Here is a 71478-nt window from a genome sequence, read left to right on the forward strand (position 1 = left end):
AAGGTTAATTCCCTTGTGATTAAAATATTCCAGGCATGTATCAGTTTCCTGATCTCAAAGGAAGGCGTGAAGTTATAATGGGTTAGTAGACTCTTTTCAAGTGATTGAATTAGGGAATTAACAATTTCCGTTCATCAAATCATTTATCTCCACAGAAATCCATGAGATGGATATTTTTATTATCTCCACTTACAGATAAAGAAACTACAGCACAGGGACATTAAATAAGTTGTCCAAGGTCACACAAGAATTCATGGTAGAGCTGAGATTTGACCTGAGCAGTGTGGTCCTACAGCCTGGGAACACAACCACTGCCCTCTGTGGCACGGCTATCAGCATGCTATGCAAGCGTGGGAAGTCACCTTATTGCTCTCTACTTAATCAAATGCATAATGAAATGGGGAGAATATTCTGCTAACTCCCTCCCTGAGTTATCATGAGGTATCAGAATGAAAAAAAAACCTGTGAAAGTATGATAAAAATTCAGTACGGTTATTCAAACATTCAAGTGGAGAAATACACTAGATGCCCTTTTTTTAATTATAAAAAGTTTAAAGCCATAATTATCTGATCTTTTTCACCTGTGCTTCATCATTAATATCCTGTTACTCTTTTTCTAAGATACATACATATTTTTTCTTTTTAATTTTTATGGACACATACTAATTGTACAGACTTACAGGAAATTATGGTATTTTGATATAAGCACACAATGTATAATGCTCAAGTCTAGGTAACTGGAGTATCTATCACCTCAAATATTTATTTATTTTTTACGGTAGGAACATTCCAAATATGTTCTTCTAGTTATTTTGAAGTATACAATAAATTATCGTTAACTGCAGTTGCCCTAATGTGGTATCAAACACTAGGTCTTATTCCTTTCATCAAACTGTATTTTCACTACCATTAACAACCCCTGCTTAGGATCCCATCCTCGTTCTACTCTCAGCCTCCAGTAAGTACCATTCTATTCATTATCTCCATAAAATCAATTTTATTTTTTAGCTCCCACATATGAGTGAGAATATTTCACAATTGTCTTTCTGTGCCTGTCTCTATTCACTTAACATAACGTCCTTCAGTTCCATTCATGTTGTAGCAGATTTTCTTTTTATGGTGGAGTAATAATATTCCATTGTGTATATGTACCACATTTTATTTATCCTTTCATTTGGTGATATGCACTTATTCACATCTTTGCTATTGTGAATAGTACTGCCATTAACATGGGGGTGCAAATATCTCTTTGGATGGAAGGCAAGGTGATTTAGTATCCCATGTCATCCCTTTTCATAATGTATTAACCTCAAACGTGACATCCCATCTTTTGTGCTGTATTCTCTTCATCAGAAGCAAGTCAATAGGTTCAGTCCACATTCCAGGTAAGGTGAAAGGGAGTGAAAGCCAGGAGCCATCTCAGTGCCACTGAGGTTGATTTCCTTTCTTGTGGATCATACAGCAGTGGGATTGCTGGTTCATATAGCAGTTCTATTTTCAGTTTTTTGAGGAACCTCCCTACTGCTTTCTATAGTGGGTATACTAATTTACATTCCCGCCATTCTCTCCTTTCTTCCCAGTCTCACCAACATTTGTTATTTTCTCTTTTTGATAAGGCATTTTAACTGGAGTGAGATGATATCTTGTAGTTTTAAACTTCTGTTTAATTTTTTGCCCATCTTTCCAGATTATTTTTTTCTTATTTCTAATTTTTTTTTGCTATTGAATTGAGTTCCTTACACAGTCTGGTTGTTAATCCCTTGTCAGTTAAATAGTTTCGTATCCTGTTACTCTTGATGTGTGTTCAAAGGTGCTGTCAGAAACAATCCCGTGTTTTGCACTTCAAAAGTAACAGTGGGCTTCTTTGTTGTAGTTTTCCCCACTGAGTCTTCTCATGTCCTTTACCAGGCTTTAGTAGCATTTTATGCTTTATGGATCCAGGGATTGAGCAATTTGTATAAAAATATAAAATAAATTGTGATACCAATAATTGACCTTGTTAAATTGTAGACACAGATTTATGGAGATTAATGTGATGAAAGCATCAGAACAAACTGATATAAAATATTCTTATCAATAAGCCCATTATTTTAAGTATTTGATTCAGTGACAAAATTTATAATGAAAGAGGAAGGAGCCAGGAAGATCTTTCCTCCTTAGGGAGAGCAGAGAAGATTCCCTTGGGTACATGGGCACATGCATTTGTACACATGCACACGTGTGTTAGTAGGCAATGATTCTTCTATGCTCCAAATATTTGCTGCACACCTACCTCATAGTAATCATGGAAGGTGAATAACATCGCAATGTTACTCTCAAGTAGTTTATGGTCTATCCAGGAACACTGTTGTGTAAGCAGCTGTATGTAAGACATCATAAGGTGTGCTGGAGAAAGACATCTGAACAAGTCCTGATGGGAAGGTACAAGAGACCCACCTGGAGACCACCTGGACAAAGTGGAGAAGGCTTCAGATTTGAAGAAGGAGCAGGATTTGCCAGACATGACGTGGAAGAAGGACATATCAGGTGGAGGGAAGTGGGGGATCATGAAGAGATGAATTAGGTTCAGAGAAGACTCGGTTGTTTGGTGAGGCTGATGGTGTCAGGGAGTATTAGTATGTAAGGCTTGGGTGAAGTCTTAAATTCCATTCTGAGAAGAGTCTAGACTCTTTAATATTTTTAATGAGAAACCACTGAGGAGTTTTAATCAGAAGAAAGACATAACAAAGCTGTATTAGAATATTTATTTAATAAATTTTATTAATATTTACCAAGTGTCTAGTTATGTTTTGGCCCTATTCTGGGAACTGGGTTCACATTGGTGACAAGGTAGATATGGCTGCTGCCCTCATAGAACTTACAGAAGGTGTGGGATGCAGACAAGTGGATATGTAAACATGTAGTGCAGCAGGAGCTTAATGGAGAAGTCTAGAGTGTCACAGAGGTGCATTTGAGAAATGCATGTCAGTCCTGGAGCATGAGGTGCTTTCCAAAGGAAGCATCTTCTTTGAGACTTGGAGAATGGATGGGAGTTGTCTAGGATGGATGGAGGGGGAGCAGAGAGCTACAAGATGGCATGCCTCAGGCATTAATTTGGGATTTGAACTATGTTCCAGGTGACACTGAGATGAGTCCTGGTTTTCACTCCCTTTCACCTCACCTGGAATGTGGACTGAACCTATTGACTTGCTTCTAATGAAGAGAATATAGCACAAGAGATGGGATGTCACATTTGAGGCTAATACAAGATGAAGTGGGATGACATGGGATACCAAATCAGTTTGGTCTCCATCCATCTTTCTTTTTTCCTTTCACCTCTTGCTCTGATGGAAGCAGCTTCCATGTGGTGAGCTACCCTATGGAGAGACCAACATGGCAAGGAACTGAGAGCAACCAAAAGTTGCTGAGGAACTGGGGCTCTTAGTCCCACAGACTTGAGGAACTGAATTCTGCTAACAACATTTACCACATGAGTGACCTTGGATGCAGGTCACTTTCCGGGGAGTCTTGAGATGAGACTGGAGCCCCCCTGACATCTTAATTACAGTCTTGGGAGAGACCTTGTGTGCTTAGACCATTTTGTGCTGCCATAACAGAGTACCCAAGACTGGGTAATTTATAAAGAACAGAAATTTATTCTGTCACAGTTGTGGAGGTTGGGAAGTCCAAGATCAAGGTGCTGGCATCTGCTGTCTGATGAGGGCTTTCTTACTGCATCCCCACATGGCAAATGGCAGAAGGGCAAGCTCACCAAATCCCTCCCTCTTAATAAAGGTACCTAATCCCATTCATGAGGGAAGACCTCTCCTGTACTAAACACATTTTAAATGTCCAGCTCTTACTACCATCACATTGGCAACACCCAAATCTTAAAGGGGACACATTCAAACCACAGCACCTTGAGACAGAAGCATCCAGAAAAACTAAACCTGGATTCCTGAACCTCAGAAGCTGTGAGGTAATGAACATTTATTGTTTTAAGTTGCTAGGTTTCAGGCCATAGTATTATGCTGCAATAGATAGCTACAAGCTAGTAAGTTTATTCTCTGTTACAATTATTGTCCTCCTCCCTGAAGCAGGCAAGGGTGGAAGTGAGGCAATAGTCTTCCACTTCAGTTCTTTAGATCCCTTTATCTCTTGCTACATTGTTTGAACATTAAACCACTGGCTCAAGATACACCATCCAGAAAGTGGTCTCACCTTTCCCACAGCAGGTCTTGAAAGTAAAGACAGGGTAAGGTTTAGTCTATTACTCCAGTTGGAAAGAAATAGGCTCAGAGGGAGGAAAAAGAGAGAAGTTGAATTGTCCAATCTCAGGATTCTCCCTTCGGTTTGTTTATAGAGGTGAAATTAAGTGTTGGCCGATTTATTAATAACCAAAATGCAAACACATGAATTAATCCTGAATATATATATATGTATATGGGTTGTGTATATATTATACAGGATTATGTATACATATACACATAATATATTATGCAGGATTATGTATATATACATATATATATCTTTTTTTTCTTTTTGAGACAAAGTCTCACTTTATCACAGCAACCTCAAACTCCTAGGCTCAACTGATCCTCTTGTCTCAGCCTCCCAAGTATCTGGGACTACAGGCACCTGCCGTAATGCCTGGCTATTTTTAAAGATGGGGTCTCTCTCTTGCTCAGGCTGGTCTTGAATTTGTGAGCTCAAGTAATTCATCTGCCTTGACCTCCCAGAGTGCTAGGATTACAGGTGTGAGCCACAGAGCGTGACTTCTGACTATATTTGTTTAATGGGGAAATAGCTGCACTAGACCTCATGGGCAGGAAACCAAGTACCACCATGGAACAGAAAAAAGAAATCTATATATCAGGAAGGAGTTATAACTGATATAACTCCTACTGAGTTGGGAATCTTAAGTCATTGTCTGCCTGCTTGGAGACCCTATAGTTTACTTGGTTTAACATTGGTGTCTTTCTCATCAGCCCATGGACTCCCCTCTTCCAGGTCCCTTGTCCTGTAGTAACTTGACTTTCTTCAGTTTCTTGTATGCAACTGGCAGACGGAATCCAGACTTCTGTCAGGGTAGAGCAAATATTAATACAAAATTAACAATTTAGGCTCATAGCTAATAGGAGTTTTAAAGAAGAACTTAAGTCTATAACATCTACCTTTAAATAAAATGCCATATTGCAGCAACACCAAAAGTAAATAAATGGGACGTGATCAAAATTAAAAAAAAAAAAAAACCAACTTCTGCACAGCTAAGGACACAATAATTAAAGCAAATAGACAACTTTCAGAATGGGAGAAGATATTTGCATGTTACAAATCTGACAAAGGACCAATAAAAAGAATCTATACAGAACTCAATCTATTCAACAAGAAAAGAGCAAACAACCCCATATATCACCATACAAGTGACATGAACAGAACCTTCTCTCAAAAAGACAGATAAATGGCCAGCAAACACATGAAAAAATACTCATTGTTCCTAATCATCAGAGAAATGCAAATCAAAAACACCTTGAGATATCACCTAACCCCAGTTGAGAAAAAACCACATCACAAAAATTCCTGGCAGGAAGGAATTCCTGGTGGTGGAGGAGGCAAGATGGCTGACTGAAGCCAGCTTTCCACAGAGGCTCCTGTGTGGAAGGAGAGTTAAAGGACAGAAGTTTAGCAAGTAAGCTGATGGTTTGGAGCTGAGCAAAGAGAGAAGGTTGAAGAACGCACATCAACCCTGCTGAGGCAAGCTGTGACCCCAAGGATACAAACAATAGGTACAAAATCCATTGCTAAGTGGATGGGAGTCTGCTCCCCCATGAGAACGACTCACAGTATACTTTCTACAAACAAATGAACAAGGTTTAAACATCCTCCCATTTTATCCCACGGGAGACACCTAAAAACTGGACCTCCTTCCTCTATTAGGGTGCCATGGCACTCTCCTGCCAGGCATAAAACTGTATATATTCTCTACCTGCAATTCTGAACTCCCAGCACTCCCCTCAACCCTCACCCCCAGGTCTGGAAGCTTGTCCCCCATGGAGTTCAGATTCTTGGGCATTTTCTTGAGAGGTGTGGACAGGGCATGGGCTGTTGCAGGTCTGTGCTGATTCTGCAGCACAGGGGTAAAGAGAAGACAGTGGTCTGAAGGAACCATATAGGAAAGGGATAGGTGGTGCCCCATGGCACAGAGCAGCAGTGGCAGCAGTGGGAACAATAGGGCTCACACCTCTGGGGATATTTTGGAGAGACACTGTCTCTCTGGGCAACAAGAGAAAGCCAAGCATCTTCCCCGGTGGCAGACACTGGCAGAACAGATCTGGGATGGTAATGCAGGCCCCATGAGCAAAAGGTATGCCTGAGGCAGTATCTGCCTGGGTGGGGTGCAGCAGGGATGGAAAATAGCAGATGTCCGTGCAGAGAAAGCATACTCCCAGGGAGTGGCTGAGCTAGAAGGACTACTTTAGTGAGCCTAAGAAGCACCTGGCCCTCAGGGGATCATAGTTGAGACACAGGCAGGTGGGCAGAGGCAGGAACTCAGAGCCAAGTGTGAGCTCTAACTGCACCTGCCCCAACACAGACTGCAGCGGAGACAGACACACCAGCTCTGGGCAGCGGCACAGACTGGGGTTGAGTCACAGTTTCTGTGAACTCAAACAGCACCTGATCTTCAGGGGAATATAGCCAGGACAGAATCATGAATTTTGTGCAAATATAAGTGTCAGCAACATCAATCAGGGGCAGGGCTGCAACTGAGTGAACTGCCCCAGATTTCATTAACCGCCCAAGGTTGTCAGGCCTCAGCTTCCCCTGCTGGATGGTGGCAGAGTGCAGAGGCCTGGCCAAGGAGACATAAGATCTCTCTGTGACTCAGGCAGGCTGTGACTCAGGCACAAACCCTTGGAGCATCTGCTCATTGGAGGGAACTGGGTCATAGGCATGTGGGGTTACCAGTGACTGGGTGTGACAAAGGTGCAAGGTGGGGAAGGAGGCATCAACCTTCCCAGACTAATTGATTTGCTTGAGGGAGAGGGGTCCTTCTGACTCCATGGAGCATCAGAATGAGTCATACTTGAGCTGCCAGCAGACCCCTGCTATCTAGTGGCCAGAGACCTTCTGAAGTCCCTCACTTGAGACTGGGTGCTGACTGGGATGAGTGATTTGGGTCTCTCAGACTGGACCAATCACCCAAGGACTATCCCAAGTGGTACCTGGGTGTATGGTTGTGGGAAAGTTTGATTTTACTTTTCTAGTTGTTGCCCATGGAGGGGGTGGGGTGACTTAATTGCTGGTATTTCTCCACAACTGAGACTTCAACCCAGAGTAATTAATTGACTAGGGTAGGACAGAGACCAGCTAAAAACAAGACAGGCCACTTAGCCCCAATGTCTCAGGCTATACCACTGTACAGGTCCTTTGCAAAGCTCTAGGGGAAAAGGTACAGACACCAATCCCAGCTCTTGGGCAAAGGGCTGGTTAATCACTTCTCCAGGAGCCCGCCAACCCAACTTCACTTTATTTGCTCATCTAGCCAAATGGTGTAAAATAATCATGGGGTGGAATCAGCAGGAAAACTCTGGTAACATGAATAACCAGAGTAGACCAACTCCCCCAAGGAATGATATGGCCAGACACAACTGAAGATCTCATTCATAAAAAATGGCCAAGATGTCAGAAATCAAATTCAGCATTTGGATTGCAAATAAGATTAGTAGAATGGAGGTAAAGTTGTAATTAGAAATTCGAGGAACATTTCAAAAGTTGTCTCAAGAATTCAATAAATTCAAGACAAAATCACCAAAGATTTTGACACATTGAGACAAGAATTTGCAGCCCTCAAAGATCTGTGTCTGAGAAATACAGTAGAATCCCTCAGTAACAGAATGGAGCAAGCAGAAGAAAGGATTTCTGACATTGAAAACAAAGCTTTTGAATGCTCCCAAACACTCAAAGTGGAAGAGAAACAGAGAGCAAAAACAGATCATTCTCTCAGAGAGCTCTGGGATAATTAGAAGAAAACTAATATTCACCTTATAGGAATTCCTGAAGGCAACAAGGTGGCTTTGCAAGGCACAGAGGGTCTTCTTCATGAGATTATGAAGGAGAAATTTCTAGACATGACAAGAGATGCTGAAATTCAGATAGCAGACAGTTTCAGAACCCCAGTATGACTCAACCCGAATAAGACATCTCCTAGGCACATCATAATTAACTTCACTGAAGTTAATATGAAGGAGAAAATTCTGAAAGCAGCCAGACATAAGGAAACCATAAACTACAAGGGGAAGAATATTAGAATAACTGCAGATCTCTATGCTGAACTCTTTCAAGCTAGAAGAGGGTGGTCCTTGACTTTTAATCTTCTAAAACAAAATAACTTTCAACCCAGGATCCTGTATCCAGCTAAATTGAGTTTCATTTATGATGGAGAAATTAAATACCTTAATGATATTCACATGTTGAAGAAATTTGCCATAACTAAACCAGCTCTCCACTCAGACCTATCCTCCATAATGACTAGCACAATTCTCCACCACAAAAGTAAACTCACTCAGAAACTTTTGATCAAATTCCAACTTCTACAGTGGCAAAAGGATTAAAAATGTCCACTGGACTTTCGAAAAACTCAATACCCAAAATACTACCAGGCTTATCAATATTCTCAATTAATGTTAATGGCTTAAATTGCTCTCTAAAGAGACACAGGTTGGCAGACTGGATACAAAAACTCTGGCCATATATCTGCTGCATACAAGAATCTCATCTTACCTTAAAAGATAAATATAGACTCAGGGTGAAGGGATGGTCATCTATATTTTAGGCAAATAGAAATCAGAAAAAAGCAGGTGTTGCAATTTTATTTGCAGATACAATAGGCTTTAAACCAACAAAAGTAAGGAAAAATAAGGATTGTCACTTCATATTTGTTAAGGGTAACACTCAATACGATGAGATTTCAATTATTAACATTTATGCACCCAACCAGAATGTACCTGAATTTATAAGAGAGACACTAACAGACATGAGCAACTTTATTTCCTCCAGCTCCATAATAGTTGGAGATTTTAACACTCCTTTCACAGTGTTGGATAGATCCTACAATAAGAAGTTAAGCAAAGAAATTTTAGACTTAAACTTACCATTCAACATTGGATTTAACGGACATCTACAGAACATTTCATCCTAACAAGACTGAATACACATTCTTCTCATCAGCCCATGGAACATACTCCAAAATTGATCACATCTTAGGTCACAAGGCTAACCTCAGAAAATTTAAAAGTTAAGTTAAAAGAATAGAAATTATTCCTTGCATGTTCTCGGATCATCATGGAATAAAAGTCAAACTCAGTAAAAAACAGGAATCTGCATACTCATACAAAAACATGGAAACTAAATGACCTTAAGCTGAATGATAGCTAGGTGATAGATGAGATTAAGAAGGAAATTATCAAACTTTGGGAACAAAACAATAATGAAGACACAAATTATTAGAACCGCTGGGATACCACAAAGGCAATCCTAAGAGGGAAATTTATAGCACTGCAAGCCTTCCTCAAGAGAACAGAAAAAGAGGAAATTAACAACTTATTGGGACATCTCAAGCAACTGGAAAAGGAAGAATATTCCAGTCCCAAACCCAGCAGAAGAAAAGAAATAACCAATCTCAGAACAGAATTACATGAAATTGAAAATAAAAGGATTATACAACAGATCAATAAATCAAAAGTTGAAAAGGTTAATAAAATAGATAAACCTTTGGCCAACCTAACCACAAACAAAAGAGTAAAATCTCTAATATCATCAATCAGAAATGGTAAAGATGAAATAACAATAGACTCCTCAGAGATTCAATAAATCCTTAATGAATATTACAAGAAACTTTATTTTCAGAAATATGAAAATCTGGAGGAAATTGACCAATACATAGAAGCATACCACCTTCCAAGACTTAGCCAGAATGAAGTGAACAGGCCTATATCAAGTTCTGAAAGGGCATCAACTATACAAAATCTCCCTAAAAAGAAAAGCCTGGGACCAGATGGCTTCACATCAGAATTCTACCAAACCTTTAAAGAGGAACTAGTACCTATATTACTCAACTTTTTTCAAAATATAGAAAAAGGAGAAATACTACAAAACACATTCTGTGAAGCAAAAATCACCTTGATCCCCAAACCAGGGAAAAGACCCAACAAGAAAAGAAAATTATAGACCAATATCACTAATGAATATTGATGCAAAAATATTCAACAAGATCCTAACAAACAGAATCCAGCAACACATCAAACAAATTATACACCATGAGCAAATGGGTTTTATCCCAGGGTCTCAAGGCTGGTTCAATGTATGTAAATCTATGAATATAATTCATCACGTAAACAAAATAAAAAACAAAGACCATATGATTCTCTCAATTGATGCAGAAAAAACTTTGATAATATCCAGCATCCCTTCAAGATCAGAACACTTAAGAAAAATTGGTATAGAAGGGACATTTCTTAAACTGATGGAGGCCATCTACAGCAAACTCACAACCAATATTGTATTGAATGGAGTTAAATTGAAATCATTTCCACTCAGATCAGGAACCAGGCAAGATTGCTCATTGTCTCCGGTGCTTTCTAACATTGTAATGGAAGTCTTATCCTTTGCAATTAGGCAAGAAGAGATCAAACTTTCACTCTTCACCGATGATATGATTGTATATCTGGAAAACACCAGGGATTCTACTACAAAACTCTTAGAAGTGATCAAGGAATACAGCAGTGTCTCAGGTTACAAAATCAACACTCATAAATCTGTAGCCTTTATATATACCAACAGTAGTCAAGCTGAAAAAACAAAGACTCTATTCTCTTTATAGTAGTGCCAAAGAAGAAACATCAAAGGATGTGAAAGATCTCTATAAAGAGAACTATGAAAATCTAAGAAAAGAAATAGCTGAAGATGTTAACAAATGGAAAAACATATCATGCTCATGACTGGGAAGAATCAACATTGTCAAAATGTCCATACTATCCAAAGCAGTATACAATGTTAATGCAATCCCTATTAAAGCTCCACTGTCATACTTTAATGATCTCAAAAAAATAATACTCCATTTTATATGGAATCAGGAAAAACCTCAAATAGCCAAGACATTACTCTGAAATAAAAACAAAGCAGGAGGAATTATGCTACCAGACCTCAGACTATACTATAAATTGATAGTGATTAAAACAGCATGGTACTGGCACAAAAACAGAGTGGTAGATGTATGAAACAGAATAGAGAACCAAGAGATGAACCCAGCTCTTCACTGTTATTTGATCTTTGACAAGTCAATTAAAAATATTCAGTAGGGAAAAGATTCCCTATTTAACAAATGGTGCTGGGTGAACTGGCTGGCGACCTGTGGAAGACTGAAACTGGACCCACACCTTTCACCATTAACTAAGGTAAACTCTCACTGGATTAAAGATTTAAACTTAAGACATGAAACTATAAAAATACTAGAAGAAAGTACAGGGAAAACACTTAAAGAAATTGGCTGGGTTGAATATTTTATGAGGAGGACCCCCCGGACAATTGAAGCAGCATCTAAAATACAGTACTGGGATCTAATCAAACTAAAAAGCTTCTGCACAGCCAAGAACACAGTAAGTAAAGCAAGAAGACAGCCCACAAAATGGGAGAAGATATTTGCAGGTTATGTCTCTGACAAAGGTTTAATAACCAGAATCCACAGAGAACTCAAACATATTAGTCAGAAAGAACAAGTGATCCCATCTCAGGGTGGGCAAAGGACTTGAAGAGAAACTTCTCTGAAGAAGACAGATGCACAGCCTACAGCCATATGAAAAAATGCTCATCATCCTTAATCATCAGAGAAATGCAAATCAAAACTACTTTGAGATATCATCTACCTTCAGTAAGATTAGCCCACATCACAAAATCCTAAAACCAGAAATGTTAGTGTGGATGTGGAGAAAAGGGAACACTTCTACAGTACTGGTAGGAATGCAAACTAATAGGTTCCCTTTGGAAAGATGTTTGGAGAACACTTAGAGATCTAAAAATAGACCTGCCATTTGATCCTACAATTCCTCTACTAGGTATATATCCCAAAGACCAAAAAGTACATTATAACAAAGATATTTGTACTGGAATGTTGTTTGCAGCCCAATTCATAATTGCTAAGTCATGAAAGAAGCCCAAGTGCCCATTGACTCATAAATGGATTAATAAATTGTGGCATATGTACACCATGGAATATTATGTAGCCTTAAATAAAGATGGAGACTTTACCTCTTACATGTTTACATGGATGGAGCTGGAACATATTCTTCTTAGCAAAGTATCTCAAAAATGGAAGAAAAACTATTCAATGTACTCTGCCCTACTATGAAACTATAGTCCAGGAAGAAGGGGAAAGAGGAGGGAAGGGGAAAGTCCAATTATAGTCCAAGAAGAAGGAGAAAGAGGAGAGGGAGGTATGGATGGGTGGAGAGAGGGTAAGTTGTGGGGCCACACCTATGGTGCATCTTACAAGGGTACATGTGAAATTTACTAGGTGTAGAATGTAAATGTCTTAACACAATAACTAAGAAAATGCTGTGAAGGCTATGTTAACCAGTTTGATGAAAATATTTCAAACTGTATATAAAACTAATACAGCCTTTTTGGAAAGAAGAATGGAGAATCCTCGAAGAGTTAAAAGTAGACCTTCCATTTGGTTCCACTATGCCATTATTAGGTATCTACCCTGAAGGGAAAAAATTTTACCATAAGCACATTTGCACTAGAATGTTTATTGCAGCTCAATTTACAATCGTTAAGATGTGGAATCAACCCAAGTGCCCATCAACCCACGAATAGATAAATAAACTGTGGTATATATATATACCATGAAATACTATTCATCCATAAAGATAGAGACTTTACATTTTTTGCACTTACCTGGAAGAATTTGGAGAACATCCTCCTATGTAAGTATCACAAGAACAGAAAAGCAAGCATCCCATGTACTCAACACTAATATGAATCTAGTAAATGAACAACTACACACCCACATGAGAGAAACATACAAATTCAAGAAGGAGTAAAAGGGTGGGGGAGGGGGAGGAGGTTTTGTGTGCTCTTATCCAATGGGAACAATGTAGGGTATACGGGTATATGGCATACTTCCTAGGTGAAGGACTCAACTACAACTTGATGGTTTCCTTATAAATGCAAACAATGGGATACTGTAATGTTAAAGACAAAAAGAACTGTACATAAATGCTGTCACCTGGACAATAAATGTATTTCTCACAGAAGTATGAATTAGCGATTTTGAAACTATACTAAAATTGCACAGATAGGTAAGTGTTTTAGAATAAATGATAAGAATTGAGTTTCTCACAAAGAAAGAGAAGGCTAAAATAAACTCTTGGATAATTGAAATCTCAAAAAATTCTGAAATCTGAAAAAAATGCAAACAATGCAACCTAATCATGTATACTTTTATATCAATCTGGAAAAACAAACAAATAAACAAATAGAATTCCATAATAAAAAAACTTTGTGACTCTTCTTTTCTGGTTCCTGGATTCCAATTGCAGTTAGGAGGATTCTATTTTTCTTCTTCTTTGGTTTTAAAAGACAACTCTTATTTTTTTTTTTTTATTATATCACAAGAATCTTTAATGTTTACACGAAAGGTTACTCATGGCAGGATTGTATGTGTGCATAGTAAGTGTGCCAAGTGCCCACATTGAGACCAGTTCAGTTTATATCAGTTCACTCCACACAGATATTTCCTGTGCCCAGCAAGCTCACAGAGGGCCCTTGACAGTTGGTTAGCCCAACTTTGCTGCTGAGTTCTTCCAAACTCTCCAGAAGCAGTCTACCCCAATACACATCACTCGTCCCACATAAAAGAATAAGATAGACATTTTCTCAATATATTTCATCAGTTTAGCGCATCTCTGGTTCAAAAATTCTTGCACAAAAGTGAAAGCACCAACAGAGCTTCCATATAAGCAAACACGCGTAAGCCGAAGCACTACTTAATAGTACCCAAATACATACAACATTGCATTAAATGGCATATACAAACACTGTACTGAAAATTTACAGGTTACACCTGAATACTGCGCTGTAAATGTTGAATACTATAACGACCCCCCCCCACCCTTTCATAGCCCTGGTGAGGGTTGGAAACCATTATGCTGCCTCCAAACTTTGCTAGTCCTCAGAGACGCTGTTGTGGGGGGCAGTGGGCACTGGGATTAGCCTCCCTTAAAGCTCTGGCCTCCTCCAGAGCGTTTCTGTAAAGGGCAGGCCAGCCTGGGGATCTTTCGTAAAAACCCTACCCAGAAACTCCATGATTGGCTTTTTGGTAATTTTGCAGGTGGCTCAGAAGCCCCAGGATAACTCATATTCAGAGGCTCCACGTAGACGCGCTGCTATTTCAGGTAATTTCGCTGGACGAACTCCTCGCGATGAGCTTCCTCACTCCCCCAAGGAAGGGCGAAAGTGGAGTGCTTTTTCCAAGGCGCCAGCCCCACAACGTGCAGCACGTTCTGGGGACTGCGGCCCTTCAAGCGGATGAGGCTCAGGATCGTGAGCAGGAAGCTGTCATGGGCATGTGGGTGCTCAGCGCTATCCCGCCCAGCTCCTGGGGATCAAGCGCTTTGACCAGCGCAAACTACACGGTTTGCAGCAGGCTGGTAAGCGTCAGGTGCAACCAAAACACTAGGGAGAGGATGAGGCTGGTGTGTGTGCCTGAGGATGCTTCTGTACCATTTCTTGTAGCTGCCAATGACATTATTCACCAGGTCTGGAAACCGGGAGATCATCTTCTTCTGGTCCTTGAGCGTGTATCACATGATTTCAAGGTGGCTGGGCCTGGTGGGCATGGCCCTGCTTGGTGGTCTGCTCCGTTCAGGGCCTTCAGGTGGCCCCGGTACTGGGGCGTGGGTCGGCGGCGTAGTGCCAGTGGGGCCTAGAAATGGGCTATGTGGCTCTGCGGGGGTTGCAGCCAGAGGGGCTGGCAGAGGGACCCCAACCCAAATCCCTGGCTGTCATGCTTCTTGGAAATGGGGGCCGTGAATGCAAAGTTGGGGTCGCTCAGATGGTTACTTTGTTCCGACATTTCTGCGCGTCTGTCGGGGTTTCTCAGTCGCGCAGCTTCAAGACAACTGTTTGCCGTTCTCAATGTTTAAAAGTTAAGAGAAATCAGAATCATTTCTGCTATGGACACACAGAATAACCCAAAGGTCATTTTCCCTCATGGAAACATCTTTTTATAGGAAACAAAATTTCTTATTACTTAGTAAATATATTTTGTTACGACTATGGAATTTGTCCAAGCCAGAGGTCTTTCAATAAAAGTAGTGCAGGCTTGGGTACGATAGATCACGCCTATAATCCTAGTACTCTGGGAGGCCGATGTGGGTGATTTGTGTGAGCTCAGGAGTTCAAGACCAGCCTGAGTGAGAGTGAGCTCTATCTCTACTAAAAATAGAAAAAATAGCCAGGTGTTGTGACTAGTGTCTGTAGTCCCGGCTACTGGGGAGGCTGAGGCAAGAGGATCGCTTGACCCCAGGAGTTTAAAGTTGCTGTGAGCTATGATGCCACTGCATTCCACCAAGGGAGACAGAGTGAAACTTTGTGTCAAAAAAAAAAAAATGCACGTATGATATTCTTGACCTTGAAACGTTTGGGAATTGTTAGTTTTAATCAGTCCCTTTATCTGACAGATGATAAAATAGGTTGTGTGGTGTCAGATGACAGCTATTTTGTGGTAGAGTTGTTTGGAGAACTCAGGCCTCCTGTCTATGTGTCCAGCAATTGGTCTGGCATTTGATAGCACCTCTGCCTTCTTGGAAAGCCCATCTGGTAAAGTATAGATTATATTTCTTGAATATTTGGATAAAGGCAAAAGGAAATAGTGGTGAGAATTATAGGGAGAAAAAGTTTTGTTCTGCAACAAAGAATTTTTAAGTAGAGTTAGAACTGTTCCACCATGGAAGGTGCTGCCTTGGGAATATCTGGAAACATTAAAACGGAACAAAACAATACAAACAAACAAACAAAATACATCCAAAAGATTATTGGGTGTCCTGAGGCATGCTAGGCCTTGTCTAATGCACATTTCTGAGTCGTATGAATTTTTTTCTTCTTCTTTTTTTTTTCTTTTGTTTCTGAGTCATATGATTTTTTAATGGTTTGTGCCCTTTATGGAGTTGTAGCTATTTTCCAACTCTGTAAGTTGTGGAAAATTGACAGTAATGCAAATGATTCTTGTCCACAGAGATGCAAATTCATTTTGTCTGGTGGAAAAACAATGGTTCCCTCACCAACCCCAGAGCTAGTTTTGCATTTATTAATATATCACTTCAGCATTCTTGATCGCTTATATGTATGTCTGCTCTTTGGCATCTCCTCTGGACAGGTTTATTCTGGACCCCTTACTGATTTCTTCTTTAAATAAGATGTTTGATGTGTATTCCTTTTATATTTGCATGCAAATCATGATTTTACTGTTTTAGAAACAATTATCCTTCAACAGGAACCTTCTGCATGAGCAGAGGCTTATAGGCCAGCCACCCTTGATTTCTGCTATGTAGAAAGGATTTCTTACTCCAGATCCCTGTGGTCTTTTTCAGACTTGGAACTTAAAAAGTTGTTTCTATCTCTGTCTCTCTTAGGAGACTCTGCTCTCCTAAAGTTTGGGCACCTACCTATCTACACTAAAAAAAAAGTCATGTATTTATTTATTTTGTTTATCTTGAGACAAGAGTCTCACTCTGTTGGTAAAGAGCCATGGACCCAGCCTAGCTCATAGCAACATCAAACTCTTCGATTTAAGTGATCCTCTTGCCTCAGTCTCCTGAGTAGCTGGGACTATAGGTGTGCACCACCGCGACTGTGTAATTTTTCTATTTTTGGTTTTTTTTTATTAAGTCATATACACATAGATCATTAATACATTTATGCATATGTGGGGTAAAATGTGTTGATTTTTTATACAATCTGACGTGCTTACATCAAACCAACCAACATAGCTTTCGCCTCATTTACTTTATATTCTACACTTGACAGATTTGACTTGTACCCTTGTAATATGCTCCATAGGTGTGGTCCCGCCTTTTACCCTCCCTCTATCAAACCTCCCCCTCCCCCTCCCTTCCCACTCCATTTCTCTCCTTCATCCTAAAAAATGTTGGAGCCTTTACCTCTTTTATGTTTACATGAAGGGACCTGGAACATATTCTCCTGAGTAAAGTATCTCAAGAATGGAGGAAAAAGTATCCAATGTTCTCAGTACTTCTATGAAACCAACTTATATTTACTCACACTTTCTTATGAAAGACAGAACACAACAATTTTTCTATTTTTGGTAGGGACGGGGTCTCCCTCTTGCTGAGGCTGGTCTGGAAAGGAGGTGGTACAGTACATTGTTTCTGATCTACGCACCTTGTCCAGCTATGACCACGAGGGGGCGCGGAAATCTGCAGGTGGCTACAAATCCGCCCCTCCACTCAGCAAACGCAGCTAGCAGAAGGAAGCGTGCAGGGCACCAGAGAGAGGATTAGGGCTGAGTGAGAACAGCAGGCCGGTTCAAACAGCCCGACCTCTGCCTTACACACGGTATCTTTATGGAAGCCGATGAAGTCAGCATGGAGCACGCAGTCGGATCGCATAAAAGGGCAAAGTCCTGTTAGGACTACGACCATATTTTACAGCCTTTAAACCTGAATGTATACAGCAGACTGTCCGTCCTAACTTGAAAATTAAATTGTTGGCTTGTCCGTCCCATTTATGGAGCTCCACTCTGCTGGATATGTCAATTTGTTCTCAAGAAGAAAAACGGGGAAGGGGAAAGAGAGAGAAGACGGGGATAAAGAGCAAGGAGCAGTGAGAAGAACCCGCTCACCTTTTCAGATGGTACAATCCACCTGGGAATCTGAACACCACGTAGGGAATGGGATGGGCTTAAACTTTCCAATGCAGACATCTTAATTTTACAGCCGTGCTCTATAGGCTACGAATAAATCACTCCTCCTCTCTCACAAGCTTCACAGCAAGCTACCAAGCGGGTACACGTAACTCCGATTTATAGACATGGAAACGGAATCCTCTTGACAAACAGTGCTTTCTCCAAATCATGCAAACTGTCAGGGGCAGGTGTTCGACTTGAACAGTGAACCACTTGCATTTCTCAGAAGGATCACTATTTTCAACGGCATAAAATTCAAATTCCTCGCCCCAGTCGGACCCATCCTGCCTCACCCGCAATTATTTCCTCTTGGAACGCCCTCTTGCACCTCCATGGCTAAGCAGCCCCCCAACTGTGCAGATCCCGTTAGTTGGAATGCTCTTCCCCCAGGTGGAATGTCGCCTAGTAATTCTCTGAACATTTTCCTCCTACGTAATGCAGTACAAGTCACATTGAGAGTTTTATTTGCTTTCGAGAGATGGTCCCCGCCTAGCAACGAGTCCGTTGTATGGCCGGATCCTAGCACAGAGCCTGGCGCAAATAGTGCGCGGGTGTCTAATAGAAAAGATGAAATTGAAGCCACCCCCCCCCCTTTGGTCTTGCAGCGGGATCTACCAGTGTGGGAGCCGCTACCCAGACCCCGAGGGACATCGAGTTAGGGGAGGCGGAGTTAGAGACGTCCCGGGTGGAGGGGCGGCTGCGGGCCCTTTAAGAAGGAGCGCGGACGCGGGCGCGGCGCAGGTAAGGGGCGGGTCCGCGGGCGGATCAGCGCTGCGCGCCGGCGCCGGCCCGGGAGCCGGATTTGGAGCGTACAGCGCCGGCTGGGGCCGGAGGGGGCGGTGCGGCGGAGACTCCCGTGGTCTCGGACGCTCCTCCTAGCGAGCCAGCGCCGCCCGCCTCCGCCTGAGCCTCGAACTCCCTAACCGCGGCCGGACCCGGCCGCCCACCTGGGACGCGCTCACCTGGGACTCTCTACCTGCCCCGGGGCCCCAGGGCACCAGGATGAAGGACCGGCTGGAGCAGCTGAAGGCCGTGAGTGTTGTCTCACCCTGGAACCTGGGGGGTTGGGGGCTGCCGTGAGGCTTGGCTGCGTGGGAGAGGCGTTTCCCTTTACAGGTCGAAGCGGACGGGGATCGGACGCGAGGGGATCGGTCCCCAAGTCCCCGGCCGCATCTCGCGCCGGTTCCTAACCCTCCTCTCTCCTACCGGGTCATGTGCCTGGAATCGCTGGAATGTCTCTAACCCTCCCACCCCCCAAGCTGAACAGCTTCTATCCGGGGAGCTGGGGACTCGCAGGGAGTGCTTGGATCCAGAAAGGCTGCCATGGGGTCAGGGGTCATCTCACCACCTGCCCATGGCTGCCTGGTACTGTGCCCAGGACCAGCGTCGTCGTCCTCCTCCTTGCTTCCTTGTTTACCTCCGGGGGGCTCCAGACCTGGCACCCTGGCGACCTCTCAAGCTTTGAGCCGCTCATATGCCAGGATGAATCATATCCTCACCAAGGGTGGTCTGTAATCATTATTCCCCCCATCCCTTACCACAGCTGTGGTCAGGACAATGGTTCTGAAGGCAGATCGCCTCAGGCCTGCTTCACAAGAGCAATAAAACCTTAGGCTACTTACTAGTTGAGTCTCTATTTCCTCTTCTGTTAAATGGGAATGATCATACCATAGAGATTTGTTGTGGCGATCAGATGATACTGTGGAAGCATGGATTTTTGGGTCAGATATTCATTGACTCATATTCTACCTTAAAGGAACTTAAAATCGATATTCATTGATTCATATTCTACCTTAAAGGAACTTAAAATCGAGGCCTTGATACTCAAGAGTGTGGTCCATCTATTTAGGAACATGTTAGAGGTGCAGCAGCTAGTTCTGCAGAATCAGAATCTAATTATTCATGAATTGCCCCAAGTGATTGACCAGCACATGAAAGTTTAGGGGGCACAGGACTGGATTAGAACTGGAGTGTCCTCCTGGCTCTACTGCTTACTGGCTGTCCTTTAAATCACCAGCCTAAGTTTTGTCATCTGCAAAATGGGTAGTTGTGAGGACTAAAAGCACCAGAGTATGCCTGGCATGTGGGACTTAAGAGTAAGTGGTAAATAGGATGCTAATAACTGTAAATGCTCGTTGGAAAGTGCAGGTGTCAGGGACTGTTGAGGTGATGTTGCTCCTTTGTTTGGACAAGACCTTCATGACCCTTTCACCTGCAGAGGCAGTGAGGCAGCTGAGGAAGTAAGAGAAGAGGACAGTCACTTACTGTGGGGGTGGCCTCCCTGCCTCATGCTTTCTCTTAGTCATCCTGGTTACTGATGGGGAGAACTTATTGCCACTGTTTTTGTAGATGAGGAAACTGGAGTTACAGGGATAGGAGGGATGCCCCAGGACACAGAGCCAGTCTGGGGACACTCTGAGAGGAACCCAGGCTCCTTACACCCTCCATGGTACTCTTCCTTGGAGCACACCAATCAGGGAGACAGAAAAGAAAGAAGACCAGAGTTTTGAAGATCCTTCTGTGTCAGCACACCCAACCATCATAAGAAAGTATGAACCTGAACAGCAAAACTCCCTTCCCTGAACTGGGCAATCTATTTCCAACAGAAAGTACTCCATGACCCCTTTCAATAGCTCATTGTCAACAGTGAGCAAAGAGTCTTAACTGAGCTTTGAGTTCCAAGAATAAATTCACTTTGCCAGGGAACCCAAGCAAGTCCCCTCACCTCTCTGTGCCTCATGGTTGCCCTTTGTAAAATGAAGCTGGTGATAGGTTTCCTCCGTTTACCTTCTTGGGGTTGTGATGAGAGTGAGACTGCTGTAGACTGTTACTGGGGGAGTGTTATCCTGGTTTTGGAGTAGGGTGCTGCATGGCAGTACTGTCTGTGCCAAGAGGATGGAGTTCTCAGGATTCACATTGTTGTCCTGGTGCTTAATTATTGTGCTCCTTTCAGTCATTTTATATCTGTGCTTCTTGAGCCCTCCTTTGTAAAGCAAGGAATCAGGTTGATCTCAGAAGCCCCTTTTGGCATTATTTTGTGGTTTCTATGAAGTCTGTTAGTTAAGATTTATGGGGATTTTGGTGTCTGGTCTACCTCCTCTAGCCACACATGTCCCAAGGATCACCTCAGGGCAATGAGGTAGGTATCTTCTTGCTCTGATTCCTGTTACTGGAAAGCATTTGCTGACCTGCAGGAAGCTTCACTTTGAGCAGGCTGTGCAATCTTTTTTTGTGGTGATCTTTCTAAACCCTGAGGTGGAGGAGGTCTTAACTGCCCAGATAGCTGGGAGGCTGTCCTGTGCATGAGATTAGCTTTGCTCTTTGCAGTTATGAGGAGAACATGTGGGATTGAGGGTAGAAAGCAGGAATCTGAAAGAAAGCATTTTTTTTTTTTTTTTTTTTTTAGTCATAGCTGCCCAGGATGAGGTTGGTAGTGTGCCCTCTAGCATGGGAGGGAGGCAAGAAACCGTGTTGAGATGTTGACTATTGTAGGAATTTGTGCATTTCTTTAAGGCAGGGGTGAAGTGGTAGATTTAAGGCTTTTACCAAACCTGAGAATGTATGATTCTATAAAATGCTTCACTGGAAGCCTGTCCTACGGCTTCAGATGCCATAGAGACTGAGACCTTGGAGTTGCACCTGCAAAGTGAATCATTATCCTTTCCCTGGAGGGTTATTGTAAATCACCACAGTAAATGTGAGTTCCTCAGTCTTGGCCCTCAGGGAGCAAGGTCCACACTGAAGGTCAGAGTTTCCTGAGACTGTGGTCACAAGGCCAGATTCACCTTGCCTCTGGCACTGCTCTTCCTGGTACCATCCCGGCAGCCTGCCTGACTCAGAAGGTCCTCCTCACTTATTTCTTAGTAGCTGAACTTTGAATCAACAGAGTCTGGACAATTCCTGGCCCAGTGATATTCTGCCTGGTTGTCTTTTTCCTGGGCAAACATTTAGTGAGTACCTACTGTATGCCAGGCCCTAGAATAGGTGCTGGAGTGCAGTGGGGATAAATGCATGTATATGCTCTTGATCCTTAGGAACTTCATAGGTAGGGAGGCAGGAGAGAAATGGACACTGTAACACCATCTTTGTGATAGAAGCAGCCCCAGGAAGACCTGTTGGCTGGCCTCTGGGGGATGAGAGATGGACAGAAGAAGTCAAGCTTCAGCTCAGGTCCCTCTTCAAGTGCAGTGTAATCTCTTCTGATGCATGTTAAATGTCTTGAGAAGAAAGGTAGGATCCTGATTTTCTCAGCCACTTCCATGGTGAGAGCTTCAAGTATAAACCATGAAGAACATATGAACCACGGGGCATCAACAGAGTTGGGTGCATGAGGGACCTGCTGGCCACCACCATTAGTGCTTTTTGACCTCTGTGTGCCTAGCATCCTAGTGCACATCTTGTTAGGTGGAATTATTATCCAAAGTCCTGGTAGTAGAGGGTAAATGGTTCCAGAGAGAAAACAAAGAAGTGTACTATGTGAAAAGAGGACCAGAAATAATGAAAAGTTGATGATGATAATGGAGAAGCCAGTGATGTATGGAATTGAGGTCCAGGACTTTGAACCCCCTTGGAAACTGATCTGTGGAGGACTAGAAATGACCTGCATGTACTGGCCCCTTCAAGACCAGCACCAATAGCAACATACTAATAAAATCAACCACCTGGGACTTTGAAGGCTGGACTTATTTTTTACCTTCTGTTCCATTTTGTATCTTGTTGCTTCCTAAACAGCTGTTCTTGGCCTCCTTCCCCACTGGAAGTTCTAGGATCTCTAAAGGATCAGTGTTCCTCAGGATAAAGTTAGACTATAAGCCTATCAGAAATATGGAGCTGTCCTTATGTTCGTTTAAAGCTTAACTTAGTCAATAAATATTTACTATGCCAAGTGTTTTGCATTGTAACCAAATCTTAACATACCAACTTGCTCCCTTAGTGATAAGATTTCTGAGTAGTCAGGATTCCTGCCTCTCTTCTGTGTGCCTGGAAGGATTCATTCTCTAGGAGAGCTGTTTTGCTGTGAGCAGACGGGAAGCAGAGCTGAGATGAGAGTGAAGGGGATTGAGTAGGGATTACAGGCCCATCAGCCAGGGGCCATAGAGTATGTGGATGAGAGAAGGCGATTAATTTTATTTTTATTCCTGTGAGGGTGGGAGGAGGCTGGGGGTTGGCAGGTGCTAAGGGAGAGATGCGTGTGCCTGTTATCTTCTCCCCCATGCAGTGCTTCCTCCCGTCTTTTTCAAAATTCCTACCCATCTTTCAAAAGCCCTTCTTTATAGGCAGTGCTTTGTAACTGCAGCCTGTAATATTTACCCCTGTTCCAGCAGCTCACATGGGCTGTAGGTAGCTTTACAATGAAATAGTTAAGTCAGTAGGGCTTTTTGTTACCTGGGGGTGGGTTTGAAGCCACCTTCCATTTTATTCTTTTATGAGTTGGACTTTTTGTCTTCTATGTCCTATCCTCGAAGGTTTCAGTACTTATCATCACATCAGTTACAATAACAATAACCATTTATTGAACAGCGACTTACTATTGGAAAGGACTTAGGTTAGGTTCTTCACATAGCTTGTCTCAAATCCTCTCAACCATGCAAGGAAAAGTGGTGCTATAAGTAATCCTCATTTTACAGGTAAGGGAATTGAAGCTCAGGTTTGACTAAACCCATGTCTGGGAAATGGTGGGATCAGGAATTGAACATGTCAGCCTTACTTCTTCTGACACCCTCCACTGTATTTGGTCATCTTCCCAACTCTCTCGTAGGTCCCTTGGTGCAGCAGATGTGATCATTCTCTGGGGCCCTAGTGCCTGGCACTCTGCATGGCCGGCATGTACTAGACATATTTCTGTTGGCTGATCAGCAGCAGCTTAGCCTGTATATATCCCTCATTCATTATTGTGGCTTAACTTTTCTTGCGCTGTTCCCTGTGGGTTGGTCAAACTTTAGCTGCTTGAAGTAGAACATTTACCCAGGGAACCCATAAATTTGCTAATGAAGCCAGAGGTCGATGGTCCATCCTCAAGGACAGAGTTCCAAGGGCTCTTAGCTCTACCTAAACCCCCAGCCCAAGATGACATGGAAGCTTGAAAATGTAGACACCACAATGAAAATCTAGCTATTGCATTTTTCCCTGGGCAAAATTCTACTCATCTCTTTATGTTGGATTTCAGTGTCATCACTTTGGGGAATCTTCCCAGGCTGACAGCATTGACCATGCCTGTCTTAGGATCCCTAAAAACTCTTTATTTTTGTAGATATATATAAAAATGGCAATTTCAGAAGCTACCTTCCCTGTTAGGTGCTGAGCTCTGGGAGAGTATGGACCATGCGTGCCTTATTCTCCTGTTAGCTCCCTTCCCTGCCCGAAGCCTGGAAAGTTACAAACCAAAATGGTCCAGTGGATGAATGGGAATACTCTGCAACTGCATTTACCCTGGATTGTGTCCCGGAGGGGCTTCATCTCCAGCCACCTTTATGGCAGGCGCCTGTGCTTCTCTCCCTTCCAGCCCACCTCTATCTCCTCTGTTAGGTTATTCTGCTTTCTGTCACGGACCATTTCCATGGCAACTGTCAGTCTCTGTCTGGAGAGTGAGTGAAGTTCAACTCCACTAAGAGATTAGTGGAGCATATACTGCCTGAGTATGTTTATTGTCTGAGTCAGGGCAGTTTGTTTTTTGTTTTTTTTTTAATAAATTTTGAATTTTAGATTACTTTCAGATTTACAGAAAAGTTACGTGGAGAGTATAGAGAGTTCCTGTCTGCATGTCCCTGGTTTCCCTCATTGTTTACATCTTACCCCCACCAAAACTAAGAAACTGATATTGGTGCATTATCATTCTCCAAACTCCAGCGGTCCTCACACTTTTTAAACAGGGGGCCAGTTCACTGTCCCTCAGACCGTTGGAGGGCTGGACTGCGGGCCCCGGGACGAGTCAGCTGCTAAGCAGGACAGGCAGCAGTGGCAAAAACACCCTGTGGGCCGGATAAATGTCCTAGGCGGGCTGCATGTGGCCCATGGACTGTAGTTTGAGGACGCCTGCTCTAGAGTTTATTTGGCTTTCACCACTTATTCCATTTTGTATGTTTGTGTTTTCCTGGATTCAATCCAGGACAACACATTGCATTCAGTTGTCCCTTCTCCTTTAGCTTCCTGTGGTCTGCGACAGTTTCTCAGCTTCTTTTTGTTTTCTGTGACCTTGTCCTTGTGGCCCAGCATCTGTTTTATAGTCCTTTGGGAGTGTGTTTCCTGTGACCAGTGTGCATGCTACAGCTGGGGTGGGGGTGGGGTTGCTGTTAAGAGGCATCACTCCAGATGGCTGAGGACACAGGCTCTGCAGCCAGCTGTCCAGCCTACCCTCCAGTCTGCAGGATCTTGGGCAGGTTACTTGTCATCTTTATTCTTTAGTGTTCTCAGCTGTAAGATGGGAGTGTCCCCAGAAGACTGGTACAAATTCATGGCAAATAGGAAGCATTTGTCTTAGAAAAATCCTTTGCACATGTCCAGTGTTCATTGAATGTTACCTATTGTGACTATTATTTATTCTAGAATGACCATGATAGGGAGGGGCTTATGGTACAGACTGAAAGGAAGGGTTGAGGAGAGGGCTGAGGATGGAGTGAGACACTGTTCATTGCTTCCTTCTTCTCTGTATCTTTGAGAACTGAAGGCTGTAGAGTGTTCAGGAGCCAGTACCCAAGGGAGGAGGGAGCGAGGCAGTCAGAGTCAACAGGCCTGGGGTAGAGGGGGAAGGACCCAAAGGACACCGAGCTCTCCAGGAGGAGGAAGAAGGTCTCCTTTGAATCTCCTGGAATGGCTCCTGGGATGAGAGAGAAATCAGGAAAAACCTGTGGCTGGGGGGTAAATTCACCCAATCTTCAAAATTTCCCCAAGGAGTCATCTTACAAACATTCTCTAACAGGCTTCCATCTTCCCTCCAGGCTTGACCTTGAATTCAGGAGAGATTGGGCACCTTATCTTCTCCTGGTATATAATTCCTTATGCTAAATGCTATCATCATGAGTTGCATGACAGTGGAAGGACCTCTGTGTGTATGTGTGTGTGTGTGTGTGTGTCTGTCTCCTGTGAGACCATGAGATCCTGGAGAGCAGGAGGTCTGAGTTTGGTCTGAGCATCTGGACTATTGCCTGGCAAATGTTAGATGTTCAGGAAGTGCTAAATGAATGAATGAATTGTTCTCTGCATGGAACCTTACAGTGAGCAGGAGAACACAGTGGGTGTGGTGGGGCACGGAGACCCCCCAAGTCCCTCTCTGCGTTAATGTAGCATTGAACAGAGAACATTGGATTGAACCTAGCATTGGATTAGTTCCAGTCCTGGCTTTTTTCCTTACTAGCTGTGTCATTTTAGATGAATTCACCTTTCTAACCGTAGATTCCTCATCAGTATAAATAACATCTGCCCAGAGGGCCCCCTTTTACTTTAATTCTGCCTTTTATTTTTTCCTTTCTTTTTTCTTTAAAAAAATTTTTTTTCACCAAATAAGCAAAGGCAATCCTTCCTTCTGTGAGACTCCTCACTGCTGCTTCTCTACACCTAGCTCACGTCTGGAGAAGCGAAAGCAGGTAGGAATCAACAAGGCATGCGGGGATGGGACAGGATGTATGTCCCTTTGAAATGCATGTAGATGATTAAGAAATACTGATCTTGTGTTAAGATACAAAGAAACTGTCAAATTATACAGAATATCCATCATACAGGCCATGTTCCTGCCCAGTGATATAATTAGAAATTATTAACACAGTAATAGTCCTTTCTAGGCTGACCCATTTTGGAAATTTTAAACTATCTTTCTAAATAACTCTTGGCTAAAAATAAAGTAGAAATGACTAACTATTTAGAAATGAGTGATCACGAGATTCGTAAATATCAAGCAGAATTCAGGTCTAGTTCTTTAAAAGCATAGAGTAAACAATGACAGATTTAAAATATATGAAGAAAATTCCAGTGACTACATGAAATCCCCTCTTTGAGACAGCCACTGTCTCTTAGAACTGACATCAGAATTGCGTCTTTAGCAGAAACTCTTTAACTCTTTCTAGAGAAAAGAAGGCCCAATTCGCTGCTGTAGATGGCATAGTCTCAGGCATTTAATATGTGCCCAGTGTGGCTCTCAACATTTCAGTTGTGATAACTTGAATCCTCACAACAATTGTGTGAGCAGATTATTCTCGTTGTCTAACAAATCAGGAAACTGAAGCAGAGAGGTTAAGTACCTTGTTCAAGTTCACACAGCTGCTTAGAGGCAGAGCTGGTTTTCATCTTGGATAGTCAGACCTATCTCTGCACCTCTGCACAAAGGCCCATTCATGAGATTACCCATTGGTATCTTGGGCAGTCAGAGCTAGGTCTGACTGCGCACATGCCCACTCGTGAGACTACCCACTGGTGTCTGCATTCATGCATATGAATGAATCCAGCTTGGTTTTATGGATGTTTCAGCATCCCCTGAAAAGCAAGAGTGTATCACTGACTTGGGGTGGGGAGGGTGGCTTCAGGTGGTCTGTAGCTAGTGAGAGCAGGGGCCCTGGTCTCCCACAGACCTGTTTGTGAGTCCTAATGATGCCATTTATTAGCTAAATCATTTTAGATGAATTACTTAACCTGATTAAGCAGTTGCCACATCTGTAAATGTGGAAGGTAATATTTGTCTTTCATAGGGTTTGTGTGAAAATTAAATCATGCATTTGAAACCACAGCAAAATATACACCCATATTATCTGCTATTATTATCGTTATGGGAGAATGCATGGAGTGGGATCCTCAGGGACTTGGGCTCCTGTCCATTCTGAGTCTCTGGCCTTGGGCTTATCTTCAGTGTCTTCATCTTTCAAATAGGGCTAATTCTTGTCTCACATTATTCAGCTACAACAACATCTTGATAGTAAGAGCAGGAGGCCCATGTAGGGTATCATTATCAGTTGATTTCCTCTTGGTTCATCTGACAAGCGTGTTGGGGAAGATGCAATTCAGAGAAAAAGGGAAATGTTCCCTCTGGGAGAGTTTCGCTGAAAGAGAAGACACAGCTCAGTGAGAGAACTGCACACTGGAGAAGGGTCACCTGACACTAAATGGAGAACAGAGAGCACCCGGTGCCTACTGAGAGTCAACACGCATACTCAGAATTTCTGGCTCTGTAAATGAAAGAAGAGAGACTGGAAGAACCAGATGTCATTGTGCCATTGTCTCTTTAAATCAAATTTTTCGGGAGAAAATCTGGGTTAATAAAGAAGAGTCTGTGCCTCCAGAGCAAAGATCTGTTTAAATATGGAGATAAGAAGGTGCAAGAATCTGTTATGCTTACTTGTCTGTGCTAGGAGGGCCTAGCATCTTTTAATGCCCCACTGTGGGAAGTGAAGGATCAGATATGTCCCTTCCCTTCTGCCATTAATTCTTTCACCCAGAAACTCTTTCCTGGGAGCCCCTGGGCTTTCTGTCTTATGCTAAGACCCTTTCCTCTCCCTGGGGTCTGGCACCTGTAGCTGAGGGAGGTTCAGAGAGCTGATGACCTTCCAGAGGGCTGAGCCATCCCTCCTTTTGGGATAACTCCCTTTTTCATCCCTTCTGCCTTGCTGCTCTGATGTGCAAAATTTCTTAAGGAAATGCTGATGATTTAAACTTCTGTGGCAGCTGTGTTTTGACTTGAGAAGGTGTGAGGGGCTGTCTTTCTATTTCCTAGAAGGCATCCATTTGTCTACTTGAGCTCTTTGACAGCTTTCTTTTTTTTGACGACAACACTCTTTGGCTCCGCATGTGGCTCATGCCTGTAGTTCTTGCACTCTGGGAGGCTGAGGAGGGTGGATTGCTTAGCTCAGGAGTTCCAGACCAGCCTGAGAACTAGACCCCATCTCTAATAAGAGTAGAAAAGCTAGCTGGGCTCTGTGGCAGGTGCTTGTAGTCCCATTTACTTGAGAGGCAGAAGCAAGAGGATCACTTGAGCTTAGGAATAAGAGGTTGCTATGAGCTATGACGCTATGGCACTCTGGGTGCAGGGCGAGAGACTGAGACTCTGTCTTAAAAAAACAAACAAAAACAATTGTTTCTTAAAATGAAATCTTATATATATTCAATCCTAGTATATAAAGCAGTTAAAAGTGAAGCTATGTAGATTAGAGAGGCCCACAAGCCCCGAGAGCTCCACCTGCTTGACATTTCCCTGTCTGACTATCCCAAGTAGTTTCTGCAGCACATGTGAGGTGTCCTGGGCTTCCACAAAGCCGCCTTAGAAAGCTAAGCTCCTTATGTGGTGAGAAAACCAAGGCTTAACATAGAGAAGTGCTGTCCCCATGGCCCATAGCTCTGCTTTCCCAGCGCAGGGTGCTTTCTGCAGGGCTGGGTGGAGGCTTTCCTGGGCCCCTGGCTGCACTCAGTGGGAGGCTGCCCTGAGTAGGGTAGAGATAAGAAGGGGTTAGGACACATGACTTAAGCTTGAGCCCTGGCTCTGCAAATCAGTAGCTGGTAGACCTTGAATAACTCTTCTATCTTCTCTGACCTGCAGGTTCTCAACTAGAAACTATAGATGGGATTTGTTGACATGGGCTACATAAAGTAGCTTGGGCATTGTCGCCACCTGGCCCTTCGCAGGGGCTCTGTGGTTTGCAAATATAATTTTATTAATTATATGAGCTAATGGAGAGGGACTCCTCAGACTAAGGATGATAGAGAAGGCAGAGAGAGAAAGGCAGTGAGCACCAAGTGAGAGGAGTTCTGAGGTCCTGAGGTCTTTCCGCTTTCTGCCCTGGCTGTCCTCTCTGAAGTTTGGGACACATTTCAGGGGTGAGTTCAGGGGAGATGAGATCTCAGGTTGTAGGTTATTAAAGCCTATGTCACTGGTGTTATCTCCCGTCTTCTGGTGCGAGAGAGGCATCCAGAAGCTGGGGAGGGCAGGAAGCAGGTGGTGAGGCTCGTGGTTCTCATAAAAAATAAAGGTTTTTTATTGTGGCAAATATTGCAGCTACTGTAACGTTTCTATTACCACATGCTTTGATTCTTTGATAAAGATGGTGAAGTTCTCTTCTTGTCTAAGCTTAGTCATGTGGGATGAAGATAAAGGGCATCGTGTACTTCCCTTGCCCTTGGGGTCTCTGATGCCTATAAGTGCACACCCAGGTCAGAGGGGCAGGAGCCCTTGCCGGGGGTCTGGTTGCGCCCACGCTGTGGGGAAGCCTGGTGGGAGTTCTAGTTTCATGAGACTCCAGATAACATGTGTTGACAGGGCCTCTTCCTCAAATTTGCTGATTTGGGCTAAACTTTGTTATTGTTATTTTATGTTTTTGGAGGCAGCATGCTACAGTGGGAAAAACCGTGTGCGGGAAGAAGGAAATCCAGAAACCTGGATTCTATTCCTGTCTGTGTCAATAACTCATCATTTGGTCTTGGGCCTTGGTTTCTCGTCTCTAAGGGATTTGATGGTAAAATCTTGAGGTTTGCATTCATCCCTAAAAGTCCTATGTTTTTTTTCTCTCCTTTCCTCTTCAAAGACATACTTATGTTCCTGGAAGGCCAAGGAAGGTAGATTGCTTGAGTTCAGGTGTTCAAGACCAGCCTGAGCAAGAGTGCAACCCTGTCTCTATTAAAAATAGAAAAACTGGCTTGGTGCCCATAGCACAGTGGTTATGGTACTGGCCACATACACCTGGGCTGGTGAGTTTCAACCCAGCCTGGGCTAGCTAAACAACAATGATAATTGTAACAAAAAGATAGCCAGGCATTGTGGCGGATGCCTGTAGTCCCAGCTACTTGGGAGGCTGAGGCAAGAGAATTGCTTAAGCCAAAGAGTTTGAGGTTGCTGTGAGCTGTGATGCCACGGCACTCTACTGAGGGCGACATAGTGAGATTCTATCTCAAAAAAAGAAAAAAGAGAAAAAGCTAGCCAGGAGTTGTGGCGGGTGCCTGTAGTCTCAGCTACTCGGGAGGCTGAGGCAGGAGGATCCCTTGAGTCCAGGAGTTTGAGGTTGCTGTGAGCTATGACACTATGGCACTCTAGCACCACTCTACTGGGGCAACAGAGTGACTCTGTGTCCAAAAAAAAAAAAAAAAAACTTATGGCCAGATTGAAACCATAGAAAAGTTGACTTGGTTAAATCTCTTATGTGGTTACTTTATTGAGTTTTTACTGTGTGCTATACATTACACGAGGAACTTGAAAATGTTACCTTATTTAATGTTTTGAGCTTGGCAGACAACATATATTTTTTACAGAAGTAGGAGGCAGGGAAGAGGGGGTAGACTTTGTAGGGATTCTCTTTTGTAAACCTAAGAGTAAATTTTGGCAATGCCGTAGGCATGGAACCTCTTTACACATGACAGACAGATTTAGTCAGTTGACACCAAATGAACTTTTATGGGTATGTGCCCAGCTCTGTGCCAAGTACCCTGGCGCTACCAAAGACTTATGAGATACTATATCTGATCTCAGGCTGCTTAAAATTGATCTTGGAAATTAGAATCGCAACTCATAAAAGTATTTGAAAAATATGAACTGAGGCAAGTTTTGTGGGGGGAAAGTGGGACCTGGGCTGGGCCTTAAGGGCTGAGTTTGGATAGGAGAGGAAGGTGGGAGACATGTTAGTCTTATGTATATTGGTGGTGGTAGGGAAGGCAGGGACATAGTGCTAATATTAGGTCATTAAATGTGAAATGTCCAGTTTCGAATCAAAATTTAGTTTATTATATCTCAAATAAGAAATGGTATAGTTAATCAAATCACTCTCTCAACATGGTTTTGCTATCTTAATGGTAGCTTGTGTCTGCCAGCAGCAAAGAAGCTTGCAGAACTAGTAGCAATGAAATTGTGAAAGGTGTTTTTCACAGCTTGTTGAGAATTGAATATTTTTCCTTGCAAGAAGTGGTTCAAAGCCCAGAGAAAGTGGTAGGCATTGGTACAAGGTCTGGTGAATACAGTGGATGATGGAGGGTTTCCAAGTCCAGCTGCTGTAGCTGGAGCAGTGTAGAAAGCCCCAGAGCAGAAATAAATGAGGTGTGTGCAGAGGACAGGAGAGTAGGTTGACAGCGCATGAGGGCCTGGTGGAAAGCAATGGGCCACAGCAACTTCCACATCATGGGACACACAGGCTGAAGACTTTTATAGGGAATCATCATGCATTGGGAAATAGGGATGTTATGGGATTGGAGCAGAGAGATAATAGAGGTAGGAACTGGGTAGAAGGCTGATGCAATGGTAGAGGGCCTGTTGCACCAGCAAGGCCCAGCAACACACTTTATTTTTTGAGACAGAGTCTCTGTCACCCAAGATAGAGTGCTGTGGCATCATCATCAGCTCACAGCAACGTCAAACTCCTGGGCTTAAGTGATCCTTCTGCCTCAGCCTTCCATGTAGCTAAGACTACAGGTGCCCACCATAATGTCCCACTAAGTTTTTCTATTTTTAACAGAAAATAGAAAATACACACATACCCCACACATATACACCTTACACAAACACCAAAACACCCCCCCCACACACACGCTACACACACAGACCCACACACACAGTATACCTATACACATAGGAGCCAGGGTCTCACTCTTGCTCAAGCTGACCTCAAACTCTTGAGCTCAAGGGATTCTCTGGCCTCAGCCTCCCAGAGTGCTAGGATAACAGGCATGAGCCACCGTGCCTGGCCCAGCAAAATGCTCTTATTTCTGTTCCTCAGATGAGGAAAATGAGGCGCAGAGGGGTTGTGCCATCTGTTTAAGGCTCAGTGACTAGCATGGGATGGAACAGGTGCAGAACCCTGGCCAGCTTGACGCTGCGTAACTCATCTTACTGATTTGGCCTGTAGTGTGAGAGCTTCCTGAGCAGGAAGAAGAGGAGGAAGACAGTGATGACTCATAGGAGATTTTGTTCTTTTAGACCTATGTGTTGACACCAGGTGATGGGGAAACTGGTATTTATTAGGACACTGGTGTGTGTCTGGTATTGTGCTAGAAGCTTTCCATGTGTGATCTCTTACAGTCCTCACAGAAGACATAGGTGTGTGGTGATGTTACTATTTACACATAAGAATCTCAGGAGGGCACAGAGCTTTGTTAAGCTCTCACAGCCCGTGACTGGTAACAATGTTCTCTCACAAAAGGTGGACCAAGCTGCCTGGCCAAGAGATGTGCTCATTCTAGGGGGTCTCAGGACCTTACAGTACAATGGACAGCTAGGTGCCTGCCTCTCGTGCTTCAGGACACAGATGTTCCCAGCCTCTAGAAACCTCACCTCTTCCCACTTCCTCAGCATGTGTGCTTGTTTGAAGACTGAGTTGACATCTTGTGGGGGATGTACAGGCATGGAGTTGGTAGTGTAGGGATGTGTGGGTGTATTTGTGTGTGTGTGTGGTTTTATGTGTGTTTGTGTGTATATGGGTGTGTGTGTATAGGTATATTGTGTGTGTGGGTCTGTGTGTGTAGATGTGTGTGGGGTATGTGTTTTGGTGTTTGTGTGAGGTGTATATGTATGGGGTATGTGTGTATGTGTGGGTGTGTGTGTATATATATGTGGGTATGTTAATGTATGTATGTGTTTATGGGTATATGTATGTTTGGGAGGATGTGTGTGTGGGGGGCTGAGTGTGGGTGTATGTGTGGGTATGTTGGTATAGATATGTGGGAGGGGTATATGTATGTTTGGGAGGGTGTAGGTATATGTGGGCGTGGGTATATAAATGTGACTGTATGTGTGGGTGTTGATATGTGTGTGTCTGGGGGTAGAAGTGGGTGTATGTATATGGCTGTGTGTGGGTATGTGTGTGTGTGGGTATATGTATATATATGTGTGGGTATATGTGTTTGTGTGTGGGTGTGTGAGTGGGTGTATGTATGTGTGTATGTATGTAGGAGGGTGTGGGTGTATGTGTGTGTATGTGGGTTGGTATATGTGTGCATGTGAGTGGGTGTGTGTGGGGGTGTATGTATGTGTTTGTGTGTATGTGGGTGAGTGTGTGTGTGTATGTGTGTATGTAGGAGGGTGTGGGTGTATGTGTGTGTGTATGTGGGTGGGTATATGTGTGTATATGGGTGTGTGGGGGTGTGTGTGGCTGTATATGTGTGTTTGTGTGTATGTGGGTGAGTGTAGGTGTGTGTGTGTATGTGGGTGCGTGTGAGGTGTATGTGTGTGGGGGTGTATGTGTGTGTGTGAGTATATATGTGTATGTATGTGGGAGGGCGGGTGTGGGTGTGTGCACGTGTGGCTTTGTGTCACACACACTTGGAGTCTCCCTTCAGTGTGGGTCTCCAGATGATCTCAGAAGTAAGGACACTCCGAACAAAAGCTCATTAACTGGCCTTCCAAGAGGAAGTGGGTTCCTGTTTTCTAGTGAGGATTACAGGGATCTTCTTGGAGCTAGAACTTTGTGGAGAACGCGGAGGGGCCCGAGTGTTTATGATACTTGGTGAAGGGAACATTTTATCTCAGACTTTAGAAGCTGATGGGTGAATCTAGGCTGCTGGGCTCTGTGAACACTAGTTATTTATTCAGCTGAAGTTGATTACATTTCTGTTATTTGCCTGGTGTGTGGTAAGTGCTCAGTAGACATGTGGAATAAATTAATTAATGACTAGTACAGTACTCAGTTTTAATCACAAGTGACAAAAGCTTAGTCTGGCTAAATGATTAAAAGAAATGCACTGGAAGGCTACTGTTCAACTCACTGAAGGAAGACCGAGGAAGATGTGTTAGAACATGATCAAAGCCACGGGTGGCTTGGGAAGGATGGGCGCAAGGATAGCTCTGGGAGTTTGATGGCCATCTCTGCTGGGTCCTGCCATTGGTTGACCTGGCCCCGTTCCCTCCAGACTCCCTTCACAATTCAGACTGCTCGTGGAGCTTGGATCATGACTTATAGCCTCCCCAGAATCACGTGGGGAGGGTGAAGGGTATGCCTGCAAAGGCAGGTGTTTAGGGCACGAGTGACACATGCACACATACCTGTACACACACAGTATCTACATCCTGAGTCTCCAGGACTTTATGGTCTATGGGGAAAGATAGTTAAGCAACTGGATAAGTAATAGTAGGCTGTGGTGGCTGTGGGGAAGGTTTGTACAAAGCGCAAAGGGAGCTTAGGGAGTTTTAACTTTTGCTTGGGGCGGGGCACTGTCAAGTGAGTGATGCAGGTTGTCTGAGCCGAGTTCTAAAGTTTGGTAAAATTTTGCCAGTTGGATGAACGCATTTCAGAAGGAGCCCTGTGTGACAGTACAGTGATAGGAAGGAATGGCGTGGAGGAAATGCCAGGAGTTCCAAATGCTTGCTTGGTCTAGACGATGTATCACAGAGGAAGATGTGCGAGTAGGGTTGGATTTTAAGGGTCCTTGTGTGTTCTGTTAGGCAGCGGGACTTTAAATTCTAGGAAGTGAGCTGTCATTGGATAACTTCAGGTTGTAGACTCACAAGTTTGGGGAAAATAATCAGGGAGGTGGTAGCAGTGCCCTCAAATTCACCTCCGTTGAATGTGGCTCTTATGCTGGGGATGCTGACTGTTCCAGACCAGCCAGAGAATGTTAGGAGAGCCAGTCAGGGGGCTTCCCAGGTAGTTGGAGAACCCCAATATTTGTGGGTATTCCCAGTGACTCCTCTTACTGCAGATTCAGGTGGTGGTGGTAGTGGGTGAGGAGAGAGGCCTCATGTGGCTTTCTTTGCTTGTGGGGTTTCCAGTGCTCCAGAGTGACTTACCTGTAGCTTAGATGGCTGGAGGCACTGAAGGCTGTGAAAAGGCAGGTATAGAGAGTTTATCTGCTGTCCCACCTCCATCCTCCACAACCAGTGCTCTCTCTGTGCTTAGAAATCGGCAGTGAGCAGTGCAGCTGCAGTCAGGGGAGCACATTCAGGAAGAATGTCGAAATTGCTCTGGCCTTTGATGCTGGGTGAGAATGGAATCGCTTCCTGTAGATAGCCACATTGTGATTTCATAGAGGAAGTTGGATGAGCTGGAGAAAGCCTGCGTCCCACCAGAGTGTGCTTCGGGGTGGGGCAGACCTTCCTCTTCCTTATAAATAGTAACTGTCAGCCAGGGAGTGACACAGGACAGTTTCCTTTGTAACAGGTAGTTTCTGAAAACAGGAAGATCCTACTGTGAGGATTTGAAGCTTGTGTTTCAGAGGAATTGTGTTTAGAACCTGCTTTAACAGTGTGGACAAGGGATCAGGAGTGTGGGGTTCAAATCCAAAAGCTGGGTTAGAGTCTGCCTATCTCCATGTTTTAGCTGTGTGACTTTCACCATGTTAATTAACCTCCTGAAGTTTTAGGTTCCTCAACTAGAGTAAGTATAGTAATATGTCACCACTACCACCATCACCACCACCACAAACAGCAACAAAACCTAGCATTTATTGAGTGCTCACAGTGTACCAGGCGCTGTGTAAAAGCGTTATATATTCATTATCTCGTTTATTCCTTAAACATCCCTATGCAATAGGTAGTGTTATTATCAGCATTTAACAGATAAGGAGACCTAGGCACAGCAAGATTAGTAACTTGCTTGTTCCCGCCTTCCTCTTCCCTTCCCTTTAGCAAAATGTCACTAAGTGGTAGAACTAGTATTTAATTTCAGACTTTGCAGCACCAAAGTTTGATGTGTTATAGTGCTGTCATGAGTTTTAAAGGAAGTTACTTATAAAATACTTAATATAGCTCCTGGTACTTAGTGACCATTCAGTGGTACTTGCTACTAACTGTTTTTATTCACACTTGACTCCTTTTGTTTTCTTACAGAAACAGCTCACACAGGATGATGACACCGATGAGGTCGAGATTGCCATCGACAACACGGCTTTTATGGACGAGTTCTTCTCTGAGGTAGGCGGCTGTCATGTATTTTTTTCTGAATGTATCTAAGGAAACACAGCTTCCTTAGTAAGAATAAAAAACCTCAGATCTTTCAAGGTAACAGAGAAAGGCCACACACAATCTTTTACTGGGGCCAGATGGCTGGACAAGAAGTTACAAGGGGATTCTCTTTTCAATACTTACTTGGAAGGCTCTGACTTTTACAATTTTATTAAGAAACTCAGCAGAAGGTCAATTAGATATAGTAATAATTGAAGAGGTGTTTTTAAAGTCTTAACGCTACATGGCAGTATTTTAATTATATCCTTCCCTGCCTAAAGTTTATCATTTAAATACAGAATCAACCACAGGGTCATAGCCATAAATGTAAAAATAAAAATGCATCTTTCGGCCAAGTGATTCAAATAGATTAAATTTGTTGCTTCCAAAAAATTTATAAACCTTCTGACTTAATTCAAGGATAACTGAGAAACCAAGAAACTACCAGCTTATGTCTACAGAGGCACATACTCTGATCCTAAAAGTCCTGGTTGGGATGGCGCTAAGGTAGTTAGCGAGTGGTGGGAAGGTTGTGGAGGAGTGTCATGGGCAGAAACACAGGCCATGCAACCAGCTAAACTTAGGCTCATAACTCAGCCCTGCTTCTAACCAGCTATTGACTTCATGAAGGTAGCATGCTGAGCCTTGCTTTCTTTTTCTGCAACTTGGGGTTTATAATATATTTCTCTGTAGGGTTATTGTAAGGCTCACGTGGTATAACGTTTGTAAAGCATACAGTGTAGCATCTGCTGTGTATGTGCTCAGTGTATGATACCTAAAAAAACAAAAAGCTCATTGTTGTTGAGGTTTCTGCTACCGGCTCTGGCATCTTTATTTGGGTTTTTTATTTACCTGGAAAGAGAGCAAGAGGCATGATATTCTTTTTGTGGGGGAGAATGTAGGCCCTTCTCATCCTCTCGATTATGGACTTGGAAGAATAAGCAGAAACCTCCATCTAGTTCTTTTAATGGAGTGGAGTGGGGTTTGACAGGTCATGCCCATTTACCTGTTAGAGTAATGAATGGGTTTAAGAGTGAATGTGAGCATGTGCTGGCCTGATGGGGAAGTTAGCTGTAAACTCTCTGCAGGTCCCACCCTCCTTGTGGGTGGGACTGCCCTTCTGGCGGAGGAGTCATAGTGAGATCAAACAACATTTGGGTTTTGTGAGTCCAGTGTTATTTCAGTTGTGGATTGTGGAAGGAAAAGGTCCTTCAGTTTTGTGGGGGATATGGGGAGGGGTTTGGGATGTTTCATGTCACCATGGCTTATCCCTACATTCTTGCCTTGGAGAATCAGATATGAAGAATGTTTGACCTACGATAAGAATCTTCTTTGATTACTGTGTTCTCCCTGTGCTCCTGAACCAGTATGAGGGTAGTGGGCTCTATCCTTCAAACGTGGTTTGAGTCCACACTCAAGCATTTCTTTTTTTTTTTTCTTTTTGAGACAGAGCCTCAAGCTGTCCCCCTGGGTAGAGTGCTATGGCTTCACTGCTCACAGCAACCTCCAACTCCTGGGCTCAAGCGAGTCTCCTGCCTCAGCCTCCCAAGTAGCTGGGACCACAGGCACCCGCCACAACGCCCGGCTATTTTTTGGTTGCAGCCGTCATTGTTGTTTGGCGGGTCCGGGCTGGATTCGAACCCGCCACCTTAGGTGTATGTGGCTGGCGCCTTAGCCGCTTGAGCCACAGGCACTGAGCCCACACTCAAGCATTTCATAGCAGTGTGACTTTGGTCAGGTTACTTAACCTGTCTGAGCTTTAATGTCCTGTTCTGGAAATTGGGAATGTAAGTACCTAACCTTGCAAGGCTGTCATGAAGATCACAATAAGATTACACGTCTGGAAAGCATTATCTTGACAGAAAAGGACTGGATGGATGATAGCATTTTTGGAGAGGCCCTTTGAAGACGTCACAAGACCTCCAGGGATGTTTGGTTTATTCTGCTTTCTCTCTGTTTGATGCTTTGCTATCATTAGGAAAAAGACCCACAAAGCCCTATTATATTTGGAATAGAGAAGGGGGCAACGTGGGAAGGTGGGCAGAGCATGGTCTTTGAAATTAAATCCCTTATCTGCTATGACTTGTGTGATCTCGGTCACTTTCCTTAATCTTTCCAAGTCTCAGTGGGTTTATCTGTGAAATGGGAGAAAAATAATCGCCTCTCAGATTTGTCAGAGATTAAAGGAGGCAACACTCCAAAAGTGCTTAGCTTGGGGTTAAGCAGTGTCACTTTCCTCCATTCTTGAATCTGATAGAGGATGGGCTCCAGGGGAGTGGGGCAGGAGCACATGGGAACAGATTGCGAGGATTGGGCTCCACAGATTCTGGTCTGAATCTCAGCTCTCCCCACTACCGGTGGTGACGATTTTGGAAAAGTTAACTCTTCTAAACCCCAGTTTCCTTGAAAACAAGAATATTACCTGCTGTTTAAAATAAAATGAGAAAGAGTATATAGCTAGCACAGTGCCTATCATCTAGTAAATATATATTTAGCAAATTTTAGTTTTCATCACATTCCATCCCCCAATGTACTTGTGAATAAGTACAGACTACAATGTTCATTTTATAGCATGTGGTCTGGAAATATCCTTGAAATTGGGAGAAAATTTCATTTCAGATCATAGGGATTTGGGGTAAAATTCATTTCAGATAATATGGACCATGCTCAGTACACCCTGCCAGGTTACAGTTAAGTAGATTTCTTTGGAAAGCACTCTTATGAGCAAACTTACTTTTTGGACTTGTTCCAGGAGGTCTCTCTTGGGTATTTGCTGAGAGCCGATAGCATGAATCACAGCTTGGTCACAGAGGCATTTGCAAGGTGCAGATGAAGTCACAGGGCCAAGGTATTTTTGGAACGTGATTCACACTGTTACATTCAAAGGATTGGCTCTTGGGTTTTCAGGCTACTTAAACTGATAAGCCAGAACCTGGTAAATGACAAACTCCATATTTTTGTCTAATTTGCAGTTGTCTGTATTTTCCTTGGTCTGTCTGCTCAGTTGGCGGAACAAAATTTCAGAGGAAATGGACCTGCCTTCAGAAGCAGAAACATTAGGGTTTTCTTGTCCTATGTTCATTTATTTATTCATCAAAACATATGAGTCTTTACTATCATGCAGACAGTGTGTTTGGTGCTGGGAATACAATATTCTGTGTGACAGGATCCCTGCCCTCTAGTGTCTCCTCACCTGGCAAGGGTGATAGAAATTTTTAAAAAGTTATCATGTGATAATAGAAATGGCAACAAGCTCTGCCTGGAGGGAGAAAGAGGAATTGAGAGAAGGTTTCTGTGGCTCTGAGATAGTCTAGCCATCAGAATTGCCTGGGGAGCTTCTTGAACATATGCGTAGCTGATTTACAGGGGATGGAATGGCTCAGACTTCTGGATTCAGAGAAAATTCTTTCAGATAATTCTGTTCTCTACTGCAGGTTATGAACCACTGCAAAGTGATCGGGAGCCTTCGAAGGTTTTAAGCAAGGACATGATGGGGCTAGAGTGTATTTAGGAAAATCATTCTGATTGTAGTTTGTGGAGGGTGGGAGAGACCAGAAATGGAAGGACAAGCAAGTTGGTTGACAGAACCCATGGGACAAAGGACAAGAGCCTTGACTTGAATCTGTGACCTCGAACAGCAGCATAGTGTATCATTTAGGGATGCTTTTGATTAGCTATGGCTTAAGCAATGAAGATATGTAATTGTGTAGCTGGAATCAGGAATGACACAGCAGTTTAAAGGTGTGGGGGTTCTAGATCACCATCGTTGTGATCCTCTTGGCTTTTCCCTTACAATTGCAAGTTAGTGTCTGCTCTGATTATCTTTTGCTATATAACAAATGTCCCCCACATTTAGAGATACAAAACAACCATTTTGTGATGCTGACAGAGTCTGTAGGATAGGAACCTGGACAGGGCACAGTGGGGGCTGGGTTATGTTCTGCTCCACAGTTTCTGGGGCTTTTATTGGGAAGACCAGAACACAGGGAAGCTAGAAGCTTGCAGAGATGTCTTTATTCTGATGTCTGATGCCTGGATGGGAGTCACTGGAAGGAAAAGCCCAGCAGAGATTGTCAACCAGAGCACCTGTACGTGGCCTCTTCTGTGCTTGGGTTTCTTACAGGGCGGCTCACTCCAGGCCACTGGATATGTTCTGTGGAGGTTCAGTGCTGCAAGGCAAGCATCTCAGCTGTTGAGGTCATACAGCACATCACTTCTGTGCTGCATTGTCAAAGCAGTCACAAGCTGGCCAGATTTAAGAGAGCAGTGTGTAGATCCCATCTCTTGTTGGGAGGACCATTAAAAAATTAGTGTTTGTGTTTTGAAGCCACTATGGAGTCAAAGTTCCACTGGCATCATCCTGCAAGGGATTGCAAGCAGTAAGAAAGAGAGCAGCTAGAAAAGTCCCTAAATCCTTTTATCTAAGAAGAAAAAGACCCAGCTCCTCCAAGCTGTCTTTCCCTGTGGCCCACTGGCAGGCCCTGGGTAACACAGTCTTGGTCACCCTTAGCTGGAAGGGACACCAGGAAAGTGAGTACATAGCAAAGATTCAAGATTGCCAGGATCACCACTGACTGGATCATGATTCATCCTCTTGGGCTGTTTAAAAGAAAGAAAGGGCATGGTCAGGGACTGGTTCCTTGATGGGTCAAAGCGCTCGTCATGGATGGCAGCGTGAAATGCAGACGACCTTCTGTGATCAAGTATGTTTGAAAATTCTTCCTCTTCCTTTCCTCTCTTGGAAATTTAAAATGCACCACGAACTTGTTAAAGGCTCCAAGAAGTCCTGTAATAAAGAAATCTGCTTAACTTGGCAATCCTAGCATTTAGTCTTTCACAGAACCTTTTTTGACATGGACCTTCTGTTAACAAGGATGAACAAACACAAAGTTTTCTTTTTTGGGTGCTGTCTTAGACCGGATTGCTCTAACAAAGTACCATAGGCTGGGTCGCTTATAAACAAAAGAAACTTATTCCCCATGGTTCTAGAGGCTAAAAGTCCAAGATAAGGGTGCAAGAGTGGTCAGGTTCTGGTGAGGCCTCTCTTCTGGGCCGCAGACTGTGGTCTCCTTGTGCCCTCATACACCGGAAAGAGAGAGCAGGCTAGCTCTTTGGACTCTGCCTGTAGGGGCACCAATTGGTCACAAGGGCTCCCTATTCATGAGCTAATTGGATTCTAAGGGCCCCATCTCCAAGTACCATCACAGGGAGGATTAGGCATCAACATATGAATTTGTGTGAGAACACAGATGTTCAGCCCATAGCAGGCGTGCTTAGAAGAACAAACTGAGACTATTTGCAGTGATAAATGAAGTGCACTTGTCTCCCAAGTTACTTGTATCATTTATTCATTCAACAAATGCCTACTGAGTGACCCCAGGTGCTTGACACAGTGATGGTTATCGGGTGCTAAAAGATGAGCAGCACATGGTCCCAGCCCTTGCAAAGGCTGAGTCCGGACTGAGAGAGGTGAGAAGAGACAGATTGTTGCAGAGCCTTGTGGGGTGGGGTGGGATGGGGGCACCTAGCTGGGGGAACTGCAAGGGGCAACCAGTCTTGAAGCCTCAGCTGGTGAATGCAATTCTAAAATATTTTTTTTAGTTTGTAAATGGAGAATTGAACCACTAGTCCCAGTCTTGAAAAGCCCCTTTATATACCTGACTTCTGTTGTGTGGTTGACTGAGGTGACTTTTCCCTCCCTTCTTATCAATGTTTGTTTCTAGAACAGGTAAGTGAACAAATTAAAGAGGATTTGATTGAGAAGCTCTAATAAGGGCTGTTTTGGGTTATGCCATTTTGGGGGCAAAGTAAAGGTGTAATAATTTGTGAAAAGAGGCAATTAGTTATTTGCTATAACCCCATTATTTTTATCACCATAGAAAGGGAGGCACATAAGTTTACAATAAAAAGCATGCAGGATTTAATGCCCAGCTAGAGGTACAAGGTACCTGGAAGTTTATAGGATAATTCTTATGGAGAATAAACCAAGCTTTTTGCTCAGCCTTCCACCTTAGCCTGGGACAACCTGCCAATTTTCTAGTGCAGCACTTTCTCTGCTTTCCATTGTCTGATTAAGATTCTCCTGGATAATTAGGCCCAGAGGGAAGAAGCTGTAAATGCCTTGAAAATAACTCCTTGCTTTTGGTTAGATGATGATGATTAGTATAATATAGTAATTATGACTGGCAACCCCCACCATGAAGAGTGGTTAGTTTGGTGTCCTTAGATTTCCTTGGGTGGCTGCTGATGACATCAGAGTGTTTTGTTAACCTTACAACTGGGGTAAGGATTAATGAGTCACGCTTGTAAAGGTATGCTGTAGTATGTGGCATATAGTAAATGTGCAGTAATTGCTACTTTTGTATTATTGTCACATCTAATGTTCATGAAGCATGCACTTTATGTTAACCATTTGACATGCATTATCTCATTTAATCCTTAGGAAAACCCTAAAGTGAGAATTATGATAATTCTCATTTCACAGGTACGAGAACAGGGAAGTGGCTTATTCAAGGTCATAAAACTGCTAAGAGGTGGGTAGAGCCAAAATTTGAACCCAGTTGGTTTGATCTAACTTATTTTCTTAAATCCTATTACCATGGAGATTCCCCTATGTTGACAAATCACTGAAAATACATTTTAGAAAGCAACAGAAAATAAGATGGCATCGGGAACATGTTTACTCAAATTTAACATGATGATTAAAACAAACAAAAATCCACTTTTGAGTTGGTTCCATCAACCATGTTTCCCGAGGGCTCTCTGTGTAAAGAGCTCTTCATATAGGGGGCTGAACTGTGGTTAGAGGGGGAAGAAGTAAGGCGACAGAACCAGTCTCAAAAAACTGTCGACGTGCACGGTAACCTGGTGTAGGCTGAATGCACATGAACCTGGAGGAGCTGATAGAGGAACCTTCCATAGGTGGTTCTTGTATGTTTTCCTGGTTTCAGAGATAGGGTTGCAATATGGCCTGGAGTAACTTCCTCTGCCTCTTTCCTCTAAGCTTAGTGTTTTCATGTGTGAAAAAGCAGCTGATGATGATGACCTCACGGGAGTACCGTAAAGGGTCTGGCATCATTTCTGATGAAAATATATGTTCAAGGCTCGGCGCCCATAGCTCAGTGGTTAGGGTGCCAGCCATATACACTGGGGCTTGTGGGTTCAAAGCCAGCCTGGGCCTGCTAAACAACAAGGATAACAACAACACAAAAATAGCTGGGTGTGGTAGTAGGCGCCTGTAATCCCAGTTACTTGGGAGGCTGAGGCAAGTGAATTGTTTAAGCCCAAGAATATGAGGTGGCTGTGAGCTGTGATGCCACAACACTGTACTGAGGGTGACATAGTGGAACTCTGTCTCAAAAAAGAAAAGAAAATATATGTTCAGTCAATTTTAGTGCTTAACTATAAGATTGTGTAAAGTAGTATCAGTGTACTTGATCTCACATACAAATGGCCCTTAAGCTTTTAGATAGGGCATTTGTCAGTTTCCTCCTAGCATTTCCTGCCCTTCCCCCAGGCTCCTCATGACTTTTTGGTTATCGGCAAGTACACTAAAGCAGCGGTTCTCAACCTGTGGGTCGTGTCCCACCGGAACTGTATTGAAGGGCCATGGCATTAGGAAGGTTGAGAACCACTGCACTAAAGGAATCACATGAAGCTGCCACCATGAAATACTCAGAAATTCTGTCATTTTTCAGGAAAATCAACACTTTTAAAAGAAAAAAGAAAAAGAAAAGTCACCGAGTTCATAAAAGAAAGCTCTGTGATTTTGGCCAGTTGCCCATCCTGAAGTCCTAAGAGGGTCTGTGATTATTTGGTGAATTGACTAAATTGTTGTGAAATCAAAGTCCCTGAAATGCCTCCAAATGGTGGGCTTGGTGGGACAGAGGAAAGAGCAGCTGCAGTGGGTGGATGGTGGCTTGGGGGGGTGAGTGGAGGGCTCGCTGGGCCTCGACAGGCCCATAGGCAGGTTGTGGATAGAGCACCCAGGACCCAGCTCCTATGCATGGGGCTGGATCACCCTCTACTGTCCTGTCTCCAGATGCCTGGAGTGACTAAGCTTCCCAGTGGTCTTGTCCCAGCTACTTCCTGTCTCTGGTCTTTCTACTGTTGACCAAATTTTGGGTCAGAGTGCTCTTCAGAAGAGAATTTCTAAGACAACCGATCTAATGAACATGTAAAATCTAAGTCCATGTAAATGGTTAGTGCATTTTATTCTAGAAAGCCTTTTTTCCTCAATGCCATAAAACAGTATAGTTGCTTTGGCAAGACAGGCATGTGATGGAAGAGGAAACATGGTGTGATGAAATGACATTTCACAAGTTATAAGAGGGGCCAGTGGCTGATGTAAGAGGCAAATGGGAAGGTGACAATATCTGAGTTACCTAAAAAGCCAGGTTCTGGGCGGTAACCCAGGTCCTTTTTATAGATGGGTAAGCTTTGAATTCTGCTAAAAGTGAAACAGAATAGGGAATTTAAAGGAGTAAGTATTAGGTTGAATGGAACAGTGTCCCATTTGGAGTCTGGAGGTTACCGAGGGCTGTCCCTGTCCCTGGCTATGTGACCTACGACTTCTTTCAATTTTAGTTCCCTTCTTTGAATAATGGCATTAAAGCCGGGTACAGTGGCTCACATCTGTAATCCTAGCTCTCTGAGAGGCTGAGGCGGGTGTTCCAAGACCAGCCTGAGCAAGAGTGAGAGCCCGTCTCTGCTAAAAAGAGAAAAACTACTTGGGCACTGTGGCAGGTACCCAGCTACTCAGGGGGCTGAGGCAAGAGGATTGCCTGAGCCCAAGAGACTGAGGTTGCTGTGAGCTGTGATGCCACAGCACTGTACCCAGGGCACAGAGTGAGACTCTGTCTCAAAAACAAACAAATAAATAAATAAGAATAATGGCACCAATACAGTCCTATAGGTTGTTTTGCTTACAGATGCTTCACAGGTATTTGGGTAGTTACCTGTATGTATATTTATACTCTGATGGTATTGTTACATTGCAAAATTATTCTCCACATCTAAGCAAGTGATTCCACTCTCAATCTCTGGCACATTTAAGCCAATCAATATATTTTTGGAGGGCAAAATCCCTTGCTTCTGTGGTGGAAATACCAACTGGAGGGTTAGAGAGCTCAAGTTCTATTTCTCCTACTTTCAGTCTAATTTGGAGAACTACAATCAAGTTTTCAAAAAGCGGCAAATCACCCGCTGGAGGAGAGGGATGCGGGAGCTGCATGTGTACTCGATTGTGTTGTGTATTGTTCTGTGTCTCTGATGTAAGGCTCCTGATGTGTGGCATTTCACCAGACTTCTGTTTGTCAATTGTTGCAGTGTAGACATGCCCCTCATTTTGGGAGTGAGGGGGAGAGACACTGCAAGTGTTGACATCTCCTCCTCTACATATGCTGGTGCCTTTGAAGGGGCAGCTGAGGCTACACTTGAGGCTTATACGTGGTATCTGGGGGTGGTGTTCTATGTGGGCATGAAGTGCTGCTGGAAGGGTTTCATGATACCCACTCTGTGCAATCAGAATCAGGAACCTTAGAAATGTGCAGAAATAGTCCATGACTCGAACTCCTGGGTCCTGATTTTTTGAGAGAATCAGCTGGTACAAGACTTTTACTAGAATATGTGCCCAGAGGAAGCTCCGGCTGCCTCCTGACATGGCCGTTCCCTTGTGTCCGTCTGTCTCTCTCACCCCCTCCTCTGTCATCTTCATCTGTTTCTTTCTCTTCCTTCCATTCTTCTCTTTGTTTTTCCACTCTCTAGGCTTGTTCTCTTCCTTTCCCTTTTTTCCTTCTTTCCTTCCCCTCTCTCTCATATTCTCTTCTTACTTGAGGGGTAAAGAAGCTGCCTGAGGAGCTTTGTGGCCCTACCCTCTGAGGCCTCGTCCCAAGATTTCCTCGCTCTTCTCAACTCTATCCTGAACCTTCCCTCCCTCGGAAGCTGAGCACATGAATCCTTCTCAGGGAGAGACGAGTGTGGATTTTTAATGACTGTTCTCTTTAGATCAGGGAAAGGGCACTTACTGGGCAGGGGAGGACATTTGTTTACTCATTCCTCTTCGACCACAAACCCAGAAGGAGCACATCTTTCACCAAGGAGATCTCAGCTGTGAATATATTCTTCCTCTGTGATGATGAAAGTTACTGTCTTTCTGATTATAGATTGAGGAAACTCGGCTCAACATTGACAAGATCTCAGAGCATGTGGAGGAGGCCAAGAAACTCTACAGTATCATTCTCTCTGCACCAATTCCTGAGCCCAGTGAGTGTTTGCTTGGAGCTGAGTCACTCTGCAATGACACTGCTTTGGGGCCAAGCCAGCCCTGTTTCCCTGGCCTCTGTGAACCGCAGGGGCGTGTACACATTACATCACACTAATGTACACATCATGCATTTCCCTGTTTCCTTAACCTTAGCTGAGCTCCCATTGCCTGGCCACAGTCAGCTTTTCTTTTTATGGTCCCACTTGAACTACTTAGCCAGCCTTCCTCTGCTTCTCAGCTGGTCGCTGTCCTGGCCAGTAGTGACTCCTGCTGCTTCTCTCATCTCTGTGTCTTTGTTTGTACTATTTCCCCAGCCCTACATGTTTTTCCCAGCCTTCTTTCCAAATCCTTCCAGATCAAGTCCATTTTTCCCCTCATGAGATATTCTGAAATAATTCAAGTTCACAGAAGTCCTCATCCCTGAACTGTTTATCACTGCAGAGGCAAACTTTTACCCCTTAATTGTTTCACAGTTTAGAGCAGGGTTTAGGGCTACATTTTTGGTTCCTTAAGAGCAGGGAGCAAGCCTCATATTATCATTCCACTCCTTCCTTTTTTCCATTGCTTTCTGTTACCTAAGGATTAAAGTGGGGATGTGTGAGCAGAGCACATGGGAATCATCCTGGTCCCATTCCTGCCTCCCCAGCCACCTGCCTCCCGCCGTCCCCCACATGCTACCCACACTGTAGCCAGACCGACGCTGGCTGTCCCCCAAGCCCTTCTTGTTTCATCATTCCCTTTACATGTTTCTTCTCCTTGTGATTCTTGCTCTTAGTCTCCATTTTTATCTGGTTAATTCTTAGTATTTCTCTGAGACTCTCTTCCACTATCTGTTTTTAGAAGCTTTTCCAGATCCCTCCAGGCTGTGCAAGAGAGCCCTTCAAAACCACCCCGTGTACACCTTCACCAGAAGTCATACTTTACCCCACACAGTGCATTAGGACTGCTATCTTAGGACTGCCCCTTACTAGATTCTGAAACCTCGAAGGTAGAATCTCTTTTATCTTCTCTCTGATTCCTTAGTTTCTAGCTTAGTTCCAACCTTGTAGTAGGGGCTGAAGGATGGTTTTTTGAGCAAATGGTCATAGCTCACATTTGATTTGCTCCATACAACACAGGGAATGTAGTAGGTATGTAGTAAGTACTTGCTTCATTCTAAGCTGATCAGCCTTGGTTGAAATCTTTTTGCCCCAGAATTCCCACAGAACCCTCTTCTGCCTTCTCACCAAAGTCCTCATGGCAATGCAGGATGTGGTTAGAAAAAGACGATTCTGGGGAACCAATTCTGGTATTTTTTTATTCTGTATGTCTAGGCTGGGGTGCCTCAAAAATGCCTTTTTAAAAAAATAAGTGCTTTATGATTTTAATAACAGGTCTAATGACAGAGTGCAGGGGGATCAATGCTGCTCTGGGCAGTGGGTGCCTGTGGATTGTTGTAGCTCACAAAGCACTTTGTCCTCTCCTTGCTAACTGAGTCTGCCTGCCTCTTTTCTCCCAGAAACCAAGGATGACCTAGAACAGCTCACGACTGAGATCAAGAAAAGGGCCAACAACGTCCGGAACAAACTGAAGAGTAAGGAGGGGACAAAGGGCACAAGCCAGTCAGTCCCTGCCACCAGCTATCTCAGCTCCCAAGGGTCCAACTCTTTGGCACTGAAATGTCTCTTGATGGATGTGACACCACTTGTTCCATCTTTGCTGTGGTTTGGGCACTGTCCTGACAAGGACACAGAGTAGTGGTTCTCAACCTATGGGTCGACCCACAGGAACTGTATTAAAGGGCCGTAGCATTAGGAAGGTTGAGAACCACTGACCTATAGCTCCAGAAATTTATTTTTTCTTGGATTCTGACTATAGTTGAAAGAGTCCAGAGTCAAAGTTAGAAGCTGAGCATTAGAATGTGCTCTCAGCTACTGAGTAGGTGTGTGACTTGCTCCATTAACCTAGTCCCTTAGTCAACTTTTATTGCCTCTGTTCCCCCAGTACTATGTGGATTTGAATAGTAATTTTAGAGATATGTAAATGCAAGATATTATTGTTCAGTTGACAGACATTTCTGGGCTTGGCATGGCACCCTCCCATAGCCCCCTACTTTAGAAAGCATAGTTTGGTGAAAATACTGTCATAGATTCGATTCTCCTAGGGGACCAACAGGTTTACTGAGTTCCAAGGCTTTGGCTGCATTGTCGCCCAGTGTATTTGGGGAATGCATGCTGTTAGTCAGAGGAGGAGGCAGTATTGCTCAGCCAAGGTTATCATTTATTCTCCCCAAACAGATTGCAATAGTTGTTTTAACCAGAGGAAAGGAAGTGTCCTTAGCAGCGGCTTTCAGTACTAACAGGGGTAGTGTGCCTGCCGCTGTGCTGAACACTCTGTGTGCTTTCTCATTGAATCTGCACCTTAGTATTGTGAGGAATGTACTGGTATTTATTCTGTTTTCAGATGAAAGAATAGAAACATTACTAGAGGTTAAGTGGCTTTCCCAAAGTCATACCCAGAAAGTGCCAGGGCAAGCATTTGAGCTTATGTGTCTTGGTGACCACGACCCATTGCTGTTCACTGTTGTGCCAAGACCTGGTCATTATAAAGGCTGAGGAAGGCATGTGCAGTGGCTCACCTGTGAGCTGACCTTTTGAGGTTGTCCCTGCCTGCTGTTACATCTCTGTGGTCTGGGTGTGGGACACCCAGTGAGCAGGTTTGCACTGAACTGTATGTTTCTTGGAAGGAGCAGCAGGGGTATTGCTAGCATGACCTCCTTCTCCTCTTCAGGCATGGAGAAGCATATTGAAGAAGATGAGATCCGGTCATCAGCAGATCTTCGGATTCGGAAATCCCAGGTAGAGTTTTTCCTGGTCTAATGATCATCTAGTCTGATCTTAATTTTTTTCCTACTTATCTGTGGAGTCTTTCTTATAGAAAACACAATTCTTAATTTGGAACTCAGTGTGAAGAATTGGTAAAGGGGAACTGTCTGGGTTGAAGCAGGGGCCAGGGCCAGAGTCCAGCCTTTTTGGCCTCACTTTCATACTCTACTTCAGTTAGGGAGGTCCCTGAAGAACTTCTCAAGGCTTCCCAGAGCACATTAAGATTGAGCATGCCTCCTTGTTTTACAGGAGGGGAAATGCATGTCTTCTTTTTATAGATTGTTAGTCGTTGGTTGCCCAACTGGGAGCCGGGCATTTTCAGAGGTCATCCAAGATATGATCATTGTCTTTAAAGAACTGACCTTCGAGTGTCTTGAGAAACGATTACATAAGACCCAGGAGAAGGACAATGTAAGAAGATATGGTCTAAGGCATGGTGCTGTCAGCATTATAAGATGTCAGGAAGAACTGGGGACAGCCAGAGGAGGTCAGGCCAGGGGACATCAAACACAGGCAGGCTCAGGAAGTAGTTTGCCCCTCTCTGAGAGGCACTGGATAGAAGTGGGATGTGTGCACTCCTCGTGTGTGTATGTGTGTGTGTGTTTGTGTATGTGTAGGCAGCAGCAGTGATGGTGATGGCATGGGTGGCAGTAAGGGACAGACAAGAGGAGAACCGCCTTTCTGCAGAGAAAAGTTTTCTGTGGGATAGTGGACACAGGATTTTTGGTAAACGATGTTGTGTCACATTCTAGTGGTCTTTGAGTACCAGCCTTGGGAATTTAGAGCTGATCCTAGAGCCCACAGGCATTTGCTCCAGGTTGCAACATATTAAGAGCATATTTTGGTAGGTGCTTGAACATTGGATACAGTGGGAAAGAGGCAGAAGGCTGGTGGTTACATTTTTGCAGTGATTTTGGTCTGAATTTGTGTGGTGGTAGTGGGCATGAAAAAAGTCTGAGTATTGGGGATTTTGCAAAGGATAAACTAATAGGGCTTGATGTGGAGAAACAGGCAAAGATTAAAAGTTATTGTGAAGGTTTGAGCTTAGGCATCCAGGGCTATTGAGAGAATGCACTTACATATAAGCAGAAAGAATGGGGGTGGTCAGGTATGGTGGGAACTGAGGTATCTCTGGCAAGTGTTATGTGTGGGAAGGGAGGCTGGCAGCTGTAGAAAGCAAGCCCAGAGTTGTGCCAGGAAAAGGCTTCTAGTCCATGTGGGTACAGGACTCAGAGATTCACAGAAATAATCTCCTTTAGCCTCACAATTACCACGTGAGGTCAGCAGGGCAGGTGAATGGACACTGAAGCCATGGTTTGGGGAGGGCAGGGAACTCTCACAGTGGTGCAGAGCTAGGAAACCAAAAACTTGGGTCTGCTCCCTGGTCTTCTGGCTCTAAGCCCAGTGCTGCAGTAGACAGCTATGTGGGGTGGGGAAGGGGCCGCCCCTCCCTCACCTCCTGGGAGCTCACTGCATTTTACATCGTCCCCACAGCACTCTGTCCTCTCCCGGAAGTTTGTGGAGGTGATGACCAAATACAACGAAGCTCAGGTGGACTTCCGTGAACGCAGCAAGGGGCGCATCCAGCGGCAGCTCGAAATTAGTATGTGCTTGAGGTTTGGCGAGTCGCTCACTTGTCCATCCCAAGTTGTGAGCCCAAGGGGAATGGGCAGCAACCACACTTGTGGCCTCCACATCATATTTTGTGCCCAAGCCTAGGGCAGATGTTACAGTGCTGGCATATCCTGCGTGCTGCATCTCAGTCAGGACCAAGTGATTTTTTGCTATGGGATCCAGCATTTCCTCATACTTAGAGGGGAAGCAGTGGACAGCCAGTTGCTCCCCTGGGGACTCACTGCATCTTTTTGCTGTTTGACAGCAAAGCACATTTATGAAATAAAAGGAATGCTAGTTGCTGCAAGGAATGTCAAAATTGATAAAGCCACACCCTGTAGGAATTTAGTAAAGTGGAAGGCCAGGCCTGCAGGGTGGGATAGGCTTCTGGCGGGAAGAACTGTGTGAGCAAGCATGTTCAGGAGTGGCAGGCCATCGAGGGCCTGGGAGAGGGAATATTTGGAGTAGCATTAAGGTTAGGATGGAGTGAGTGAGGGAGGGCTTGCCCACAAACTGGCATGTTGTTCTGAGGGCCTTGAACTCCACAGTGTAGTGAATGTAATGGGGCTAGTAATATTCTGGGCTGGGAAGTAACCCAGACAGATACGTGCTTCAGGAAGAAACAAGAAGACAAGTCAGGAGGCAATCAGGGGAGTGTTGTAAAGCCCATGGGTTTGTAGTGAACTCACCGTATTCCTGGCTTCCAGGGAACTTTTCAAGTGGTGTTGCACTTTGGTCTTGTATTTGATGCTCTGCTTCTTTTGTTGTAAAGCCGGCAAGAAGACAACAGATGAGGAGCTGGAGGAGATGCTGGAGAGTGGCAACCCTGCCATCTTCACCTCGGGGGTGAGTGCTGTGGTGCTGGACAACACGGCCTCTCATGAGTGGCAGGGTACAGCAGGTACAGGGTGAGATGCAGGAGCAGGGCGGTGGGGGAGCCCAGGGGCTGGCCAGGGCGGTGTGCCAGGGCTGTGGCAGGGCCAGCCTTTCTTACAAGGGTGGCTGATGGTCTTTGGGTGGCCTGTTGTAGATCATTGACTCCCAGATATCCAAGCAAGCCCTTAGTGAGATTGAGGGACGGCACAAGGACATCGTAAGGCTGGAGAGCAGCATCAAGGAGCTTCATGATATGTTCATGGACATCGCCATGCTGGTGGAGAATCAGGTAACAGGCAGGGGTTCCCAGTGTGGGAGGGAGGAGAGAAAAGCTCAGATTCTCCTGAGAACAGGGAGGTTGGGAATATAGAACCAGGGTGAGGAGAGGAGGGTAGAAAAACCACTGGGAATTTGCATTAGGAATAATAGGATTCCAGGATCCCAGGGAGAGGTGCCTTCTTATCAAATACTGACACTTGGTCAGTGCAGTCTTGCCATCCTCACCTGTTCCTTTGGCCTCACAGTTGTTTCTAAAGGGTTCCATGTGCTCTGTCCAATACCTAGTTCCCCAGCCTCAGTATCCGTCTTTTTTTTCTTTATTAGAGATACAGGTTCTTAATGATGATGCTTTAAAACACTCTCCTGATATAGACTCTTAGACTCTATAGACTCTCCTGATGTCATTGAAAACATATGATTTTTTTATCCAGTGAACAGTGAAAACTGTTCAGTTTTTAGCAGTTCTTTTTCCCGTTTTTTTTTCCCTGTATGTATTTTTAAAAACATTTTGGCACTTTCTGCTAAGGAACAGAGCAGACAACACTATTAATGAAAGAAGAATAAGACAGTTTACAGAAACCCCTGGTGCTGGTCTGACAGCTCTCTTTGTCCAGGGCATGCTTCCTACCCGGTGGAGTTCTCTATTGCCTGCCAAGGGTGTTGGCGTTGCATTCGGGTGTCCCAGTTTTTACGATGCTTTTAAATGAGCCATAACTCCCTTCCTATGAAATTTGGTTGCTCTGTCACCTGAAAGTTCAGATGGAAACTGCTCCTGTGGTGGACTGTCGAACCTAGCTGAAGCCTGGACACAGCATAAATGGCTTTTGACATCAGTTCCCTGCTCAGGGCCTGGGTGCCTTACCCTTAACTCTTACTGGCCTCTGAGACCATTTCTCAAGTCCCTCCATCCCTGCTCTTCTTTTTTTCCCCCCTACTGCCTTGCCGAGGAACTGTTTTGAGATTCAAGTGGTGGTAAGTTCCTTGCTTTAATTACAGGCTGGCATAAAAAGTGATGGGGTTGGGTTGAGGAAGGTCTGGGTAGGGGAGGAGAATCCCATTCTAAGATGCCTACAATGAATTGGAATGACCAGACTTCCTTGTCAAAAATAAAAGCTGGGGTATGGCGCCTGTGGCTCAGTGAGTAGGGCTTGAGCGTGGCCCTGGCCAAACTGCAACAACAACAACAACAAAAATAATAATAATAGCTGGGTGAGGTTGGAAATCATGTTAAGAGACCACTGCCTGGAGGGGAAGGTACAACCAAATTGCCAAAGGCCCTGGGCGTGTGTCATAGAAAAAACAAATGTTCCGCAGATAACTATTGAGTGCCTACCGTGTGCCAGGTGCTATTCTGTGGTTAGAGAACATTCTCAGTTTGGTCAAAAACACCAGGAATTGGCCAGCATCCTGATGATGTCCTAAGAACGTGACTTCTTATTTTGTTCCTCCCCTTGGGCTTAAGTTTTTTTAAAAAAAAAGTGGGAAGGGGTTACCTCAGAGTATATCTATATGGAGCATGGCGCAACCAGGCCTTCTCAGAAGGACGTTCCAGATGCCTTGCAGAATGCTGGTCACAGACAGTGGCTGCCCCGCCCAACAAGCACTGGAGAGCCAGACGAAAAAGCGTACAAAATAGAAAATGTGCCCTACAGGGAGGCTGTGCTGTGAGGTGTCTGGATGCTGCTGTTGGTACTGGAGATGATAAGAAAGCACATCCCTCCCTCACGTTAGCCAGGGCAGTTCTGAGGTGGGCTAATTGGGCGTGACCGGTGTCCGTTCTTTGCAGGGTGAGATGTTAGATAACATAGAGCTGAATGTCATGCACACAGTGGACCACGTGGAGAAGGCGCGAGATGAAACTAAAAAAGCTGTGAAATACCAGAGCCAGGCCCGGAAGGTGAGGCTCTCCTGTTTGCCACCTCCGGAGAACAGAGTCCATTCTGTTTGCTGTCTCTTGCTCTTTCTCTCTTCCCCTCTCCCTGTGTTTCCGCTGCTGCTGCCTCTTGCATCTGGGGAAAGGGAGCCATGATTGACCGTATAGAGAACAACATGGACCAGTCAGTGGGCTTTGTGGAGCGGGCTGTGGCAGACACCAAAAAGGCTGTCAAGTATCAGAGTGAAGCCCGCAGGGTGAGCACCTCAGTCTCCACCGGTCTTGTTAAAGTCTTCTCTCCCTGGCCATCCCCACATGTATCCTTGAGCCCATGCCTTCCCTCCCTGTAGTTCAGCCTTTCCTAGAGACCAGCTGCCCACCCTTCCTTCCCAGATGTGCCTTGCATGGATCTGGCTCTCATGCTTTCTCCGCCAGGACCCACACATGAAAGGCAGTTCTGCAGAGCAGGTGCACGACCTGAGTGTTGTAGCTCATGGACCTTTCAGGTGTCATGCTTGACTCCTCTCTTCTTCAGAAACCTTTGCTGTCTCCCAGTCCAGGAGCCTCAGCTCTGCCCTCTACTCTTTTTCTCTGTCTTGTACCTAGTGCCAAGCTAACTGCTAACATGTTATCTCTTATCTTATGGGGCACCTATACTTCTGCTTCCTGCCTGAAGCAGTTGAGGGTCAGGGGTGTCGTGAGGCCACCTTGTACGTACCAAATCCAGATCTGATCATGCTCTTTGCACCACACTACTGTATTTGTCTACCCCGTTGGTGTCCCTGCTGCTTGGGGACTTGCAAGCTTCTGTGTGCGCTGGCTTCGTATCTAGCTCTGGTGGCTTCTGCTGTTCAGACTTCTTCTTTGACCATTCCTCTTGGACTTTGATACTTTTGTTCTTCATTCTTTTTCTTCCAGCTTTACCAATTGCTGCTGCAGGGATTTCGGGGGCTGGGAAGTTATTTTACATTATAAATTTGGATCATAGTTTCTGACACCCAGTCTGTGTATAATGGGTCTGACTGGTAGGAATGTACTTTAGGGGATGGATGGACAGAGTTAGAAATTAGGACTATATAAAAAATGTCTTTACCCTCCTTCCTAAAAAAGGAAAAATCAGTCACTTTATATTCTGGCCAGTTATGCTTAGCGACCCCGTGATGGTGGCTCATAATTATTATGTATCTGCCCACGTAGCAAAACTGCACTGTGAGCTGACAGCAGGCAGAAACTCTGTATTTCCATCTACTGGCATTAGTAGCCACAGAGCAATTGAAGAAATGTAAATGATCCTAAAAGAATGTCTTTACATAGTGGTGTAGGTTTCTTATTTGGATCTATTAGATGTTTTCTCTGTAGAGGTGAGAGGTGTTGAGTTTTGACTGAGTTGTTATTTTTTTTGGTTGTTCATAATAATGATGTTTTTGTTTGTCTTATTCCTCTCTCCAGAAATTTATAATTATCATTGTGGCAGTAGGTGTGTTGCTGGGCATTTTAGCGTTGATTATTGGACTTTCTGTGGGGCTGAAATAAGAGTGGCCTGAGAGGCTGCTGCACTGACATGTAAGTAAATGAATAATCAGCTCTCTCTCGGGGACTCTGGATTGGCTCCTTGAGAGGAAGTTAGCTTGGGATTTCAAATTCCACATCTTTCTCCTTATGACTGTCCTTGGACACACTGAGCTTTCCAAAACTCAGTAGCCTGTGGATTCTTTCTTGGGTTCTGGCTGCAGCCCATGGCCAGGTCTCCTGTGTGTTTCCACCCTATAGATCTTGGCCCTGCTCTGTCTCGTGTTTCTTATCACCTTGGCGCACCTGCCTCCCCTTTCCCAGGAAGCATGCTCCTAAATTGGGTTTGATCTCTGTCTTCTGAATTCTTACTGGTTTTTCTGGATGCTGGGCTTTGCTTTGGGTATCCTTTGAAATGTAAATGAAGCTCTGAATTGGGATTTGGCTATGGGGTTTTGTTTGTGGCTGACTGGTTGGATCTTGATAGATGTAGTACCCAACATTTTTGAGTGTGGAGTTGTACTTTACACCTTACATCATTGAATCCTCACAACACCCTTAGGAGATAGGTATTATAGTAGTATCATGCACATTTTACAGACAAACTCAGTCTTGAAGAGAAGTTAAGTAACAGACTCAAGTGCACATAGCTAATAATAGACCTAGGAGAATTCTTACTACATCTTAGTTTCTCTTTGTGAAACAAGATAACCATTTATCATGGTCTACAAGAATCTTAGAGGACAGTGCTTTTTAAAATTTAGGGTACTAATTTCTTTAATATTTGTTAAAAAGGATAGAGCTGGCCACTGAATCAGATCTAACAGCAGTTAGCATTTCAGGAATGGTCTAGTTATTGGGAGTATTAAGACTTTTGTGACTTTTAAAACATTTTTTAAAATACAATATAGCACATATTATTAAAAAAATTTAAAAAACAAATTCAATTAATTTTTTATATTACTGATAACCTTGGGGGATGTTTATTCTCATAGTTTTACATATATTTTGTACACTGTTACAAAATCATAAGCATCATTCCACATCACTGAAATCTCTTAGTAGGTCTAATTTTCAGCACAAGATTATGTGTATATTCTCAAATATTTAACGTTTCCTAAATGTAGAGGGTTTATGTTATGATTGTGCTATATCTCTGTAACTAATATTATCTAATTTTTCTCATTTTTAGTTTCTATTTATTACACTATAAATTCATGGAAGTTAGATTGCTCAGGTAATAGGTGTGGATGTTTGTTAATACTTGATACAAACTATCACGTTGCTTCCCACAGCTGAGTCTACATTTTATTTTTGCTTCCATGTATCTCTTCCTTCCTCCTCCTTCCACTTGACTAGAGGGTCTGAAAGTCAGATTATTTTAGCACTCAACATTCAGCTCATCTTGAGAGATAAGCAGCAAGGATATGATCAGCCTCTCACAAGCAGTTCCCCCGACCTACTTTTTTTTGGACATTTGGTGTCTAGTCCTTGCTTTCTTCTTCTTCTTCTTCTTTTTTTTTTTTGTGAAGTTTGAATTTTGTTCTCTTAACTACCTCATTGAGAACGATATTAAAGTTTAAAAAGAGGCATAATAGTTATTCTCTTTCCATATCGTTGGATTAAAAATATTTTGCAAAGTCATGGTGCCCCACACGCAAGCTTGTATTCCAGAGAGCCCCTGCTGGGGGCTCCTGCAGAGAACAGGGGTTTTCAGTGATGTCTCCCACCACCACCAAGTCCTTCCGTGGGTGTGGATAGCCTGTATGAAGGCTTATAAGAAGCCTAGAGACTTTTCTGGGTTTTTTTTTCCCTCTCAGGGGTTTTTGTTTTTTGTCCAGTGTGATTTTTAATTCCAGGTCTTGTCTTGGGTTCTTCAGATTTAGTGTTGACTTTTGCACTGTTCTCCCTTTTGCAGCTATTTCTGATTTTTCTCTCCACCTTCTGGGTTTGTGGCTGATCCACCTGTTGCCCTTCACTGATCAGCTGCTCCTTTCCCTGCCTCTCCTAGAACCGGATTTCACTCCAGCCTGGTGTGGCCACCCTTGTCTTCAGATGGGAACGGAGTATGAATGGCCTTCCTGAGAGCGTGTTGGACCTGTTCCTTTGTTTCCTTGTAACCATCCTTGGACCTGACTCAGCAATCTAGCCCTGGAGGAATCTAACCTACCTAGTGCAACCCTGAGTTCTCCTCAGAACCTTCTCCTGCCTCACCAGCTCTGAAGTTCCTTCCCTCCTGAACCTTGTGAACCAACCCAGCTTCTCTTTCCTCCTCCAAATTATGCCTCGCACCTTGGAAAGCCCATCTGAGACCCTCTCAAGGTGCTATGTTTTCTACCTCATGGAGTTTTTTCTCCTAGAAATTTGCAGTGTATTTTGTGTGTGTAGGGGGACCATCTTTAACAAAGCAGAGGGATAAAGCTTGGATCTGCGTCTTTTACCTGGCAGGATGCCAATCCTCAGCTTGTTGTTCCCATGTCCTAAAAACATGAGGGGTTGACAGATGTCATTTTGGTCTGAGAAGCTGACTTATTTGAAATTCAACCTTAAATTAAGCTCTTAATATGTTTAGCTTGGGGGCCAACTTTGATTTTTTTCTATGTTGTGTTCTCTCTCATGTTTACTCAAGGAGGGACCATGATGATACAGCCATCATCTAAGGGCTACCATTTGCAAAGGCTGAGGGTATGGACTATCTGTTTCCATGTCTGAGTTTTGGAAACTAGCTGTTCATTGCTAATGAATGATACTTTGTGAAGCCAATGCCGTGAGGCCAAAAATGGGGATTTTAAATTGGGTCAGGGACAAGGTGCCAGAGTCTCAGAGGCTCTGGAAATGTTTCATGAGACTGGTATTGAGTATCCAGTCATTCATGTATTCCAGATATATTTTTATAATTGTTGAGATGTATGTACATATATACATGTGTCTCTCAGGAAGTAGAAAATAAAATCAGAAGACATTATGACCTCTAAAAAGTTACTTTGAGCTAGGCTAAAAATTAGGTAAGGGATATTCACTTACCTGCAAATAAATTATTGCAGAAATGTAATCTTCCCATATTATCAAGAAACTTGTTTTCTGGATGAGTACTGGGAGAATCAAATAAGATCTTTGGAGGACTAAAGTGATCCTCATTAAGTTTTTATGCTTAGCAGACAGCCAGTTTTAACACCTCTCCCTACCCCGTTGCCTATGCTAGACTTGTTCTGGCCACACGCCACAGCAAGTTGATATTATCCACATGACTGATGGGATGTCCTATCTTCAGGACTGAGTCAGTTGGGGAACACCCAGGACTAGAGAGTATCTCTTCCTGTTTCCTGGTTAATGAGCTTGGCAGGGTCTTTGTCTCCCTCGATTCTTATCATGGAGGAAGCAATGGCCAGGAAATATTAAAGCTGCTGTGACTGCTAACCCAGTGGAAGGCCCCTGAGATTCCCTGCTGGTCTGTGCCAGTCTCCCTGAATTTGGGTACCGGGTATAGTTCAGCTTCAACTTTAATGCTTTCTAGAATAGGGTGAGCACCCTAGTCCAGGCACTGTCCATTAGCTTCCTTTGCAAAGGCTACTCATTCACAGTCCTCATCCGGCACTCAGAGCCCAGGGAATGTCCTTTTGTCCTTGGCTATGACGTCTGTCGGTGGACTGGCTTCTCAGTCGGGGAGACAAACTAATCACAGGCCTTTGCTGTCCTCTGAGATTGAGGCCTGAAGCTTATAGCTTGGAATACAGAATGTGAAAGTTTTGTTGTTGTTTGTACTTTTTTAAAAAATGTAATCTTGATAATTTTATTGCTAATTTAAAAATAAATGACTTTATATTGATTTTGAAACTGCTCCGGCTCTATCTCCAGGCAAAACACTTAGTGACTTGGTGCCACCATATGGTGACTTTTGTTCGGGTTTTAGTAGAATAAGGTTAAAACTCTTTGTAAACCATGTGCTGGACCAGAAAGGTGGTTCAAAAGCTCAAATTTTTGAAAATGGCTTAACTGCCAAAGAATTCAATGTAACTGTATTTGGGTTCAGAGTTGAGGTTTACCCCTGTGAGAATCTGGTTCACTCATTGACAGTATCTGGCGCAAGGAGGAATGAGGAAGGTCTGCTGTGCCATTATCTACACGGCGGAACCCCATGCTTAGTATTCTGAGTCCTGTCCTAACTTTTAAATCTCTCACCTGGAAGTAACAACTGTGAACATTCTGGGTTCCTGAAGCCAGATCCATCTCCCTTGTCCTCCTGGTCCCCTAGTCCTTTGTACTTCTTTCCATGCCCACATGTTCTGTCTCCCTTCCCATGGAGTCTGTTCTGTCACATTTCTCACATGTTCTTTCTTTCTTCATCTGCATGAGCAGAAGAAGATCATGATCATGATCTGCTGTATTATCCTTGCGATCATCTTAGCTTCTACCATTGGGGGCATATTTGCCTGAAAAAGGTGAGCCATTGGGTGGTGCCTGTAGCTCAGCGGGTAGGGTGCCAGCCCCATACACTGAGGGTGGCGGGTTCAAGCCCGGCCTCAGCCAAACTGCAACAACAATAAAAAATAGCTGGGAATTGTGGCTGGTACCTGTAGTCCCAGCTACTTTGGGGGGCTGAGGCAAGAGAATCACCTAAGCCCAAGTGCCCATGGCACTCAACCAAGGGCAACAAAGTGAGACTCTTGTTTCTTTAAAAAAAAAAAAAAGAAAAAGAAAGGTGAGCCATCTGTGGGGAGGTTTGGGCCTGCTTTCTCTTGAAATCCTGTGTTCTGGGGCATTCATTGTTTGTCACCAAGTACCCTAATCTGGGTGGCTTTAGGTGCTGGAATAAAGGTTAGAGAAACTTAAGGAAAGGGGTGTTTCAGAGAAAGAAAGATGAATGAAGAATGGGTTGGTAGCAGATTGTCAGGGGAGGGAGGGAGGTGGCAGTTCTGTACTATAATCTGGTCTGGTGGCAGAATGCTTTGTACAGGTCAAGGATGTTGATTCCTGGTAAACAATTTGAGCCTTAGTATCTGGGAAAGGCAAAAGGAGCAAGAATTAGTTCTTGCATTAGATGTATCCTGAACTTTTTGGAAGAGGGCCACACAACAAACCTGAGATAAATACAGTTCTTCCCTTCCAAGATCATGGGCTAACACAGCCCTGTGTGTAGCCCTTTACCCCTGCAGTAGAGTCATGCTGGCTACAAACACCATGCTGTGTAATCTGTGATCTTCTTTCCCTCCATTCTTCTCTCTTCAGCTCTCAGATGGGTCCACGACTGGGCTTTCTAATCCTCCTTCCACCTCTGTGGTGCCATCACTTCTCCATGCAGACTCCTCATCAGCTACTCCTCTTTCCATCATGAAACTTCTCATGACACAAGCACCAAACTCAACTACTTATTGCAAGTTATGTAAAGGAAGAAGAAACTTACCAAAACTCAGCTTTGGGTGTGGGATAGGGGTGCAGGAATAGGGAGTGCTGTGATACGCAGCTTGCTAGAGATGGTCTAAAGGAGGGAACTGCAGTGTAGGGATTAAAGCATAACAGGTGCCTGTTTAGGAAGCGAAATTTAGAGCCTGCACCTGCAGTATGGCTGTGACGAGGCAGATCCTGGAACACTTCTAATTCAACAGGATCTTATTTGAACTGCTGAGTTGGTGAAGAATGTCAGGGCAGTTGTCATTTCTGCACTTTAGGCTCTTCTAGGTCTCACCTTTGACCACATCTATTTCCTCCTTCAGGGTTCCCTAGTCTTAAAGTGGTGGTTATCTAAGGATAGGCACGTGCCTGTCTTGCTCCCTGCAGTGTCCCCACTGTTTAGCGCAGTGCCTGCCACTTACAGGTGCTCAAATATCTGTTGACTTAATTACTTACGGTTAGGCTCTGATTTCACTGACAGACTTGTCCTTGGGTTTGACTCCTCAGCTTTTTAAGGCATTACTGGGACACAATTTGCTACTGTGAGGCTGATAAGGGCTGATACACTTTGGCGAAAATGCAACATCAGACCCCCATTACCACAACATACACTTTAAAGTGCTTTTTCTGTGGGTGGTGATGGTGGAGTTCTCTTACCCACAACATCTCACTGTGATGGCTGGTCCCAGGATTGTGGTTCAGTAACTAAATACACATCCCAAAAGAGGTTTATGCTATAATTGAATTCCTAAGTGGAACACTTCGTGAACCCCAAGAAAGAACAGAGCACTAGGTGAGAAAGGTGAACTAAGGCTATCGCTTACTTCACTTCTCACCTCATCTGTGTTGCTAGCACAAATGCTGGCCAGCCTATGTAAGTGCGAGAAACCATCATAAACACCACCCCCAATTCAAAGTTCAGTTGTATTCAGCTTTAAAACTAGCTATGTGGATGAGTTCAAATGCAAGTTAATTTATTTAGTGATTACTAACAAGAAGTTCACTAAAAATACATTAAAAATCAACAGTGTACAACAGGTGTCCTCAAACTATGGCCTGCAGGCCACATGGGCCCGCCTAGGACATTTATGTGGCCCCCTGTGTATTTTTGCCACAGCTGCCTGTCCTGCTTAGTAGGTGACTCATCCCAGGGCCTGCAGTCCGGCCCTCCAACGGTCTGCGGGACGGTGAACTGGCCCCGTTTAAAAAGTTTGAGGACCCCTGGTATACAACTTCTGAGGACCACACAACTGTTAAGTTTATACTTTTGAAAGTAAACCAAATTCTTATGTCTTTGCTGGATACCTTTTTAAGGAAGTATGATTAAAAAAAAAACAAAAACATTTTGGTCAGTGTGGTGTTTTCTACCTACATCGAAAATCAGATGGTTTAATATTTCTATCAATTTGTGTTTCCTTTAGTTTGAACAGGGGATAGATGACCATAGCTCTGAAAAACAGATTAATCTTGTTAAAGGCCATCAGGGAGGGGAGCTGAAACCATGGGGATCTGACTCACATGAAGCCCCAATCCATCTGGCAGTGATAGCATGTGTGCTGCATGGTACTGTACTAGATTCTGCAGGGACACAGAGACAGCGTCAAACATTCTCCCTCCTTGGAGAATTTTAGACCTAGGAAAGGCCACACAGCTTTAACTTTTATCATCTTTTGCTAAAAGGCAAAGGTATATTCCTTACCATATTGTCCACTGTCTCCCCTTCCAGCCTTGAGAGAAGATGGGTAGCTGGGCATCAATAAAAATACATTGAATCAATTACCCTATGTACTTGTGTCATTGTTTTTGTTATTCTAAAAGTGTGTAAAGTGTCACAGAAACTAGCTCCCTAGGGGTGTACATCTAACAGGCATTACAGACCTTAAGTCAGAGTTGCATTGTAGGTGAAAATGTACACATGTGCTTCAGTCTGGAAGATGTTCATCTTATATGCCCACAGATCTAAGAGCTCTTACTAGTCATCTAGGTTTATTTCTTAATCTTTTAAAGGATTAAGAATAACCAATGAGAAGCTATATCCTGAGGTGATGTTTAAATTTTACTTAATGTACAGGGTTTTTTCCTACTTGTGTAAGAGCTACCTGCTCACAGATCGATTTCCTTAGCATGTAAGAGCTACCTACCCAAACACTTTAAAGGTAGTCTGAGAGGAATAAAAGTACAGATTCTTTCAATGGTCTACGTACCTTTTATTTCTTACACTCACTACACACGTTTGGGCATGTAGAACTTGCCCCAGTATCGTCCCTTCTGGGTCAGGTCATAGGGGCTCAGTACTTTCCGTATCCCTAGCATGTTGGCAGTGGCTATGCGCTCAAAGGTCCAGGGGTTTTGGTTGTTACGTTCTCGTTCCTCTTGCTGTTTCCGCATCTCCTCTAGAGTTTCTCGGCTCACAGCCTTTGCTGGGAAGGGCAACTTGTGAGCAACCTGGTCAAGGAAACCTTGTACCTCTTTGAATTCACAACGGCCACCCAACTCCACTACAAGGCGGCCAGCCTTCACGGGCGTCACGTAGTGATCGATGGCACCTTTGCCTCCCCCCATGCGCTGTCCAACACTTTTGCGGGTTATGGGCTTGAAGGGGGCTGGTACTCGCCATATGGCAAACATGTTCTTGGGGTCCAAAGAGCGGTTAATTGTCAGGCGCATCATCTCAAAATGGCCCCAATGGAGGTAACCACCACCCAGTGCCTAAAAGTGAATGAGAGAATTAGGAACACATGGGGATGTAGACATTGCTTATGGGCTCTACTATGTCTCTTCTTTTACAGTAACTGTGGCTTTACACTCATTTACTTTACTTGAAAATAAATATGTACGTTGTAGGAAGTACCATGGAGGAAAAGTCTAGGGGTACAGAAATAAAGGGGAGGGAGGATAGACTGACTTCGGTGGAACGTCAGGGAAGGCCTCTTTGAAGTGATATTTAAGGCTGAGGCCAGAATAAGGACTAGTCAAGGGGAAGGAGCTGATGTGTTCCAGATAGAGGAAGGGCTTATGTGGAAGCCCTGACACAGCAGAGGACTGACGAGGTGAGTAGAAGCCAGTGTGGCTAGAGTAAAGAAAGGAAGGGGAAAGTGGGCATGAGGTTCTGAGGTCAGCAGCAGCTGATCATGGAGGTTGTGTGAAGAGGACTTTAGAATTATCACTTGGACTACCTGATGGAAAATAAATCATAGTGCACACCCATGTATGTAGCCTTCATGGATGCTACTTAACTAACTTAGGATGGCCACATCCTAAGTCATGGATAGTTTTACCAGAGGCTTAAAAAGATCTCAGGGTCTAATTATAGGACAAATTAGGTAGCTTCTTCCTTCTCCTGCTTTAACATTACTTTACTCTACTTTATATATAGAAAAACTCAAATATTTACTGGATACTCAGTATCCTCTCTGCATGTTTATTTATTTTATTTTGTGAGATTGGGTTCTGTTGCCTTGGCTAAACCTCATAGCTCACTACAACCTTGAACTCTTGGGCCCAAGCAATCCTCCTGCCTCAGCCTCTTGAGTAGCTAGGACTACAGGTGTGCAACACCACATCCAGCTAATTGTTCTATTTTTTGTAGAGATGGGGGTTTCTCTATGTTGCTCAGACCTTGAACGCCTGACCTCAAGCTATCCTCCTATCTGGGCCCTCCAAAGTGCTAGGATTATAGGTTTGAGCGACCACACCTGGCCCACATCAGTTTAAACAGCACTGATGGCAGTTCTAATAAGAACTGTAGAGGAACAGACTAGAATTAACTCAAAGAGTATGAGATTTGTTAATCCCTAGCTTCCACCTTGTAGTTGCTTGATGTTAAACTCACCAAGATTGCAAAATTGCCTTCTGTGAACTCAGTAGCTTCAGCGGAAGGTCCTCGTATGTCACTCAAGTTTTTAGGTTCTCGTCTTACTTTTGGCACAAGTGGTACCCTTTCAACAAATTTAAGCTTGGGCTTTTCAGGAATAGAAACATCTAAAAGGAGCACAGACAATCAAGAATAAGTAAAACAACAAGCTCAAAGGACCCACTTTCTTAGAAAGAAAACAATCAGGTGAAATGCTTAAAGTCACCCCTGAAAAGTTGCAAAGGCATATATATATATATATTTTTTTTTTGGACACAGTCTGCTTCTGTTGCACAGGCCAGAATGCTATGGCATCAGCCTAGCTCACAATAACCTCAAACTCCTGGGCTCAAGTGATCCTCCTCCCTCAACCTCCCAAGTAGCTGGGACTACAGGCACCCAAAAGGGCACCTGGCTAATTTTTTACTTTTAGTAGAGATGGCATCTCACTCTTGCTCAAGTAATCCTCCGCCTTGGCCTCCCAAGTGCTAAGATTACAAGTGTGAGCCACTGTGCCTGGCCCAAAGGTACATTATTCTTGTGGATGCTTTTAGTGCACTGGAATTTTTTTGGCTATGACAATGGTTAATGCAAATGTTTCTAAACCTTAGAAGGTAGTAAAGTTTTAACTTTGAATCAAAATGTATTTACTAATCACTGACTTTGTGCTCAATATTATAACAGGTGTTTGGATATCATTATTGCATTTAATCTTTAAGACAACCTTCTAGGCTTTTTTTTTTTAAGGGCTTTTTATAATTTTTCAACTTTTAAAAGTCTAATTCACATAAAATAAGAATCAAATAAAAAATATACAGATCAGTGAATTATCAGAAAGTGAATGCATTAACGTACATCACTATTGCCCATGCCAAGCAGCAGAATATTAGGCAAATAATATTTTTAACCTCCATATTATAGAAGAGGAACCTGAGGCCTTGAAACATTTTATAATTTGGTTTAGGGTGCCATCAACTTAAACAGTAAAAACAGACAGCATGACACTTAAAAAAAAATACATCACTGCCTCTCTGAATATTAATGAGGGTAGTGGGAAGACTATTTGTACGTGAAATAAATTCTCCAGTTCTATCACATTCTTGTTGAGAAACTTACAACCTATGAGTCCTTTGATCAATGCTTTTTCTTCTTCAGGCCAGACACGTGACATCTTTATGATCTTTACTTGACAATTAGGGGAAAAAATTAACTTGTAAGCCCACTAAAAATTTCTATAGTGACACGAGCATGGCTTTATGATGGAGACAAATATAAAACAAACAAACAAAAAAATCAAATTTATTACTATCACTACCACAGTTCAGAAACTGTCTCCCCTTCCCTGCACTTCTATATGCAGCCACAGAGTCATGCTTTCTTTCACCTACAAGTCAAAATCAACTTCCAGAAAATACAGTGGCTTAACAACTATAGGTAGAAGACAGATGTCCAGGCCCCATTCATTTTTTGACATTTTCAGTATATTTTAAAAAATGGTAAATTAGGTGTACAAAAGTGTTGCTTATCTTAAATCTATATTTAACAAATTAATTCTTTTCAATAATGTTAAATGGCTGCATATATGTAACGTTATTTGGAGAGAACATCTAAAGTCCAGATTTGAGGCCAATTAGCCCTGGCCCAGTGGACTATGGGCCATAACCTGTGATAGGCCTTAGAGAACCTATTCTATTACACATTCGCTCCATAAAAGCAGGGACCTTTTATTTATCTCATTGTTCAGAACAATGCTTGGCAATATAGTAGGCGCTCAATACATTTTTAATTAAGGAATGAATGGGGATATATGAATCCCAAGAACACTCCTATGACTTCTCCTACTCTCTGCTAAATTCCATCAGGAAAAAAACTTTAGAAAGGAAAAAGATAAGCTCTCACCTTCATAAGATGGCACTGGGAGCAGCGTCTTTATGCCAGCGCTGGCGGGCAGGGCTGCCCAAGAATCTACAAAGACAAATCACGTTAAACCGGGGCCTGGTACAACCTGGCAAAAGGTATTTAAATCCTGACGGAGACTTTTTATGGGCTCACAGGCGCAGGCCCCCCTGAAGAGGCCGGCAGGGTCCCTGGGCAGCAACCCCCACATCAGGCCGTGACCCTTTTGCACGAATGGTGGAGGGGCTGTGGCATAGAGAAGCCTCAAGCCAGCGCTTCAGCAAGTATATGCAGAGTCGTCTTTGGACACTGGAGGGCCGGGAGGAAAAGGGTAAAGTCTTTTTTTAGAGCCCCAAAGGGACTTCTAACCTGACAAAGGCACCCGCAGGAGCGACGAACTGGTGCGAGCAAGCAGCCTCCACATAGCCAGGCGCGTCCGGCCACGCCAGGGTCCCTACAAACACCACAGCTATTTCGTCCACGCCGAAACTAAGCCTCGCTAGAATCAGCTCAAAGAACCGCTCAGTCGGCCGGAAGCTGTGTTCACGCAGGTCCACTCCGCACAGACGCCCCACGGAAGCGGAAGAAACTGGAGCCTTAGGGCTTGGGTTCCGGCGCTGGTGCGGGCGGGTCAACTTCCGGATCTGCCCAGCCACGCCCAGGAGCTCCCATTGGCGGTCTAGGATTGTCCTCCCAACCCCGGGATTCTCCCTAGACCTGGGTGGCAGAGCGGCCATTTTTCTCTGGAGATAGAATTATTAAAACTTGGAGTTTGCATAGCAAGTTGGTTCTGTGACCGGTTTCATGACAAAATGTTACAATTCTCTAGTGAGAATTGAGAGCTGCAATTCTCTAGTTCACTCATATTCCAAAGGAGTTTCTAATGTTCACATCAGAACTGAAGCAGCCAGCTAAATGGCCTTGACTGGACAGGGGTGAAACAGTGAGTCTTAGCTCCAGTGGCCTTGCAAAGGCAGCTTAGAAAAGGCAGAGAAGAGACAGAGAGGTCTCAGTACAAACTGCTGAACAGAACTTTGTAATTTTCTGTACACTGATACAATTTGAGTTTCCCCCAGAAAGCAGCAGAACCTCCCTACGGCCTTGAGATAAATACAGTGCCTTACTCTACCAGAATTTCGGGAGAAAGTCAAGATAAGGGATATGCCACCACAGACTGTGACCAAGAGCCACTGAGCTTGCGCACAAGGCTGAATGAATAATAACCCCTAGCTCATTATAATAGTAAAATCCCCACCCTGGGGAGGGATTTGCCCACCATTTGTTCATGGGATGTATGAATTAGCATGATTCTCCACTGTGCTTTCCAGTCCTGCACTCCACTTAAACATACAAGGAATACAACACTCCCTTTATGCATTATTCATTTTCACCTCCTTAACACCCCCTTAACCCTCCTAACCTGGGAGGTGGATTTGAGGTAGCCTGTGCCTCCCTCCACCCTAGTTGGCACATCCTCTGAAATAAACCTTTTTTCCTTGACAATCTTCCTTGTCTCAGAATTGGCTTCCTATGCGGTGAGCAACCAGTGAATCCCTTTTGTGGGTTCATTAATAGTTCCTTACCATTCACCGCAATAAGCCTTTTTTTCTAGGAGACCTCTCAGGGACATTTGGAAAATAACTCACCGATTTGTCACTGGTTTAACGTTTACTGAGCACTCATAGTGTGTCAGACGTTGAGTGCTCATTGTACTTAACTTCTCCCAACGAATCCATTCATTAGGTAAGTTATTATACTTACCTTTGCAGATTCCATCCTGAAGGTGAAATGATTTAACTTTTTCATGATCACACAACAGGGAAGCAGGACAGTCAGGATTTGTGTGATTCCCAAGATCTCAGTGAATGGACAATTTCATAATTTGATACAAAGTTAAAATGAAATATTGATAATTATTCTGGGAGAATGCTGATTAAATTAATTATATGGGTCTGAAGCTTTCTAATAAATAGAACAAGAGAGAATCTTTTTTCCAAGCTTCTAGAACACGAAGGAGATTAGCAAACTGAGACTCACGTCTGTAGTACTTAAATCATACCAAATCTGTGTGATCTTTCCCCATGGATTAATTTTACAAATCGCAACAAATAAAACCTGGAATGCTTACAAAGCTACTGCGGGGATTTTGTTTATGATTTTATGCATTTCTTGATTATCTGCATGCTGAATCTGTATCAAAAGAGCAAATGGAGAATTCATTTCTGTCCTAAGAGTAGTTGTAAAGAAGTCAAGGGGTCAACTCCCTTTCCCCACTGTCAGATTCTGGATAACTCTTTTGTGCTTCCTTGTCTCCAAAAGCCAAAGTGGGAGATCCAAAAGTCCTGAGACATCTAAAAAATCTCAGATTGAATATTATGTACTGTGGGTGACAAAATAATGTGACAGTAAAATCACCTTTGGTTGGTCCCTAAGTCTTTAATTATCTTATAACTGCCATTGTTTATTTCAAAAGAAACAAAAACATGTAAATTACCAAAACACCAGTAGATTAACAGAATATATGTATAGCATGGAGGACTACTCTGCCATAAAAAAAGATGATCTAGCACCTTTATAACAATGTGGTTGGAGCTGGATCCCATTCTAAGTGAAGTATGGCAAGAATGGAAAAACAGACACCACAGGTACTCTGTACTAAATTGGAACCAATCAATGCTTGTGTGCACATAGGGTCAACACAGTGGGATGCAAGTAGTTAGGAGGGGGAGAAGGGGTTGGGTTAATTCACACATAACTGGTAAAATTCACACATTTTGGGTGAAGAGCACACTTGTGACCTTGACTCAAAGGACAAAAGCAAATTATGTAACCAAAGCATGTGCCTCTGTAATATTCTAAAATCAAAAAGAAAAAAAGCAATGAAGGAAAACCAATCACTAGGAAAAAAAAAAAAAAAAAAAGAAGTGGGGCAGCTCCTGTGGCTCAGTGAGGAGGGCGCAGGACCCATATACTGAGGGTGATGGGTTCAAACCTGGCCCTTGACAAACTGCAACAAAAAAAAGCCAGGCATTGTGGCGGGTGCTACTAGGGAGACTGAGGCAAGAGAATCACCTAAGCCCAAGAGCTTGAGGTTGCTATGAGCTGTGATGCCACAGCACTCTACTGAGGGTGACAAAGTAAGACTCTGTCTCTAAAAAAAAAAAGGTGTAATTGAGAGACTCAATGCAATATCTACCAAAATTCCAGTATCACTTTTCACAGACATAAGGAAAAGAACACTTAAGTCTGTGTAGAACCACAAAAGACTCGGAATAGCCAAAACAATCTTGAGCAGAAAGAACGAAGCTGGGGATACCACATTCTCTGTCTTTAAAACACATTATAAAAGAACTGTAATCAAAGCAGTTTGGTATTGGCATAAAAACAGTCACATTAATCCAAAATAAACGCACATATTTACAGATAATTGATTATTGCTATTTCCAAGAATTACAGATTTTCAGTTCAAAGGATCTGGAGGTGTCATCTATTTAGTTCCAGCTACTAACAGTGTGCTATGTTCAATCATGTACTTGTTAAAGATCATTTATTTATCTAGTTAAAGGCAAGTACAATTGTATATAATTCTTAAATGAGAAAGTACTTGTTAGCAGTTACTCCTGTCCCTCCCCCCGCATATTTTTTTAATTTTAATTTTTTATTTTTTGGAGACAGAGTCTCACTTTGTCACCCTTGGTAGAGTGCTGTGGTGTCACAGCTCACAGCAACCTCAAGCTCTTGGGCTTAAGCAATTCTCTTGCTTCAACCTCCCAAGTACTTGGGACTACAGGCTCCCACCACAATGCCCAGCTATTTTTTTTTTTTTATTGAATGGTAACTATGTATATTAATGCACTTCTGGGGTACAGTGTGGTGTTTTCACATACAATTTGAAACATTTCATCAAACTGGTTAACATAGCCTTTATGTCATTTACCTAGTTATTGTGCCAAAACGTTCATATTCTACTCTTAGAAAGGTTCACTTGTACCCTTGTAAGATAAACCACAGAAGTGATCCCTCCAATCCTCCTCCCTCCACCCATTCCCCCTCCCTCCTCCTCCCCATATTCTTAGGCTGTTATTAGGTTATAGCTTACATATAAAAGGTATAAATTAGTTTCATAATAGGGGTGTGTACATTGGATACTTTTTCTTCCATTCTTGTGATACTTTGCTCAGAAGAACATTTTCCAGCTCCATCCATGTGAACATGAAGGATGTAAAGTCTCCATTTTTTTAGAGATGAGGTCTCACTCTGGCTCAGGCTGGTTT

General features: G+C 43.6%; 2 protein-coding genes and 1 pseudogene across 2 annotated transcripts; 1 reads left to right on the forward strand and 2 right to left on the reverse strand.

Annotated features, from left to right (window-relative positions):
- Positions 1-14202: 14202 nt before the first annotated feature.
- On the reverse strand, positions 14203-14876 carry LOC100948375 (annotated as a pseudogene).
- Positions 14877-18912: 4036 nt separating this feature from the next.
- STX3 (syntaxin 3) lies at positions 18913-59807 on the forward strand. The gene is made up of 11 exons (XM_003801374.3): positions 18913-18994; positions 36675-36758; positions 46952-47051; positions 48551-48625; positions 49822-49889; positions 51411-51519; positions 52303-52376; positions 52561-52695; positions 54472-54582; positions 56008-56121; positions 58079-59807. The coding sequence occupies exons 1-10, from the start codon at positions 18965-18967 to the stop codon at positions 56089-56091; spliced, it is 870 nt and encodes a 289-aa protein (XP_003801422.1). The 5' UTR covers positions 18913-18964; the 3' UTR covers positions 56092-56121; positions 58079-59807.
- A 3834-nt stretch (positions 59808-63641) lies between these two features.
- MRPL16 (mitochondrial ribosomal protein L16) lies at positions 63642-67735 on the reverse strand. The gene is made up of 4 exons (XM_003801375.3): positions 67574-67735; positions 67208-67273; positions 65288-65436; positions 63642-64164 (listed from the first exon to the last, which is right to left on the reverse strand). The coding sequence occupies exons 1-4, from the start codon at positions 67626-67628 to the stop codon at positions 63679-63681; spliced, it is 756 nt and encodes a 251-aa protein (XP_003801423.1). The 5' UTR covers positions 67629-67735; the 3' UTR covers positions 63642-63678.
- Between the last annotated feature and the right edge of the window lie 3743 nt (positions 67736-71478).

Source organism: Otolemur garnettii, unplaced genomic scaffold (assembly GCF_000181295.1).
Source record: "Otolemur garnettii isolate 467f Iridium unplaced genomic scaffold, OtoGar3 scaffold00209, whole genome shotgun sequence".
NCBI lineage: Eukaryota > Metazoa > Chordata > Mammalia > Primates > Galagidae > Otolemur > Otolemur garnettii.

Excerpts from the sequence above, each read along its gene's own strand:
- STX3 (XM_003801374.3), top strand. The coding sequence starts at position 18,965 with ATGAAGGACCGGCTGGAGCAGCTGAAGGCC. Across the intron at positions 18,995-36,674 it reads GGCTGGAGCAGCTGAAGGCC|AAACAGCTCACACAGGATGA; the intron begins GTGAGTGTTGTC and ends GTTTTCTTACAG. Across the intron at positions 52,696-54,471 it reads CCATGCTGGTGGAGAATCAG|GGTGAGATGTTAGATAACAT; the intron begins GTAACAGGCAGG and ends CGTTCTTTGCAG.
- MRPL16 (XM_003801375.3), bottom strand. The coding sequence starts at position 67,628 with ATGTGGAGGCTGCTTGCTCGCACCAGTTCGTCGCTCCTGCGGGTGCCT. Across the intron at positions 67,274-67,573 it reads CCTGCGGGTGCCTTTGTCAG|ATTCTTGGGCAGCCCTGCCC; the intron begins GTTAGAAGTCCC and ends TTGTCTTTGTAG. Across the intron at positions 65,437-67,207 it reads CCCAGTGCCATCTTATGAAG|ATGTTTCTATTCCTGAAAAG; the intron begins GTGAGAGCTTAT and ends TGCTCCTTTTAG.